The 72,089-nt window shown below is 39.6% G+C and overlaps 2 protein-coding genes across 2 annotated transcripts; one reads left to right on the forward strand and one right to left on the reverse strand.

Moving 5' to 3' along the window:
* The first annotated feature begins 2,931 nt into the window (after positions 1-2,931).
* On the forward strand, positions 2,932-32,182 carry LOC131218836 (uncharacterized). The gene is made up of 7 exons (XM_058213678.1): positions 2,932-3,222; positions 5,066-5,107; positions 6,622-6,753; positions 17,421-17,656; positions 18,340-18,376; positions 31,229-31,286; positions 31,782-32,182. Exons 1-7 carry the CDS (start codon positions 3,163-3,165, stop codon positions 31,859-31,861), a joined length of 645 nt encoding a protein of 214 aa, XP_058069661.1. The 5' UTR covers positions 2,932-3,162; the 3' UTR covers positions 31,862-32,182.
* Positions 32,183-34,959: 2,777 nt separating this feature from the next.
* Positions 34,960-41,811, reverse strand: LOC131218837 (protein FLX-like 2). Its single transcript, XM_058213679.1, has 4 exons — positions 41,657-41,811; positions 37,870-38,439; positions 35,870-36,009; positions 34,960-35,617 (listed from the first exon to the last, which is right to left on the reverse strand). Exons 2-4 carry the CDS (start codon positions 38,415-38,417, stop codon positions 35,151-35,153), a joined length of 1,155 nt encoding a protein of 384 aa, XP_058069662.1. The 5' UTR covers positions 38,418-38,439; positions 41,657-41,811; the 3' UTR covers positions 34,960-35,150.
* Positions 41,812-72,089: the final 30,278 nt, after the last annotated feature.

Below are 72,089 nucleotides of genomic sequence, written 5' to 3' on the forward strand. Positions count from 1 at the left end.
GCCAAACGAAAATGAGCGGCCAAACCGAAAATGAGCGGACAAACTAGAAATTGAGCGCCAAATCAAAATCGAGCGGACAAACCGAAATTGAGCGGCCAAATCAAAATGAGCGAGACAAACTAGAAATTGAGCGCCAAATCAAAATTGAGCGCCAAATCGAAAATGAGCGCCAAATCGAAATTGAGCGCCAAATCGAAATTGAGCGGACAAATCGAAAATTAAGTGGATAAACATGAAAATGAGGGACAAATCAAAATTAAGCGACAAATGCGAAATTGAGCGGACAAATCGAAATTGAGCGCCAAACCGAAATTCGAGCGGCAAACATGGAAATGAGCGGACAAATCAAAATTAAGCGGGACAAACTGGAAATTGAGCGGGCCAAACTGGAAATTGAGCGGGCCAATCTGGAAATTGAGCGAGACAAACTGAAAATATAATGTGACAAAGTATAAAGATGATCATTTCATCATCTACCAAAATTACAAAGTACGTTATACATCCACCATGCATTTCCAGCAAATATGAAATTGAGTGGATCAAACTAGAAAATCAGCGGGGCAAACTAGAAAATCATTATGCTTCAATTTCAGGCTCAACCCCTTAAATTAGATAGAAAAACGGATGGATAGCGTGGATATACTACATGAAACGGATTAGCTACTCCCCACGCCACCAGCCAATGGCTGGTGTTCGGTGCTCTGTGGGCCCCATCATGATGTATGTGTTTCAACCATGCTGTCCATCTATTTTTATATATCATTTTACGATATTATACAAAAAATGAGGTATATCCTGATCTCAATTGAACCACGTTACAGGAAATAGTGTTTAATGAACATCAACCATTAAAAACTTTTAGGTGGCCATAAAAGTATTGGATCAAGATGATCTTTGTTTTTACCCTTCATCTGGGTCTTTATGACGTAATAAACAGATTGGATTTCAGGTAAAGAGTACAGTGGGCCTCAGGACGATTTAAATGATGGATATCCAATCACTATTGTTTTCCTGTATTGTGGTATATCTAAGATTTATATCCCTCTTATTTTTAAGATAAAGCCCTGGATGAACTTTAAAAATGGATGAACGGAATGGATGAAACACATACATCATAGTGGGGCCCACAGAGCACCGACCACCAGCCATGTACATCATGGTGGGGCCAACGGATCACCGACCACCAGCCATGGGGCTGGTGTTAGGGGGAGTAGCCAATCCGTTTCCTACATTAAATATATTCAATGTGGGCCCAACTGAGTTTAAAATATACCCGTGGTGCGTGCTTTCTTCATTGGACCTACCATTTTCAGAAGAAGACAAAATGTTGATAAGGGGGGCCCACAGAAAGGGTGTTTTTTTGTCCTTCTAACGGGTGAGGAAAGGATGTGAAAGCAATGGCAGTGAAACAGTAGTGGAAAGGAAGAGGAAAAGCAACAGTGAAAAGGAGGGAGAGAAAAAACAAACAGTTGAAAGGGAGAGGAAAAGCAGCAGGAGTTTTCGTCTTCTGTTTTTCGAAAATGGAAAGAGGAAAGTGAGGGAGAGTAAAAGCAACGACAGTAAAAAGGAGGGGTAGTTTCGTCTTCAAAGTTGTTGTCCGCACGTGCTAGCCTAACTTGGTAACTTAAGTTTGTCTTCTTTCATAAAAACCGCTGGGTAAAAGGTTTTGTCTACAGTGGTCATTTACTCTAAAAGGCGCTCACAGAACAGATGGATACGGGAAACGGATTGGCTACTCCCCCTGACACCAGCCCCGGAGCTGGTGGTCGGTGCTCTATGGGCCCACCATGATGTATTTGTTTCATCCATTCCTTTCATACATTTTAAAATATCATTTTATGCCTTTATGCCAAAAATGGGAGGGGTATAAATCTCAAGTGGATCACACCACGGGAAAATAATAGTAATTGGATATCCATCATTTAAATCCTCCTAAGGCTCGCTGTACTATTTATTTGACATCCAATCTGTTGATTAGGTCATAAAGGCCCAGATGAAGGGAGAAAAAAATATCAACTTAATCCAATACTTTTATGGCCCCCAAAATTTTTTTAACAATCGAAGTTCATTCAACACTATTTCATGTAATGTGGTCCACTTGAGACTTGGATATACCTCATTTTTTGCATAATACCATAAATTGATCTAGAAAAATAGATAAACAGAATGGATGAAATATATACATCATGATGGGCCCACAGAGCACTGACCACCAGCTCTGAGGCTGGTGTCAGGGGGCGTAGCGAATCCGTTTCCATGAATACGATGGATTTATCAAAATCATTATGGTAGGCCTCACATAGGTTCCCATCCGCATAAAACTTCTTGCTAAAGCCTTTCGCAGGAAATCCGCGTCCGCATGAGTTGAAGTTCCTGCGCGCTGAACCTACGTGGGCCACCGTAATGTTTTTAATAAATCCACGACGGCTATTCACTTTTTGAATTCATTTTAGAATACAATTCCAAAAATAAACTGGACCCAATACTCAACTGTGCCGCAGTAAAGGAAAAGGTGGTAGGGAAATTTCTACCGTTGAAACCTCCCTGGGTCAACAGTGATGCTGATGCTTACATGCCATCCATGCCGTTCATCACGTGGATAAACCGAAAACAAAAATACCTGCCTCATTCAAAATTTCAGTGGCCCACGAAAATTTCAACTGTGCACATTTAATTTTCACATTTTCGGCCCACTTAAGTATTGGATTCGGCCCATTTTTGGCATTTGGTCCTAAAATGAGACCACGAAAAGGAAGGACGTGGTGGATTTATCAAAATGATCATGGTAGGCCCACATAGGTTCCTACCGCAGGAGCTTCCTGCGAAAGCCTTCCGCAGGAAATCCGCGTCCATCCTGTGCCACCCAAAGGTGGGACCCACCAGTTTAGACGGTCCCAGTGGAATTTCATACCCCTATAAACTCAGCCGTATTCGGTGGCTGTTGGATGAGCTGAATTCAACACAGACCTCTCTACCATTTGGATTTCAATAAGGAAAAAATCAAAATCAAAATCAAATGATGCTTCTTCTTTTTCACGATTTCAATCTTCGATTGAAAGTCGAGAACAACCTACAATGATTTCCGAAGACAAGAAGGGCGACGGCCACAACGAAAATCCATGGAAGAACTAAGCAACCAGAGACACCAACAACGAAGATGGAATGAGGCTCTGGCGGATTGTCGTGTTCGGCCTAATCCACGCCACTGCTACTACTTTCGCAGTACCTTCTCTTCTTTTTCTTTTTTTACTTTTGAGTTTCATTTCATCGTATCTGATCTTGATTTACATCCACCCCTTTTGATAGATACACCCTTTATGCCTGCTTTAGGTAATACAAAGCTGTAGTATTGTGTTTTTGCTGATCAAAAGGGTAGGTGTAAATGTTGATTTGATTGTGGGTTCTTCTTAATATCGTAAATTATCCTAAGATTGCATTCTTTTGGTGGGATTTGTGTGGATTTTTAGAATTAGATGCTGGAATTGGGTTCTTTTGTTTGTTTTATCATTTGGGTTTTTCTTTATTGAGGCTTGTTTGGGATTTTTGTATGTAGATTAGGGCATGTGTCTTTGTTTCTTGATGATTTGGGGCGTGTTTGGATTGCATTGCAATTTCTAGTGAAGTGGGAATAACTAAATTGTAATTTCCATCTTTATCATAATGTTGACAGTATGGGCTCCGCATTGGAATTGCATTGCTTTCAAGCTGGAATTGGAAGGAAAGTAACTGAATTTGAGGGATGCTTCCTCATTCTGAATGCTAGGAAGTATCCCTATCTTTTGTCACTTCTTCCTGATTAAACTAAATCATCACATATCAATTCACTTGCGCATCACATCCAAACACTAACTTAGATTGTATTTGAGATTGTGACATCCTCTGTTGTATTCCTATCTCTCTTCATCTCTCTCTCTCTCTCTCTCTCTCTCTCTCTCTCTCTCTCTCACATACACGCATGCATGCACAGTCTCACTCATGTTTTCTGCAGCCTCGCACGATTAGAAAGATTCCAAATAGGATACCTTTTATTGCTTCCTCTATGATTTCATAAACAAAAGGTTCACACTTTCCTTGAACCTTTAACAAAACAAAAGGTTGGTGGAAATCCAAAAAAGTTACTGCTCCTGTTTAATAATTTTTATTGGCAACTTTAAGCTTGGAAGCCCTACTAGCCTCATAATTAGCATCCTTTCCATCCAGCTTCTCTGTTTCTTTCAAGATTCTAGCAAAAAAACGTTAACACTCGTTAGTTGTAAACATTTTGTTGACTTTTCTTTTTCATCTTTATTTTGTTAAAGCCTAACATGTTGGCATCCATTGTTGATTGACTCATTTTTAGTTCTACTTTTATCCAAGGTGTTCCATATCCGTTATGATACGGCCATAAAGGCCGATACGTATAGGCAACGGCCGTGACCGTTATGCGATACGAGGGTGAACCGGGATAGTTGGTTTTTTTGGACCATATCAGCTGTTACAGGGGCCATATGGCTGTTATGGGGCATAACGACCGTTACTCCTGTAAAGGTCAAAAAACAATAAACTTCTTTTTTCAATGTAAATTCATTTTTTCTTATTTTTTCACTATTCCAAAAACTTTCCTAGATCATTCTACAGTAGATTTTGACCATTCGTGTTATAACTTTTAGGATTAAAATAGTAGATTGAAGCGATTTGGGCGAATAGAAGCTTTGATGTCCATTTTTTAAAAGGGTGGTATATATGCATTTTATTTTTTTTTCGTTTTCTAATTCTAATGCTTAATTGTGGTGTTAGGTGTGTAAACATGAGAGACGCATAACCACGTTCATAAATTCACCAAACATCCAAATACAATACTCTCACCGAAGAGTGGACTGTTACGCTACCATAAACATGCTCAAAACAAAAAATGAATGCAAATTTTGAATATTTACATTATTCTATATTTTCTACATTTTTTTTTTCTACAAATTCACCAAACAGTTGTTATGACTGATACTCGTATCGGTGGTGACCGTTACAGCCACCATTACCAATATAGAATACCTTGCTTTTATCTAATGGTTGAGATTGATATTGGCAGGTTGGCCAGTTGCGTAGGACGGTTGACTGGTTCTACACTCAGGTATATATAATTGCTAGCATCTTCTTTTTCTGCATTCACAACTCTTCATTCCATTATCCAATTGTTTTACTGCATATACTTGCCATGGCTTGCTATATCTGATACTCATATTGTAAAAATGGGACCCTAATTTAATGCCAAGTTAAAAAAGTAGACTAATATAAGGTAATTTCCTTCCTCACTGTCTTTTGGTATGGTAATAAGTGCCACGGAAGGGTGATGGTGTTGACGTGTAAGCGATATATCTGTTGCTTATTACCTTTCTTGAAATCCTTAAAGATAGTGGGTGAAAGCTTAGTGCCTCTGGCGATAAAAATTCTTAATTTTCTATTGGAACTGGACAGATGACAAAAACTGATAGCTTAGCCCTAATGCTCTGAACAATTCTAATAGTGTTTCAAATTGGAGGAATTTTATGATCCTTGGACGTTGATCCCAGGAAATGCATAGTATCCTTGGGTCCTTGGTTTGTACAATGGGCCCCATAGTTGTGGTGATCCATACTATTTATCTGATGGCCCCATAGAGCAAGAACCATGTTCTCAAAATGCCTTGATGGAAGGCATCTACCTTTGGAGTGGTGATCTGCAAGTAGATGATTATGAAAAGAAATACTGCCATGGTTCACATTCAAGCTAAAATGGACAAAGATTGGATGGATAGGATCTCACAATGTGGGAGATTTAGGAACACAAACCATCCAGGTCAGGACCCATCATTCATGGGTATGGGTCACTGTTCCATGGCTGATACTTGTACAAACTGAAAACCAGAGCATATGATGGGTATCCCTAGGTCAAAAATCATATAGTTCCTCTTCAGTTTATTCTTGAACACTTTAAATGCTATCACTAGATGGATATTATTTATAGTGCTAAAATTCGATAGATCTTGGTACTCTCTGACTTCCCTAGTATGTACTTGTAAATCCGGTACATTTATCACAGTATTTAAGAATAGCTGGTATATTCAAACTTTGGGATGCATCTTCACATCATGGTCATATTTTTAGGTCCTAATTGTTCATATCGGCTTGCTTCATCGAATTACATTAAGTACAGATACCCAACCCTAGGTGCAAGAGCTTCTATTTTTGGTCAAAGAGGACAGTTACAACTTCTTTTCAGTTCTTAGATATGAGACTAGCTTGGTAAACAAGCAATGGTGCTTGGTAATTGTTTCCATAGTGAAATAACATAATAAGCCCAATTTTATATTGTCTTGTTTGCTTTTAGTATTGGTTATATTTGTATAATGGTTATTCAGGTAGACAGATTTTTGATCCCTTTGGAACTATAAGACTCCTAATCATACGACTAGTCCTAAATTGGAAGAAATAAATACTTTTCGTCCTTGTATAGAAACATGAATGTTTTGTAGACAAGATGACCTTGTTCACTCACCAGATTGTGAAGATTCTAGCATGCAGTCATTCGTACTTGAGCATTATAGTTTCCTATATGTTGAAATGAAAATAGTTTAACTAATCATATGTTCCAATTCCACTGCAAAAGTTAAACAGGTCACAGTCATATTCATCATGGAGGGGAGCAAAGGGTAGCTCAACTTATAGTTTCAAGGAGGAAGCCTGGAAGAAATACACACGTCGAATGCAAGAGGAGTATGAGGAAGAAATGGAGAGAGTGGTAAGATTGGTTTCCTTTCCTGAGTTCATCTTCATTGCATTTGTCTATATCTGTTTGTTTTGTTGATTGCTGGATTGGATTGTCAGTTACTGTCTAATTTAGAGGGATTGTCATAGTTAAACTGTTAGGAGAAACAAACATAATGTGACATTTTGTACCAGATTGCTGTTCTTATCTTGTCCAATTTATCAAAAAAGAAAAACAAAAAGAGGAGAAAGGGAAAAGCTTATTTGGTAGCCTCCTGAAAGTTTACAAAGAAAATTCTACATAATAGTAAGCACACAAGCACTGAACATCTTGACTTGCTTTCTTCAAAATAATTAAAACCTATTAACTCGACAAAACAGATGCTGTGTCTATTCAACTCCTTTATTTTGGTTGAATGTTTTTATATATCCTTTCAAACTATGTTGAGTATGGAATGACATTTATGTCTTTGTAGCAGACAATCCCTGAAATGAAATACTTGCTCTCATTTCTACAAGTAAGCATTGCATTTCCCATGCTGCTTAGTTGATCAATCCCTTATCTTCACTGCATGAAACTTCGATCGTTAGTTGTCTCAGGAGTGAACATGGTGGGTTATCTGTTGAGAAATGTATTCTGAATTTTCGAAGCTTCAATGATTGCAAAATGCATTTCTGACTTCACTAAGTTTTGTTGGTATACAGACAGACAAACAATCTATTTCAAGTGATGCAAATACCCTTTGATTATTAACAGCATTTTGGATACTGAAATATTACCAACAGTTTGCACATTTATTTATCAAACCATTGGCATCACCTAGTATGGGTCTTAGAAATTATTGGCTCCCATTTAAGAAGATATACTAGCATATAACTGCGAAAGTTGTACAAATACAATCATTGGCAGAACAAGTAATCTAGACTATAAGAAGATCTATGAAACAGGGATGCTCCATTTTTTGTATCAGATAATCATGGAGGCAGCTTTTTGGACAAAACCTTATTTATCATTTTCTTGTTTCATTGGTATCATCTTTATTTCATTTATGTAGTTTTAGCAAAACTCAATTTATCTGGATGCATGCTCCTTTAAAATTATAACCAATAATCATAAAAAATCATATCCTTTGAAAAAAAAAGCTTGTGTCTTTTAGATTATTGCATGACTGTTGTAGTTGGATTGTTGTGAATTTTGTGCTATGTCTAACACCATGTGTCCATGTCTAAGTTACATAAATGCAGCATATGCGTTGTTTTGACCTTCAAGATATATACCATAAAATGGATCACTAAACTTGCTCGATGGATCTTTTTATTTTTTTGCAGTGGGTGGGGGAGTTGTTCTTGCAATTAGATGTGATCTTTTTCTATCTCACTTTGTACCCCCCTCTCCCCTTAGTGTTGCAGTTGGCTCTCTACCTAAGATCAATCAGCGAATGGAAGTGAAATATTGCTGGGAAGCTTTTCTTATAAATCTTTAATTTGTTGTTTTAACTCATATAACCTTTCTTCTCTTACTGAGGAGGTTGGTGGGGTATCCATCACGACCATTACTGAGGCGGCCTTGTCAGGAATGGAAGCTTGGGTAAAGGCTCAACCTCAATGTCATGAGCATATTCAGTCTCTCAAACTCTACAAGTATCAATTCCTCTTCAAGTTGCAGATAGCAGTGTTTTAAATAGCGCGTAGCGTATTGCGTAGCGTTCAGCCCCCTATAGTGTGTAGCATAAGCTACACGATACTTCTTTTTTTATATTAAAAAAATAGAAAACATATAATACATTGTAAGAATAAATATGAAAAAAAATGCAAAAAATAAAAATGGAAATGTCTACACATGTTTCAATTTTCAAGTAAAAGCAAGCGAATTCACATATTTAAACTAAATCAAATTAATATCACATCAAAAACATTATGAGCAACCTACTTTAATTAATGATGTCTAATTAAGAAGTTTAAAACCACAAGTCACAACTCACAGGCATAAACTATTATAAAATCCCAAAGTTTAAAACCACATGTTTCATGTGGGCCGTGCCATACACACATCACAGTGGGCCCCACGCATGTGGGCCATGCCATACACACACCACAGTGGACTCCACGCATGTGATAAAAAGAAAAAAAAATTGAAAAAATGAAAAGATAACCACAACTTTCCCGCATAAATAAAAAGAAAACTCATTAGCAATGATTAAAGGGCCAAAACATATCTTGAATAGAAATTAATAGAGATTTAATCAACTGGAAACTGATTTCTTTGAGCTATGTATCCGGGTGGCTGCGAAATGGGGGAAATGTGATTTCTCCGTTGTTTGGGCTTCAATGCTCTTGAAAATACATGAATAAGATGCTCCTATGGGGCCGATTCAATGCCCAAAATTTCGTCTTCAAGGGGCCTTTCGATTGAGAGAATCGAAAATCTCTAGAGAAGCTTGTTGCGACAACTACAATGTCGAGATAGGGCTTTTGAAAGAAAGCCTTTGTAACCTTTTTAAGTTAAAAAGGTTTTTCTTTTTTAAATATGAGTCTCCCACCATCTCCTAAGAGGAAAAAAGTCTCATCCGTACATTTGGAGGCCCATTTTTAAATGGTTTAGATTATAGAAAAGGTTAAACAAGCACATGTTTATAATATACGCAGTGCCACGTGTGTGAAGGATGGTTTGGATAGATCTAAACGCTGCCACGTGTGAGAAATATGAGTTACCACCATTTTAAAACACTTTACAAACTCACATAACAAAGTATATCTTTTATTTTAACCAAAATGGAGCATGCTCGTGAGGCGTACGCTACTCATGATACTCATGCTACATATGTGTAGTGTACGCTACAGGGGAAATACGCTATCTGGATGCGCTACGTAGCGTTTTTAGTATGCGATGCTATGTAGCGTATGCTACGCTACGACGCTATTCACAACACTAGCAGACAGTAGAGGTAGTGGAGCTTTAGTGTAGTGGTAACTGATCTAGGGGTAGCATAGTGGCAATTTTGCCATGGCCGGAGGAGTTGTTGGAAATAGGTAGGGTGAAGTGGATTAGGCTATTTTGCGTCTCCCTTTACACTTGGTTTAGAGATGATTGAGTAATTGGGTGAATGTTTTGGCCGAGTGTTGGAGATGATCTTTTTGTCGAAAAGAAGATGCAAGGTGAGTTTCGCCAGGGTCAGGTTCCATATTCATGTCATGCCTATCGAAAAGCAAGAGCTTGATAGTAGAGGAAAAATCTGTCCACATCTCGACAGTTGTAGAATAGGAATGGGATTTTGGCCCATAGCGACAGAGATCGATTGCACTCACATGACAGCTAGGTTCGATGTTTAGGTTCTAAAAGCCCTTATGCAAGCAGTGGTGATGCCCATGTGTTGCCCTATACAGAGGTTGATGATGATGAGGTAGGAAGGTGGATGAAAATGGTCATATCGAATCGACCTGGAAACTCAATGCAAAGGCTCCCTCTGCTAACTCAACGTCAGTGGCAACCAAGGACAAAGCATAAGCCAAAATAGTTCCATGGCGGCCCTGGCTTGAGTGTCCCTGGGGTCAATTGAGGCGGTGGAGGTGGGCCTTAGATCCTACCCAGAGGAAGTTGGGATTTCAAACAAAGTCAAGGGTTGCAAAGGGCAACATCAAGGTAGGGCTGGAGAAGGTGATATAGAAGGCCTTGTTTAGGACAATAGAAGGTGGGGTAGAGGGTGAAGGTGGAAAGCCAGAATCCACATCAACACAGAGACCACACAAATAAAATCTATGTCATGGGATAAGATATTCAGAGGGGCTAGTGATTTTATCTAGCTCAAGGTGATAGATGCTTTCTTCTGGGCTCCTCCAGAGGGGGTGGCTAGTTTGTCAACCTACTCGCCCCACATGTTGTCGGGGTCAAACAAGGTTGAGACAATTGTTAGGGAAGTTAATATGGAGCAAAACTTGGAAAAGATTCTTGTGAAGTTGGATAATAGGGAGATGTAGGCGAAAATGGGCCTAGGAGCATGAATCAGAGGAGAACGAGTAGGGAATCTTAGAGGCTATCAACATTGATTAACTATGATGGGAACCAAAGCAATAAGTGAGAGGGACACAAGCACGAGTAGCTAGGGAAGGTAGGGACCAAATGGTGGTGTATCATGAAGATGCTTAGTTGGAATACCAAAGGGATGAGGTCTGGGGTCCCTTGGCAAAAGGCGAGTTGTTCGGAGGGTAGGTAGGAAGGAGACAATAGACATCTTAATGATTCAAGAATCTAGATTAGAGTTAGTAAACTCTTCAGTGGTAGCTCAATCGTGGGATAACAGGGTCTTCATTTGGGGATTCAAATTGGTTGTAGGGTCAATTGTGGTTTGGTGACTCCTTAGAAAGGAGAAAGGTTTTCTGTGATGGATGAGTGGGCTGGAGACTTTTTGCTATTGATTCAATTGAATGATAGCGAGAGTGGAGCAATATGGGTTATGTCGGACATTTACAGGCCTTTAGACACGGGGAGAAGGGACCTCCTATGGGCAGTACATAGAAGCATTAGGGTGAGATGGAGCAACCCAAGGTGTATGGGAGTTGACCAAGGTATCCCAAATCGGTTACGTATCGGTTGTAACGGCCGATACGTAACAGTAACGATGGGGCTCGTTACGCGGTACGGGGGCGTAACTGGCGATGGGCTGATATTGTAACCGTAACGGCTGTTATGGGGTCGTTACGGGCCATAACGGTCGTTACGGACCCGTAACAGCTGTTACGGGCCTTAAAAAAAAAAAAAGAAAAAAAAAGAAAAACTTACGTTTCTTCTTCTTCTTCTTCCTCTTCTCGAAACAGCCGCGGCCCTGCTACGGCTGCAGCCATCCTTTTCTTCTTCGTTTTCTTCTTCTTCTTCTCTCTCTCTCTCTCTCTCTCTCTCTCTTTGTTCTTTCCCTCTTTCCCTCTTTTTTCTTTTCTCACTCTTTCCCTCTTTTTTCTTTTCGGTTTCCCTCTCTCCTCTTTTTTTTTTTTTTTTTTTGTTGCAGGTGTACCACACACCAGCTTAGCTGCTGTGTACGTGTCGCACTAAGACGAGCGCTGACACTCCTCGAGCTCCGAGTTGTATGAACGGTTCAAAGGAGATCAAAGTTATATGGGCTCCACAGTGATGTATTTATTATATCTACACCGTTCATCTATTTTTAAATATCATTTTAGAGCATTACCCAAAAAATGAATTGTATCCAAAGATCTTCTGGACCACACAAAAATAGCAGTGGGGATGATGATTTTCACGGTTAAACAATTCGTAGGCCCACCGTTACATTTATCTTCCATCCAATCTATTCATAAGGTCAAAAAGACCTGAAGGAAGAGGAAAAACAAATTTCATATTGATCCAAAAGTTCTATGATCCCAAAAAAGGTTTCAATGGTAGATGTTCAATCCCCCATTGCTTTTTGCAGTGTGGTGCACTTGATAATTAGATCTGTATTATTTTTCGTGTCAAGCCTTAAGATGATCTCGTCAAATGAATGGACAGTTTAGATATAACACATTCTTCACGGGTGGGGCCCAAAAAACTTTGACACGTGTGCTACACTTCACAATCCAAGTCCCGCCTAATTCGGGCCCTTAAAAAATTGTACACGAGACATATATTAACTTAAAATTTACCAATTAAATTATGAATTGCAATTGCTAACTCACAATGCCAAAATCAAATTTTTGAATAGTTTTAATTGTTATTTTGTGGACTTTTATTTTTTAAAATAGGGCCTTTTGATTTTTTTTCATGATTCACTATGCAATAAATGTCCACCAATACATTAGTGGGATAATGGCAATAAATTTCATGAATTTGAGGCTAATTTGGGGCATAGATTGGTCCTCCAAGTCAGCCCGAAATTGGCAACGCCATCTACCTGAATTTAATTTCATTTTTTTAAAGAACTATTGGGAGAAAGATATTAAATTGTTAAGTATATAAATTAGATATTTAGAAAATTAAATATATGAATTTTGTAGTCAAATTCAAGTTAGCTGGTTTAAAAAATAATTAGACAGTCTGATACAACTTCTCACCAAAGAGTGGAACATTACACCACCATAAACATGTTCCAAATTATAAATGAATGCATATTTGGAATGCTTAGAATATTTCGGATTTAATCCATATTTTTTCATATTTTTTTGCAAAAAAAATTTTGCGCTGTTACGGGCCGTTACGCCCCCATATCTGTATCGGTTTTGGAGGGCACCGTTACGCCAACCGATACCGATTCGGGATACTTTGGAGTTGACTTTTACATCCTAAAGTTTGTGTATGAGAAGGTTTGGTGCTCACTTATGTTGAAAAGCACGATGATTATAGAGTTTGTTGGGAAATGTGAGCTTGTTCACCTTTCATTTGGTGGATCGTTCACTTGGTCGAAGCACCAAGACCAACTAGTCCTTTGTAGGGGATAGGTTCTTAGTGAATAAGACATGGAGGGAGAAATTCCCTCTCGCCAAGCAAATCATCCTTCCAAAGTTTGTTTAAGATCAAAATCCTATTCTCCCTTTGAATGAGTTGCAGTGCTACGATCACTACTCGTTTAGGTTCGAGATTAAATGGCTCCAGTGCAGTGGCTTCTTCGATATGGTAAAGGCGTGATGGTTTGAAATAAGGGCAGAAGGTTGGGCTAGCTACAGACTCTTTAAGAAGATGTAGACCATTAAAGCCAGGCTAAAGGTTTGGCCTAAGGATGTGAAGATCGCCGAATTCATAGAAATGGATGACATTTTATCTAGAATGGAGGAAATAGAATTGGTTGGCTTGGCTGAATCCAATGTTGTCAAAAGCGATCGTATAATCGATTATGTGATCGCATAATCGCATAATGCCATCTATATGGCATATGCCATGGTTGCATAGGCCATATGGATAGTATGCGATCGCATATCGCATAAAGCGATCGCATCGCATAATGTCATATGCGATCACATACTTTCCATTTTTCTTGATTTTTTTATTTTAAAAAATCCAAAAAAAGGTTGTGCGATCACATATATGATCGTGTGGATTGCTTATGCCATTTGACAACATTGCTTACATTTATAAATTATATGAATAGACTTTGAATATATTTGCATCAATTTAGTTAGACAACGCATAGATTAGGACCCTATACAAAGAAAACCTATTATGTGCACTTGTTTTTTTGTAATGTTTTGATTTATAAGCGTGCATTGGTGTCTGTTTTAACAATATTTAAGTTTCATTAAAAAATTCGACCGATTTCCCAATGTTTCTCTATGTTTCTAACAACAGCGATACAATACACGATACAACCGATATATCCCATGCGATAACCAATACATATCCGTATCCCAAGGGTGCGATATGTAACACGACACTAATATTTCGAACAGTGAATCCAACCACCTTCTCTTTGGCCGCTCCTAATTCTTTGATGATGATGCCAAAAAATCTGTAACACAGATTCTGGTTTGGAAAAAGCAGAAGTTGCTTTTAAATTTTATTGACTAAAATAGAAGACATTACAATGATTTGCAACTCTTTATTTCATGGGTTCTAATGACTTGAATATGAGGAAAACTTACCTCAACAGGATCGCTTCATGGATGTCAAGCTTACACATTGGACGACTCCTTAATGCTAGGCCTTGCATAAACTAAAAAAACGACGAGAATAGAAATTTGTTGTTGTTGCAAGTTATGTTGAGTATAGACATCATGAGTTGTTGTGGGCTTTGAGCTTGGATTTTGGTAGAGTTTCGATGTTGCCATGATTCTTATGCTTTCTAAGGTTTTTCAACCCCATTTATAGTTTTGGGAGCTGGTTTGAGTGGATAAGGATCACTCCCACATGTTTCCCCCATTTTAGGGGGCAACTATAACGGTTTATCATGGAGATTGCATGTTGCTCACAACACATTGTCTAGTGACACTTCTTGCATGGCCACCAGAAAAAAACAGTCATAAGTTTCTTGATTGATGTCCAAATTGCATGATCTTAGGCTTGTTAAGAAAGCTAATTCAATAAGCTTTCAAATCGGACAAATTTCATGTCATTTTGACATCATTTGATAACTTAGAAGTAGGTCTTGTAAGTTGGCTACAGCACAAGAGTTTGCTCTTATCACTTGACAATTCTGTCTGTGACAGCCTGACAGGTGTCCATAAAATTGCCATTAACTCCTTCAAATGATATTGGAATTATGTGATATTGAATTTGTTAGAAAGCTAATTTAATAAGCTTTCAAATAAAACCAATTTCACATCATTTGGTAACTCAAAAGTGGATGATAATTTGTCTGTCGTGCGACAATTTTCTGTTGTCTCGTCAATGATGTATGGGGTCCACAAAATCAGTCGTAATTCACTCAAACGGTATCAAAATCACATGATCTTTGGCTTATTGAAAAGCTAATTCCATAAGCTTTCAAATGTGACCGAGTTTATATTGTTTGATATTCTAAAAGTAGACCACAAGTTGTCTATTGCACAACAATTCCAGACAGGCAGTTGTGCCATTGAGTTCCTCCTCCTCACATTTGCCATGTTGTGGAAAGAAGTCATGTCACAATCGCCGGCTTTTAACTGTCAGGCTCTTGGCCTTTGCCTCCATGCAATCTCCTACTTTAAGAGGAACTTCCACCCCCTCCTGCGATTAGACCTTTTTTTCTGATTCAACCAATGTTGTCAAATTGCATATGTGGTCGTGTGCGATCTCATATGCCTGTGTGCATATGCGATCGACTGCATTTTTTTTCTTCGAAAAATTTATAAAAATCTGAAAAAAATAGGATAAGAAGAAGAAAAAATGTAAAAAATATAAGAAATTAGGGTGAACTTTCCTAAGTTAATAGATAGTTAATTTTACATATTTAAAATACATTTGATTGAAATAAAATCAATTAAACAATGAATTAGACCTCAAGTCATCAACATTCAACAATATAGTTAACATCTAACAAATAACACTTAACAAGTAAGAAGTAAAGAGTTTCCAACCCTATTTACAAGCTTGGTAGGTAGTTGGTGTGGATAAGGATCACATCTATGTGTTTTCCCCCATCTTAGGCGTGGTGATAACTGTTTCTTGTGGAGACTGACTACACGTCGCACACGACACATTGTGCCTAGCAACATTTCCTATATGGTTCTCAGAAAACATTTATGACTTTCTTGATCAGTGTCCAAATTTCATGATCTTAGGCTTGTTGGAAAGCTAATTCAATGAGCTTTCAAATCGGACAAATTTCACGCCATTTTAACAGCATTTGATACCTCAAAAGTAAGTTGTAAGTTGAGTGCTGTGAGACATTCTGCTCTTGTCATGCAACAGTTCTATCCTGTGACAGGAGTCCACAAAATGGTTGTAACTCCCTTAATCAGTATCAGAATTGTATGATCTTAGATTCCTTAGAAAGCTAATTTAATAAGCTTTCAAATGAGACCAATTTCACACCATTATGACATCATTTTAGTGTCTCAAAAGTTGGTGAAAATTTATCCATTGTTAGATAGTTTACTGATGTCCTGTCAATATGCATGGGGTCTACAAAATCGGCCGTAACTCACTCATATAGTGTTGGAATTATATGATCTTGAGCTTATTTGAAAGCTAACTCAATAAGCTTTCCATTAAGACTAAATACCTATTGTTTGATCCTCCAAAAGTAGGCCTTAAGCTATCTATCGCACAACATTGTTGAACAGATGGTTGGGCAATTGAGCCTACTAGGCCGGTGAGGGCCCCATTGTGGCTGAAATTGAGTCCCAAGGTATGTGGGGTTGCTTGACAAATTTTAAGGACCTCCTTCGCTGAATTCAGTAGATTTGTGCGAGCCAGATGTCTTTGGGGGCATGATTTGCTAGCTACTTTAACCCCACTTCGGATAGTCAAATTGACCGTCAAAAGAACATAGTTTGGTGTAGCAATGCATTTTGTTTTCTTGTTGTAATGCATTGGGAGCTGATTTGATGTGGATGTTGTAGATGATCCAGATAAGGATTTTGAGAAATTTTAGCTCTGAACAGCCATTTTCATTTGAATATGTTTAGATTGGCATATTTCAGTTTACTGACCGACTCCTCTTGCCATTGGGAAGTTCCCACTATGAAGTATGATGGAGAATAATAGATCATATTTTAAGTCTCACTGCATGCTTGTTATGCTGTAAATACCAACATAGTAATCCTTGTCATAAGCAATTTGATGGCCAATTTGTGAATATTTGATAGTATCTCCTGACGTTAAATAGTTGGTAATTCCTTTATTTTTTAAGTTGTACCACATTTTAAAACCTAATTAATATGATTCGATTCAATAATAATAACAATAATACGATTGTTTCTCTCTTTTTTCCGATAAATTAAGAAAGAGGAGAGATTGTTATTCATAAGCTTTTAATAAAGGTCTTTTCAATGTAAATTTATCAGGCTGATTGAAAATTTTAAAGCCTTCTCTATGCTTTTCGAACTAGAACTCAGCAGATTGAGTGAATCATCATCCAATCAAAACTCAAAAATCGCATCAGTTTAAGCTTTTAGCCTTGTCTTTCAATAGCTTGCTTTAATTATAGCAATTTCTATCTTGAGTTGCAAAATATTGGCATTGACTATTAAGATCATGCTTATTGATGATGATCACCTTTCTTGGATACTTCTGTGAGGTTATATATGGTTACTTCCCCCCATTCTATTGTGCTACGGTATGCTTACTTCCTCTCTTTGTAGGAGCGTATAAGGCGCATGCAGAGCGTATTCAACAGAGAGAGAAATAAATACAAGAGGAGCTATGAGAGTTGGAGGGAAAATGATCCTGGTGCCTACCACCAGTATTCCCAAAGAGATGATTGGTATTGGAAAGCTGATACATCCTACAAAGATCAGAGAGCTAATTTTAGACAAACTCCTAAAGACACTGGAAATTATTCGATGTCACATCACTACTCTGTTTTGGGGCTTGACAGGTACTCTTGGGCACCATTTATCTGTTATTGTTCTTTTCTTATTCTATAATTACTGGCTGGACGGAACTCATCAATACAGCTCTTGTTAATCTTCTTACTGTTTGTCCTTGGAATGACTTCTCCAATTACTTTATTGGTTCTAGCACATAGGACAAGGGTACGGTTTGTGTTCACCATCATTTTGCATATAGTGGTGACTCATCCACCTACAAGTTCACACATTTACATCAATCAAAACCATCCAAATTGTGGGGCCCATTAGGGATGGTGCATAGGCTGAAAACAACACTGTTGGTGCATAACTGGTGGTCATCAAATGGATGGTTAGAAAGTAGATTAGTCAGGGGTGGCAAAAGCAAATGGTTAACGGTAGTCCACTCGGTGTCACTTTTGTTCCCTGTTCCACCACAATGGGGACCATGATCTGGATTGCTTTACATGTATGCCATGTGTACAGTGGATGAGCTCTACTGGCATTTAGAAAATTTTGGTGTATGCTGACCATTGTCTAGCCCCTAACTATTGTAGATGAGATACGAGGTGCACCTATGACATGTTATATGGAAAAGTCAGATTTAATACAAGATCAGAAGAGCTTTCTTGATCACAATATGTTGGTATACCTTATTCCCAGCAAGATTTGTACTTGGTTTGATTTGTTACTTCTTTCCTCTTTTCTATAGGTCGAGATCAAAGCCATATTCAGAGGCTGAGATTAAGGTATCGCCTTTCTTATCCCCCTCTCTATGTTACGGCTATATTCTCCATAACTCCTATTGGTTAGTTTTTGCTCTTCCACAATGACATAAAGGAGATCTGTCCAATGACTATCCTTAAAGCCCTGTTGATAGCTTGCTCATTGATATTAATGTCAATTAGATTCTGTAGATGACTGATAAAAGCAGTTAATTTGCAGTCCAGTTCTTTTTTTTTTTTTTTTAAACACACACCCTCACACCCACACTTACCACGTGGCTACTCGAACCCATGACCTCATGTTGAAACCCACAGGGTTTACCACTGAGCCATGAGTAGGGACCCAATTTGCAGTCTAGTTGGTTTCCCATGCTTTTGTAGTATGTATTGGTAATTTGGTATTGACTACTCTTACATTGACTTGTTAGGCTTCTTTGGCACTTCATAAACTGTCTACAGTACCTTGTTTTTCTATAAAAAGTAGGAGATGAAAAGGTTGTCTTGGGTAGGTGCGGGTCTGATAATAAGGAGTGACAAAGTTGCAACAGTTTTTTAGCACCAGTATTGTCCAAATCGTACACCCAAATATCAAATCTTAAAGAATTGTACGAATTAGATTCGTACGAGTTATCATATTGAATCGTGTTGATCATATTGTTGTCGTAGAATTGTGTAAATGGACCCAAAAATTACATAAAAAACAAAAAAAATAAATTTATTTCTATTCTTTTTTTTTCTTCTTCTTTCTTTTTATCCCTTTGCTTATAAAACATGAAAAAGGCCCTCTCCTACGCTTATTCATTTTTTCTTCTTTCTTTTAGTTTTTACCCATCTTTTCTTCTTCTTTTTTTACTCCCATTACCATTTTACTCATGATATGTATACTGTATATATGTTCTCATTTATAATATCATGATATGTGAATTTATTACTTTTCATGGTGCATATTGATAGGAAATGGATAGATGATGAGTTTTAAATTATTTTTTCCCCCTGATTTATTTGTATTTTGTCAGATGTTTTCAATTTATTTTTAAGAAAAAAATCCTTATGATTTACGATACGATTTGCGATTTAATATGATTTGACCCCTATTACGATATGCCATACAACAACGATTTTGACAACATTGCTGAGCACCAAAATAAGTTGTTTTCACATCCTTTATCATTATTATTATATATCGGTACTGAGTACTCTCACATTGACTTGTTAGGATTTTTGGTACTCTTTAAAGCCCCCCCCCCCCCCCCCCCTCGATAGAAGTCAGAAGTGAGACAATGTTTCTTTGATGAGTGTTGATTTGTTAACAATGATTGACACAATTACAAGAACAACACCATACACGAAGGTAGTCTAGATACCCATTTAGAAAGAATCTCAGCTATCCACAAGAGTTCGTGCTAAATATGACTCAAATGGCACCTTTAGGGTGTTTGGCATTCCAGGTATCTTGAAAATAGATATGGAGAAAGCCCTTAGTTGTACCATCCTTCTAACCAGGTGTGGCTCCCACTTCAGATCATGCTTTGGAGTCACACTCTCACTCTGCTTCTTAGCCATTTATATTTGCTAATGTTTGAAACAGACGCTTCCCTTCTCCTGCACTTAAATCTAATGTTGTTTTGATTCACACTTCGTGCAACTATAAGAAGGCATACAACCATGTAGATTGGAATTTTCTTATTTATTCTCTAAATAGATGGGATTTGGTTGATTGGCTTGATAAAAGGACTGTATATCTTTGTCTTATTTCTCAATCCTGGTGAATGGTTTGCTGTCTGGATACTTCAAGAGCTCGAGAGGATTAAGGCAAAGAGATCCTCTCTCCTCCTCCTTCTCAGTCTTGGCAGAAAAGCTTAAGTTACTTTTTGGCTGTGCATCTGATTGCAAAGGTTTAGTGTTTGGATATCCGGAAATTGAAATCTTCCATCTTCAATTTGTGGATGATACCCTTATTGACGTAGGATACATGTATGGATGTCATGTTTCATAGGAGATTATTCAAAGGACAATTCAAAGCGTATAGATCCTAGGACCTGTGGGTTATCGGCCAAGCCCACTAAACAATAATTTCAGCAGAACAATTCACCAAACAGTAATTTCAGCAAGCAAAAAATTCATGTCATTTCATTAGAAATCATCCCCACATGCACACAATCATATAAAGATTAAATCGCAGGATGTCAAGGTTGTTAGAACAACCCCTTACCACAAAATATCAATAAAATACTCATGGGCAGATTCATACACACATAAAATTTACCATACTCATTCACCACATAAACTATGTTTAGAGGAGATGAAGATCACGTGGGATATGGGGTGGGATAAATCTGTAATTTGGGAATTGAGGGTTGTAGGAGGAAATTGGGAGAGGGTCTAGGGTAGGTTTTATGTGGAAGGCAGAGATTTTGGGTGCAACAAGGATTTATGCTAGATAGGATCAAAGATGTTATATATATATATTAAAGGAGTAGAAGGAGGAAAGACCATACCTTGCAGAAGATAAACACGTGAGCGAGTCGCATGTCCATAAAAAGATGGAATCTCATCACTTTGCTCCAAGTCTTATGGAGGGTTCTTCCAAGTCGCATGGGCTTCTCTTTAGAAAACAAATGTGTACTCCTTATCCCCCTAGGGTTGGATGTTTCCCCCCATTAAATAGAGTTTTTGCATTTAAAAGTAAAATGACCAACATCCCCTTTTTAAAATCTGGCAAAGTAGGGGCCCAAAAAGAAATCCAAACCAACCAAAATGTGCAGAAAAATAACAAAACGTAAATGGACACTAAAAACTGAAAAGGGACTTGATCATCGGATGCGATCCAACGGTCGGATCTCAACCAAAACTCTCAAAAATTATCCTGACACTCCAAATAATGCAGCCCATGTGCATCCTCCTAGTCTGGGGCCTTCATGATGCACATCCTATGCACATGGGGTCTTCAAAGTGGCCCACGGGCTAGGCCCAAGTAGTGATCACCCAAATAAAGTGTGGGCTGGGTTGGGCCAGGCCCTGGGGCTCTCCTACAGCGACGCTGGTACACTCTGATGTCCGCATCACTTATTATGCGAAACTTCCCTTGAAATGAGTGAAAATAACTTTCATTAGAAACCATTCCTGCTTGGGCAGCTCACCCGCTTTCCGCTCTTGAAGTCATTCCTGCTGAAAGGCGTCTGGGGTCTGGCATTTGTTCATAAAAACCTTGAGGGAATTTGCATACATGGGCCTCTAGTCTAGCTTGCAGATTTTCATCAACTATTTTACATTGCTTTGAAGCTTCTCAGGGTGAATATGAGTAAAAGCACCACAACATCCAGCAATGACAATGCTTAATTGCTGGTGGATTGGGTGAGGTGTAAAACTCATGCTTCCTTCAAATTAACTCGAGCTTCCTCTTGGTGGCAATCTGATGGTGAGTTCATTTTGGGATCCAATGTTGGAGAGAATGGAAAAGAAGCTAGCCCTGTAGTAGAGAAGGTATTCCTCATCAAGAGGTAGAACCTACCTTATTAAATGAATTCTTGAATCTTTTGGTTTACTGTTTGTCTCTTTCCAAGATGTTGGCAGCAAAGACTTAAGAAATTGGAAATTATTTGAAGGAATTTCTTGTCGGAGAGGAAGGGACGGGGTGTAAAAATTTCAGTCATTGGAACCTCAAGTTACGATTGATAATGCTCAAGAAATAGGTGGAGAGCTCCAAATTGGTGATGTACAAGATTGCAGAGAAGTGGTTTTTTCGACGATTGGTGTTGACCAAGAGGTGTGAAACCATGATTGTTTCAGTTCGTCAGCACGAGTTACCTAGGATCAGCCATGATTTGAGAAAGCAGTTGCAGAAAGCTTGAAAGGTATGATGGTTGTGCAAGAGGCAGTCCTGTTAGTTGGGATAGTCAATTTACTTAATTGGAACAAAGGGCAATGATTTCAGTTTCTTCTCAGGAAATAGATATGGATGCAGGAGTTTCAATGGCTATTGATAAGCAATTGGTTGATGAGAGTCAGAATAAGGGCGTACGATCCAATCTAGTTTCAGATTCTGCAACAGGTTTGGATGTTGAGGGTGGGTCAGATGATGGAAGGTCGGAATCAGAGCATCTTTATCAGATAAGAGTTACATTTAAATTCGAGGAATCTTTGTTCTGACTTGATGGTGGTGAATGAGGAAATTCCATTGGATATCTGGAAACATGATGTACCAGTAGGCCATGAGGTGGAAGTTCAGCATCATTCAAGGTTAGTTATATCTATATCTTCTAATCCGGTTCAAGAAAAGATTTGGAGAGTTACAATGGCACAGGGGATGAAGCATATAAACAAAGTTTCTTTCCAGATAGCTCGACTAGTGGGAGTTTCTTCTGGGGGTAGACCAGAAGATTATGTTGAACTGTTCGAATTCGTGGAGGAAGACATTAATTAGCCAGTTGTAATTATTCAGAATTTTGGTAAAAAATGAGGTCGTGGGCAGTCAGGTAGGGAGGTGGCAGTTGCAAATTTAGTGTCTCATTCCTCTCCAAGAATAGCAGCAAGGGATAAACAGGTCAGTGCTGTTTCCAAATGAAGATAATTGGAATGTTAGATGATTGGGTTGTCAGCAAAAGAGGGGACAAATAAGAGATTTATGTAAAAGGTTTAAGGCTCAATTGGTTACCTTTCAGGAAACAAAGTGTGGGCAATTGATCAGTGGTTTGTGAATTCTTTGTGGGGAGGAAGATCTAAAGAACGGGTGGTACTTAAGGCAAAGGCCCGGCAAGGTGAATTTTAGTTTTGGGTTACAAATGTATGGGTGAAAGAGGATAGTTGGAATTGGCATTCACTCTATTTCAGTGGTATTGCATGATTTATCTTCAAGTTATTGTCAGGTCTTTACATCTGTCTATGGTCTGATAAATCCAGCGTGTAGGACATTATTTTGGGAAGAGTTGGAGGAATGTCGCAATAAATGGTGTTTGTCGTGGTGTGTAGGAGGGGATTTTAATGTCGTCTGGTTCTCATTCGAAAAATCTAATGGGGGTCGGATAACTTGTAGTATGAGAAACTTTTCAGAATGGGTTGCCAGAAATGAAATGGTGGATTTACTGATCGGGGAGATAAAGTTTACATAGTCAAATGGTCAAATAAATGCTACAAAATCCAAGTTGGAATGTTGGATAGATTTCTAGTTTCTTTGGAATGGGTAGAAAAATATCCTTTTGTGCATCAAGGTCTATGTAGACCTATATCTAATCATTGTCCGATTTGAAATTGCGTGGATTTTCTACCATAGCACGTGAGGAAGCTTAAAAATTCTTGCCTACTAAAAACAATTTACCAATTTAAACAAAGAAGAAAAATAACACTTACGCTTCCAAACCAAGTGGGTCTAATCACATAGACTATAAAAAATGCAACAATGTACGCAACTAGTATAATTATGCATTCAAATAATTCAAGGAATCAAGCTCACAAGGATAAATAAAAATTTGCGCAAATAATAATCCCAAACACAAGCATGTATAGTGGTCCGGCTACTTGCCAACTTCATTCTCGGTGGATGCACTCTCCTCGAGCTTACTGGAATTTCACTATCGAAGGCTTTAAATTGGGTTCACCTTAACCTTTACAATGGTTTTTCATAGGCTAATCACTAACTTACATGTACACTCCCATGTCAAAGGAACACATCTCCACTCGTGTCGGTGGCTCCCGCAAGAGATTTGATTTTCTATCGACTAACTAGCAACCACTAGTGGTCCAAATCCAAGGCCCTACGTACACTCTCGCCGGAGGCTCCATATGGAGACTTAACATGTACGCACCCGTGTCCGGTAAATGCGATCCTAATCCAAGGCCCTACACACACTCCCATCAAAGGCTCCCATGTAGACTAACACATGTACGCACCCATGCTCGATGAATTTGGCCCTACACAAGAGCCTAGGTCCTACACAATAACCTATTCGAGTTTAGGTCGCAAACTCTACATTCAATCCTACGCATGGAAGGAGTGTGAATGGGCTCTACAATTGACAACTTGGTAGATTGAGCCCCTTTGTAACGCCTTGCTCGAGATACTTGATCGATGCTCTCTCCTGCTTCAATCAACTTCTCAATTGCTACTACATTCGTTGATGCCAATAATTCAGTTCCATGAACAAACACTTTGCATGCGATGTATCAATGAGGTGACCAAGGTGATGGGAGGATGGTAGAATCTCCTACAATGACGGAGATGGTTGTTTTCCAATGGGCACTCACCTAGATGAGTGTTCTAGAGGTTTTAGATAAGGATTTGCCTATAGATTTGGGTGTAATCTCTAGAACAAGGGAGAAAACATGAACACTTTCATGTTCGAGCTCGGAATGCTCATTAGAGTGGTTAATCACAAGAATGATGTCATGAATCTCTTTGGTTTGGAGTCTAGGATTAAGGATATGAGTGGGGAATCACCTAGGCTCTACTTGTACCAAAAACTTATCGTTTTGCCCAAATACCGAATGCCCTATATAAGGGAAACAAGTTCCAACGGTAAAAAAAGGGGCAAAAAATGACACTATTGATTCGATTAATCGAGCCTTCGATTCGATCGAAAAAATCCAGAAATATGCAGTTTGGTTGCTAGACTGTTTTGTGCTTCTTCGATCGAATTGATGGGAACCTTTGATCAAATCGAGTCCCATCGACAGGCTGTCGATCTAATTGAGTTCTATTCGAAGACTGTTGTTTGGGCAATATGTTTTGTAACAACTTCACACCACTTAGAAGCCCAACTCGAATAGATATGCTTTCAAGGGTCTAAGGCTTAGTTTAGATGAGTAAATGTTTACCTATGGGATGATTTATCTAGAGGTGAGTTGTTTTGGTTCTTAAGGTGATCAAGGGCTAGGTTTACCAAGGCACCTCATGCTTTACCTGTTGTCTTCAACCTTGATGCTTCAAGTCTTCGAGTCTTCGGTTTTCAATGTATTCCTACGGAGGCTCAACTGATTTAAGACACCCTAGCTCATGTCATTGGCAAAACTGAGGCAGTAACATGATTATCTTAGAGGTGGAAGAGGAGGATTGGGGTCCTTGCCCTTTCAGATTTAAGCTTGCTTGGTTGGAAGTGGAAAGTTTTTTTGAGGAAGTTAAAGAGTAGTGATCTTCATTTTCAGTAGTCGGATATGCAAGCTTCTCCTTATTCCAAAAATTAAATTATTAAAGGGTAAGATTTCTGTGTGGCAAAAAGAGGGTTGGAAACATTGGGAAGAGGAATCGTTAAAATTTCTTCAAGGTATTCTGGTCCTTGGTATTATAGAATAGGTGGTTGAGCTATCAGAAGAAGAGAGAGCTTGGAGGGAAGTTTATAAAGCAAAATATAATCCTAAATTGAGAGAGGAGGAAATAAAAGGCTACTTGGTTGAAAGAGGTTGATAAGAATTACAAAAATTTTTCATGCCATGGCTAGTGCACGGGCTAGAGTAAATAAAACTACAAACTTAACAGTGGTAGGGGGGAAATTTTGAAGGAAAGGATAAGGTATGTTCAACAATTGTTCAGTTCTGTATAGACCTTTTGAAGAGGGAAGAATGGGAGCAACCTGGGCTGGATAATCTTTGTTTTGCATCCTTATCTAAAGAGGCAGCAGAGTTGTTAGAAGTGTTGTTTTCAGAGGAGGATGGGAAGAGATAAAGCACCCAGGCCGGATGGTTTTCCAATATATTTCTTTCAAATATTCTGGGATTCATTCAAACATAATAAGATTAAGTTCATAAATGAATATTTCAAAAGCGGTCTTTTGGCATCAAAATTAGGAGTGTCATTTATTGCATCTATTCCTAAAAAAAGAGTGGAAAGTTTGAGAGATTTTAGACCGATTAGCCTTTTTTGGGGTTTGTATAAAATATTGGCAAAGATATTGGCATCTAGATAAATTGTAGTTCTTAATGAAGTGATTTCAAATTCTCAAGGGGCCTCTGTAAAAGGGATGCAAATTGTGGATAGTACTCTTATAACCCATGAATGCATCAATGCTTGTGATAGAAAAGGTAAGAAAGGTATTATATGTAAGCTGGATATTGAAGAGGCATATGATCACGCCGATTGGGATTTTCTTGATTATATGTTGGGATGTGGGTAAAAGCAGAGAACTTGGGTTTGTGTTAGATTGGCAAAACATTTGGTATTGGTAAATGGTGCACCAAAAGGGTACTTTTCTATTTCTAGAGGATTGCGTCAGGGTTATCCTTTGTCTCCATATTTATTTGTGGTGGTGATGGAGGCCTTTGGAAGGATGTTAGAACAAGGGGTGGCAGTAGGCTTGGTGGAAGGATTTCGGGTGGACAATTCTAATTTCCAAATTTCACATCTTTAGTATGTGGATGATACTTTACTACTATTTGAGGCAAATGAATTGAAAGTTGGCAACCTTTGGTAAGTTATTATATGTTTTGAGGCAATTTTGGGTCTAAAGGAAAACATCAGTAAAAGTGACTGTTGGAGGTGGGTCTTTCTAAGGTCAATGTTGAGGGTTATGTAGCTCAGTTTAGGTGTAAGGTAGGTTCTTTTCCGTCTTCTTATCTGGGTGTTCCTTTATGCATTGGTAAATTGACCAATCATTTTGGGATAAGGTGATCGAAAAGTTCGAAAGAAAATTATCATCTTAGAAGGAGAGGGATCTTTCTTTGGGAGGTAGGCTTTCTTTGGGAAGAGCGGTGGTTTGGGGATCAAAGTTTAAATGTTTTATTCGCTCAATTAGCAGGTATTTCCTTAGAGCCAAACATCTCAATTGATCGGTGTTACTCGGTTTACGGTGAGGACATTTTTTGGGTGCCTCTTTGTAGAAGAAATTTGGGTGGAGTTGGTCGTATTGTTAGATATGCTTTCAAATTGTCGTCCATCCGTCTTAGAGGTTGATTCTCTGGTGTGGCTAAAAGAAAATTCCGGTAAATTCTTAGTAAAATCCTTTTTTAAGATGATTTTTGGGGATTAGAGGGAGCAATCTGAAGTCACACGACACATGTTTGGTGTTATGGTGCTCCTTCAAAGGTGACGGCTTTTGCTTGGCTAGTGGGGAGGAATAAGGTTCTCAAAATTGATAATTTGCGTAAGTGTCATATGATTATTACAAATGTGTGTTTATTATGCTTTCAAGATGGAGAATCGGTTGATCATCTTTATATTCATTGTCCTTTTGCTTCAAAGATTTGGGAAGGTTTCTTCAAACTGTTTGGAATCACATGGGTTGTTCCAAACTCAATTAATCAATTTTTCTTAGCTTAGTATGGAGGGGGCAAAGGTAAAGTGGAGAGGCGGGTTTGGTACCTGTGTCTTCTAGCAAGTTTATGGAATATTTGGTTGGAAAGGAATAATCATTGTTTTAGAAATCATAGGGGTTGTGTAGCAGAAGTATTTAATAAGGCTAAACTGAACATTAAGGACTGACGCAAGCATCTAATGTATTAGTCTCTGATTAGTTTCCTGCTTTATGGTAAGAGTTGTATTGTGTTTTTTTAATGTAATTTTATTTTTATTTTTTTTTATTCTTTGGCTTTGACCTTTTTTAATAAAACGATTATTGTCTTTAAAAAAAAAGCAAGATGAAGATAGTAATTGGGGGAATGCTAAAACACAACGCTAAATCTCGGTGGAAGCCACTTCCAGCAATTTTCCTAAAAGTAAAATTTGATCATTCTCTATTGTCAATTGAGGTCCCTACAGTATTTAGGGCTGGGCAGAATCCGACTCGATCCGAAGTCTAGGATTGGGTCGGATTGAGTAGGCCCACTTAGATCTGACCGTACATCGAGTCGAGTTCGGATCAGTGTTCAATCCAGACCGATCCAATCTACAATGTTCATTCAACATTGTTTCCTGTAATGTTGTCCACTTGAGATTGGGATATATCTCATTTTTTGTTTAATACAATAAACTGATCTAGAAAAATAGATGGACGACATGGATGAAATAAATACATCATGGTGGGGTCAACAGAGCACCGACCACCAATCATTAGCTGGTGGCAGGGGGAGTAGCCAATCCGTCTCCTCAGTCATCTCAACCGGCACCTCGAGCACTGTTCTGACTTCTAACTCCTGACAGACATGAGGAAGCGGATGGGTAGGTGTACCATGCACCAGATGGTGCATTGACGTCAGCAAGTTTTGTGGGTCCCATGAGGTATGTGTTATATCCAAACCGTCCATCTATTTGGCGGGCTCGTCTTAAGGCTTGAGCTGAAAAATAAGACAGATCTAAAGATCAAGTGGACCACACTGCAAAAAGCAGTGGGGAGTTGAACGTCTACCATTGAAACTCTTTTAGGGGTCATAGAAGTTTCGGATCAATATGAAATTTGTTTTTCCTCTTCATCCATGTAGTTATGATCTTATTAACGGATTGGATGGAAAATAAACGTTATGGTGGGCCTTCCGAATTTTTTAATGGTGAAAATCATATATTTTTTAAAATTTTTCAAAAAAATAAAATAAAACAGAAGACTCGATCCAAACTGTACCCAACCCTGACCGAGTCGGACTCGGTTCGGGTCAGGCCAGCAGTGCAACGGATCGGATCAAGTCAGATGACTCGGACTCGGTCCCGAATCAGATCGAGTTCGGGTCAGTTCATTGAAAATTTCGGACCGAGTCGAGTTGGACCCAATCCGGTCCGACTCGACTCGATGCCCACCTCTAACAGTATTGGTGGAGTTTTTAGGAATGAAAAGGGTTCGATGGTTTTCTCGGCTATGTGGAGCGATGGGTTATAATAAGGTGGACATCTTAGCGACTTTGGACAGATTGTGCATCTTACTCAAGATCATTCTAATTGCGCATCTTAATTTTTACTACTTCTGAAGTTGGATCTCTCTTTTCTTATGGGGTAATTGTATTTTTTAAATGTATTGATGGATACGAATGGGATTGCTAATTCCCTTGCAAAGTGAGTGACAAGAGGATCACTTGTGAATTGTGATTGGCTCATCTTTACACTTCCCAAATTACAGTTTCATCTCTCTTTTTAATACACGTCCACATGCCAACACATATTGATCCTTGCATTATGGGACTAGCTAGTAATGCACCTTGTTATTACAATGTCATCTAACACATTAGGTACACCAGAGGCCTTTTTTTTTTTTTTTAAAGATGATGATTTTATTGAGAAGGGGCCAAAGGCAAAAGAATTACATTGCAAACCAAGATATACAAGAAAGATTGCAATCTGCAAGGCCAACTAAAATCGAAGCCCATTCCATAACATCTGCCTTAGCCCTCCTAAAAACTCCCAATGCATTCTTGCAAAGAATGCGGAAGCACTAGTTGTTTCTTTCCCCCCATAGTGCCCACAAGCCAGCCAAAAGAGCCATCCTCCACAACGTCTTTCCTCTCTTGCTAACCCCACCCTCATGCACAATTGGAGGAGATCCTTGATAGACTTTGGTAACACCCATGCCACCTCAAAGAGACCCATTATTATTTCCCACACCTCCCTAGCGAACATGCAATGAATCAAGAGATGGTCAATTGATTGTGCAATTGAGCGGAAATAAGTCGAAAGATGGATGCAGAAAGGTGAAACTTACTACTAAAGTGGGATCACGAACTTGGTTGCGAGCAGCATGGTGCTTCATGGAACAGTGCACTGATGAGCTAAGGATTGAGTAATGTCGAAGTTACAACCTACTATCAACCCAGCATATGAGCATAGGTGGACGATTCCTGAGGCTACGGTCTTCCTTCAGATCTGGCATGTAGTTATAGATGGAAGGGAATTACAACTACTGGCGATCATTAAGTCGGTTTGGCGTGATCACAGGGATGGACTGGACTATTCCTAGAAACTAAGGATAGATGTCTCGGAGGACTGAATAAACAGCGTTGCACTGGATTGATTTGTTGTTTGTATTGGGTTTGGTTGATTGATCGTGGATCCTCTCCTTGTAGTTTCTTCTGCTATTTATAGACTTCCTAATGCAGTCTCGGAAATAACCGCCACCCATGTGGCGATCTTTTATGTTGCAAACTGTAAAGTAGTGGTTACTTTCAATTGCTCATGCCTGGCCGTTTGTCGAATGCGTTCTTATCTCTTCGATAGCCTTCTGCACGATCGTCAGCGCTTTGACACAACCCTAACGGTTGCAAGCTCTTATCTTCAGATCACGTGCATGGCATTCCCCTTCGGAGATTTGCTCATCAAATGAGCTGTCTTCCGTATATTTAGCATATACGATGAAGACATCATGCGTGCCACGTGGCCACATCTACGCCGTCCATCTGGAACTGCCAGATCTTGTCCAAACAGATCCAAAGCCCAGGTTGAAAATCTGTATTGACCAAAATCCATGCTGTGAAAAAACCCCTCAGTTGATTTGATTGGTGGAAATTAATTAGTTTTTATGTACTGGGCATTATGTATATTGTGTTGGAAATTGTGCATAATGGTTAGAAATTAATCATAGTCACCAGAAATTGGGATAGTTGGCTGGAGATTGGTGAAAATCCTACAAATAGTCACGATTTGCATGGAACTTGAAGACGGCCTAAGCTATATATGCATCTGACGAAGACACAATCAATATGGGACCTTTATTTTCTAGATTGGTTGCATAACATATCAATGTTACATGTGCCTCAGTCTCATTTTCAGTACTTTTAAGTGGGCTGCAAAGGTAAATCTCACCCTGCCGTTCCACCTCAGTTTGATGACCCCAGCAAGCTTCACTTCATTGTTACTGCATTTTGAGCTCAAGGACACTACCAACAGAATAGCTATTTTCCTGTTGCATTTGTGACAAAAATGAAAAAAAGATACCACTGTTAGAAATTTTCTCTACAAGATTAGGCAAGCATACTAAATATATGAAAGCAGGCATTTTTCATATCTGAATATCTTTCTTTTTTTTCCTGCTATAGATGGCTTTCAGAACAAAAGCGAAGGAGTACCACCCTGATCAAAACCAAGATAATAAAGGTGTGTTGCTTTAGGATTTATTCAGGCGCATCAACAAATTGAAGTTGTCAGAACTTCCATGGTGTCTTGGTGGTGTTGGAAATGAAATCCACTGTACTTGGGCTTCTGTTTTCCTGCCATTTCTACCCAATGTAATAGAGGGAAGGTCTAGCATTTAGGGTGGCATCGGAAATAGGAACTTAGTTTGTTGGGTTTCTATTTCCCTGCTTTTTCTGCCAGAAATCATGACAGAAGAGCCAGAGCTGGAGATGGGCCAGATTGGGCAAGATGGGCGTGGCCTAGCAAAATCATTGTTTTGAATAGGCACTGCCAAACATTAAAAAGTTGGGCAAATCAAACGAAATCCTGCAGCCCAATATTTGCCACCCTGAGTAAGAAGATGGTTCTGCTTGTGAATTCTTTACATGTCATTATTTCTTCCTGCTTCATCTGATAGGGAATTGGATGGTTGTGTGTGTGTGTGTGTGTGTGTTTTCTTCTTCTTCTTTTTTGCAGAGGCTTCGGAGACGAAGTTCAAAGAGGTGATGACGTCCTACGAAGCCATAAAATTAGAAAGAAAGAATGGGAACTCCTGATTGGGTGAAGCAGTGCAGAAAATTGTAAATTCAGAGAGCAGCAGCAGGCAAATTGGATCAATTTGAACGTGGTCCTACCTTTCTTTTTTTCTCTGTATCAATAGTATCAACTTACCATAATTTTTTGCATGTTGTCTCTAGCTACATATTCTCTCTGGAGATTGCCCAGGGTTCAGGAAGCTGTTAATGAGAAATGAGTAATGAGAGGGTAGGTCGTTTGACGCTCTTTATTATGTATTACGTGAATACAAAAAGGCATGCATTCCCTGCATGGCAGTCTTTGTAAAATATAGGAGGTTCTTAAAAGTATATTCTTTGCCATGGTGGGTTCGGTCATTACCTCTATACAAGATATAGTTGGCCCACTTCTAGCTGTTCAAGTGATTGTGCCTGTTCTAGCCCTACCATCCGCCCCTATCAATGTTTCCTAAGGGTTGGTCGGCTGGGTTGTCATCCCGTGAATTGGCCTAGACGAGTGAGCCATAAAGACTTTTTTGTTGCTTGCATATCGAGTCCTTGCCTCTGTGGCAGACTCTGAGGAGTTTCAACACGAGGTCTTGGGCTCGATACCCATAGGTGGTGAAATCCCACCACGGCGTGCGTGGGTGTGTTGGGTGCATGTTTTTTTTTTTCAAAAATTCTTTTGCCATGGTCTCTCTCTTTGGCCCAATGGTTTCTAATTGAGAGGTTATACCTAGCACATTAATGCACCCGTGCACATGCTAATATGCAATTCGTCCATTTTGTTTTTCTAATTGAGAAGTGAGCTTAATTGGGTCAATGCCAATTATCAGGTGAGCTGGATTATGAAGAAAATAGATGATGAATTTTCCATCACCCATTTTGTTTTTATCATATTGTGGCCATGTAGTTCCCATGAGAAGGGTGCAACTGGCCTACGATGGATGGGGGAGCTGATGTAACACTTCCTCTTCTGTATTTCACAAGCACTGGGACAATCAATGATTTAAATACCAATACTGATACACATTTCATCCTTTGAATGTGGAAACATATTGGTATTGCATGGGAAATATCACATGTATCGGAGAATGTACTGTTGTTTGCCATTTGACTGAAAAATTGGGAAATGATGAAATTTTTGTTAGAACTTTAAGATATGTTGAAAGATACATTGATTGCACACTTGGAACTACAAAAATAAAAATAAAAAATGACAAAAAATAAGTATGCAGTACAGTCCTAAACTATGCACAGGAGTGATACCATTATATCTAATTCACAAATCATACAATACAAGTAGATTAGGAGATACTAGATTTGTGGGGGGTATGCAATCTTTTTTTTTTCCAAATTTCCAGTAGGGGATTGTATTGAAATGTATGACCAATACACATCGCAATGTCTTGCATGCATCAACAATAAGAAGAAATTTTCTGAAGGATTTTTGGCAAAATATCACAATGCAGTAATATGACACAAAATATTAGTATCTTATGATATTTTGTGTGGTACAGAGGAATTTAATAACTACTAATATTATATATCATATCAGCCACTCCCAGCTTTGATAATATTGGCCAATACTATTGATACTTTAATCACTAAGGACAACTATTATCGAAAGTAGGAAGAGAATCCTAATATTCTCAACAGTGGCCCCATTTAGTTACTGCCTACAGCTGTTGGAGAAACATCTGCAGTGGCCCACCAAACCCACTGGCTGTGGAAATGCAAGCTGACTCCACTGTTGATAATTGGTAGGGAACTACAGGGCCCTCATAAAACGGCCAGTTAACAGACATGAGTGATTCTGTACTTGTGGGGCCTTTACTTTGGTGATCAAAACTGTTGATTCTGTACTTGTGGGGCCTTTCTATCAATGGCCCGTGGATAGATTGTAAACGAAATGTGCCTGTTTCAAACAAAAGATAATGGTTTTGGGAGAATTTTTTGTATCCCATGGTAGGCCCATCATATAAATGATTTTGATCATTGAAAACTGTTCCCATATGGACGCAATCATCAGCAATTTTGTATGCCTAGTCTAGCCCACAAAGGAGCAATAATGATAGATTGTGAGGCCTCAAAATACTGGTAGATGATTAAAGCCGGCAGTTTAAGGTATGCACTACCCTAACCTAAAAATAAAAATAAAAATGGGGCATCTCATTCATCTTTCCAGTCTTTATTTGGATGGTGTTGATCATCTTATTCCTTCAATTCCAGGTTCATGTATGACCTACCAGAGCCCTTCTGTCCATGACTGTAGGTGACCCACCTAGGTCCAACGGAAGAATTTGAATCCGAACAAGAACTAGCAACATACCACTACTCAAACAGTTCAACTAACATGGATCGTGTGACTCCTGTTGTAACAGCAATTTTTGGGTTTCTGCTTTAGGCCAAGACGCATCCGCTGCATGCCAGCAAAATGCATGCAATTGCCTCACCAAATACCTTCTTACCCGCTAGCATGCCACTGCCTAGAGTACCCATACCATGAAAAATAAAAATCAGGCCTGTCCACTAAACAGATGGTCCCCATCATTTAAGTTAATGGGCAACTGTCTGATCTAACATTACAGGTTAGGACCACCTAGTGAGTGGATCAAATTAGATTTTCTATTAAGAGTGAATTTCATGGCCTGGACCACCTAATGTCCCATACAATCAGCCTGCTAGATGTAAATAGATACAGCACCACAAATGCGTTCGCCTGTAGGCGATCAGTTCTCTTTTGCTTCTACCTCATGCTCAAACGAAGGTGGAAAGCAGTGCCACAACAAAATCTCAATTGGAAAAATATAAAGCCAAGCATTCAAGAAAAGAGGGATCGTTATTGATAGTTCATGCACATGGGGACCATAGTTCGGAGAGCAGGACTGTTAATCTGGTGAGCCACAGCAAGGACATCGTGCTTGAAAGGTCTCAATAACTTCCATTGACAGCCTGTGTTCGACTGTGAAGTCAATAGATTGGACGCAGTAAGCCACAATTCAGAGACTTTTGGGGCATGGTCCATCACAGTTGAGCCCATCAGATCAACAGTTTGGCTCACTGAAGCATGGGAAACACAGTTGCAAACTGAAAACCTCGGGACAAAATGAACCGCCTTTCCACTCAAACAATCAATCTTCAAAATATACCCATGCTGCGAACTCATTGAAGGGACCAGATATACTACAACCCAGTAAAATTGAGCTTTCTTTCACAACCAATAGATTCCCAGGGATGACTTAAAACGATATCAACATCTGAGCACAACTGCTCTATAATCATGACTCAAATGTTCTTGAACAACTCCTGGTGAAGCCGCATGCTGCTTTCACCTCCGAGCCAGAGGTGGGGGCCCTACTGCTCCAACCCATCCGCCACTAACAGCAGCGCTGCTGCCACTTCCAGCTACAACACTTCCACCAGCAGCGGCATATGGATTCATTCCTTCACCAGCAGCCCCACCGCCCATCTGAACCTGCGGCCTTCCATACCCATCCAGATAGCCACTGCCAGCTACAGCACTGTTGCCCCCATATGGATTCATTCCCTCTCCTGCAGGCCCGCCGCTCATCTGAACCTGTGGCCTTCCATAGCCATCTGGATAGCCGCTGCCAGCTACAACACCACTACCAGCTACAACACTAGTGCCACCATATGGATTCATTCCCTCTCCCGTAGCCCCACCACTCATCTGAACCTGAGGCCTTCCATAGGCATCTGCATAACCACCAGTGCGGGCAACAGGCGGATATGGAGGATCTGGACTAGTGTATGTGCCCCCATATGGGTTTGGTGCTGAATAGAACATAACCATAGTATTAGTCCAAAGAAAATAAAACACATGCTAATCAAACAGGCATGTAAGGAGAGAGAGAGAGCATGCACTTTGATTACTTAAAAAGGCAGTCAGGCCTATTATAGTTGGCACCTGTTTCAACTCAGGCCGACCGACTATGTGGCCATCAAAGTGCATTTGGGCACTCCATATCACTCAATGGTGAGACTAGGACAACTTGAGAAATGCACAACACCACAAACAAGCCGTACCAAGTGCTCTCTTCTCTGCATTCAACACCTCAGCTCGTAGTTTCTCGACTTCTCTAGCCATTGTTACCAAGTTCTTCTCCATTGCTTGCATCTGCCCTACTTGCTCCATGTTCAAACCCTTCTCATACTCAAAAGCAGAACTTTGCACAAACAATGAAGGATAAGAAGCGAGCCATGGAGAGGAAAAATAGTAGAGCATTCAATTAACTATTTTCTCATACCAACAAACCGTACATGGGAGGGCCCATCTCTTGCCAATCCAAATCATACATATAGTAGGACCATGGTATATGGGAGATGCCCACAAAATTTACCCCTCATGATTAATTATTTGAATATCAATAGCATCGGCTGATACTAATTTTTTGAAAAAAGAGGAACAAAAACAAAAGTCTCGGCCGATATATTGCCAAAAATATCACAATATATCAACGATATATCAATATGTTGCGATATTTTGAAAATATTGCAGTATAAAGTTCCTGAATATCGGGGATACATGTGATATGTATCGACGATACTAAAAGAACAGCACTCCTTGCAAAACGAAAAAAAAAAATGTTAACAAAATCCATTTTTCCTCAAAAAATAAAATAAAATTGGGGATTAGATTCCTATGAGGACTTCAACCAATCCTTGTGAGCCGTTTGAAGAGGAGAGGATTTGGTTGTGGGAATCAAGATCGGAGAGTGTAGACAGGCCAGAACCCAATCAATGAGTTTTTAATTTTGAATTGTTTTTTCTTGTTCAAATGCTTTAGTATCAATGGAACCAAGTTAATAATTATTAATTTTACATGTTTTGCATGCTCAATCATGGATTTTTACCTCCATTTTCCACATTGAAAAATGGAGTAATTTGGGGAAATTTTGGAATTTCCCCCAATTTTGCCAATTTAAACTTGCAATTAGAGTGTGGAAAAATCATGTGAGGGTTATTGTAGGCTGATCTACAGACTGACAGAATTTTTTGAAATGTTTTTTTTTTTTTTTTTGAAGACACAGGGTGTCCCCACCTCTTTTTGAAGTGAGACTAATCCTTGCGGATACACGTAATCACCCACAACCACGTGTATCGGGTAAAGCCAAGGAGGGGAATTGAACCCTCACCTGTAGGGAGCAAACCTACGGTGATTGTGTTTAGAAAATAAAATAAAATAATCTTTTTAAATTACAATGTCCAACCAAAATTAATTCGTAATACATTTGTGTATTGATGAGTGCATGCTGATCTTAATAAGCCATAGTCTTTAATTTATTTTCAGAAATAAATTAATTTTTTTTTTTATAGAAAATTAACAAAAAAGGGAATATATTTTTTTAATACATGTATATTTTTACTTCTTTTTTGGCTTTGAATGTATTGATTGTGTTTTTGTATTTGTTTTGTCTGATTTATAAATAATATGAATTCATTTTAGATATAATTACATCAATTCTGTCACACAGCACATAATTTAGGACCCTATGCAAAAAAAATAAATTGTGCACTTTGGTTTTTGTGATCATTTGCTAAGCATGCAATAATGTATTTTTTTAAAGATTCTTTGAAGTTTCATTGAAAATTTTGAACAATTTCCCAATGTTTCTGAAAACAGTGATACATTCCAACTCGATACATACCAACATGTTTCTGTATCCCAAGGGTGGGATTCATGCATCGATACCAATATGATACCGATATTTAGATCACTGCTCAAGATGACCCCAGCTTTCCTGTTCGAAAACTAAATGTAGATTACTGGTATCATTTTCATCTGATAAGGGGCACATGAGGCATGGCACATCCATGATGGTGTCCCCCATATCAACAGCTTAGAATACCATCGGCCACCACCCAATCCCCCACTTCATTTTCAGATCAAAACAAAAGGCATTTCTTTCAATCAAGCTAGACCAAACTCTGATAGTAAAGAATAAATAAAACTTGAACCTAATATATGGAAGAAGGCCGAGAAAGATCAATCATTGAGAGGTTTGATTAAAGACGTCAATGCTTACCGTAATCTCTGATGTTCTTGCCTCAAAGTATCAAGCTCTGAATGCATTTCAGGTAACTTTTTTATGTCGGCATGGGTTTTCTGTAATTCCTGGGTAGCCTGCTGGATTTGGCCAGTCAGCTCTTGTCTCTCTGTTACTAGGCTCTGTGCCTCTTTATGTGCCTGCTGTAAATCCTTTTTCAGACTCTCACCAGCCCGGAGATCAGCCTCCATTTTGGCGATCTTTTCCAATAACCCTCTAATCTGAATATCGCTCTCTGTTTGGATACTCCCTACATGTGCCTGTACTCTTTGCATTTCCTGCTGAGCAGCAACAAGCTCCTGCCTCAGGGCCACATGAGTAGCAGCCAATCTTTGATTTTCCCTCAACAATCGGTCTGCCTCAGCTGCCTGTAGTGCTGTTTTGTTATCAAGAAGATCAGGAGGAAGCGCTTCCATAGGGCGGTGGCCTGCAGGTCCCATCCCTGGAAATGGACCATGGCGCATCATCCCAGGAGCTTGGATGGTGCGGCCTTCAAACGAGGATGGTATGTGTCCTCTTGCAGCCATTTATCTCCAGGTATTGATGAACCTGGAGCAAGCAGTGTTCAGCAAGTGAAAGCAAAAGGTTAGCTATCATATGCTTTGAAGTTTGGAACAAAGGCTTTATAATACAGTTTTAGCTTTAAAAAGGGAATACTATCGGGAAATAGCATAGATTATTTAATATATGCACTTCCAGGAGCTTAGAGGTTTCACCAAAGAAATAACCTTTTATATAGAGAAGGGCTCGCTAAAAGTCAATAATCGCAAAACATGAAGCATACATCATGCCCAGAACAAAGGAAGTTCCATATATAAAATTTTATTGCAAACCATGCTTTGGGGAAACAATATTGAACTTCGGGCCAACCATGTTTTTCAGCACCACCTCAGTCCAACCATGCTTTGTAGTACAGCCAGTGTTCAAAGTATCGGTATCGCCACAAGTTTCACCGGCCAGGGATATAAAAACAATATCGATATCACCAATAATCAGAAAAAAGGGGGGTAAACGGTGGAATTTTTCAGTGAAACTTCAAGAGATGCTAAAATACAAATATTTGCATATTTATGAATTAAAAAAATTACAAAAAGAATGCATACATAATAAGTTTCCATTTAATGGGGGCCTAAAAGCATGTGTTGTTGTAAGAAATCAGTCCAACAATCCCATCTATCCATCCAACCATCCAACCTTCCACCCAAAATCCACCGATATTACAAAATATTGACAACACGATATTTCTCTAATTTGATGTCAATATCCCATCTCTAAAGAACTCAAAAGGATATAGACATCAAATTGGCATTAAACCTAGAGTTAAATCATCCAAAATATATTCCAATCTTTAAAAAAAAAAAAAAAACCCTTGGGTTTACCCTACCATTTTAATATGGAAGCTCAACATCGATTGTAGGTCCCATGGCAACCTAGGTCATTCAAGCATAGGCTGAGTAGTGGGAAATGATAGATGTTCTATTTATTAAGCCTTTTTAATGCAGGACAATTAACCACTTGCTCTAAAAGTTCGAACTGATATAGCACGGCGAATTAATCCCTTTATCTCATATAGCCCAGACCCCACATCCATGGGTTAGGTCCTTGGCCGAACCCTCCTCATGGGCCCCAACTCACATGGGTTCCGCCTCATATAGGCCCCAAATCACATAGATTCCACCTTACATAGGCCCCAAATCACATAGATTCCGCGAGCCACCTACTCCGAATGTCCCCACGCATCGCACAGGCCACCCCACTCGAGCCCAGTGTAAAAATGCCCATTCAATAATCACTCCCGATGAGGAGTCTCGAACACGAAACCTCCCGCTCTGATACCAATTTGATGTAGGACAATTAACCACTTGCTCTAAAAGCTCGAACCGATATAGCATGGCGAATTAATCCCTTTATCTCATAGCCTAGGCCCCATATTCATGGGTTAGGACCTCGGCCGAACCCTCCTTGTGGGCCCCAAATCACATGGGTCCGCCTCACACGGGACCCAAATCACATAGGTTTAGCGGGCCGCCTATCCCGAGTGTCCCCCCGCATCCCACAAGCCACCCCATTCGAGCCCATTGTAAAAATGGCCTTATATTAATCACCCTCGATGAGGAGACTCGAACACGAAACCTCCCACTCTGATACCAAATTGATGCAGGACAATTAACCACTTACTCTAAAAGCTCGAATTGATAAAGCATGGCGAATTAATCCCTTTATCTCATAGCCTAGGCCCCACATTCATGGGTTAGGACCTCAGCCGAACTCTCCTCGTGGGCCCCAAATACATGGGTTCCACCCCCTCGTGGGCCACAAATTACATGGGTTCCGCCTTACACAAGCCACCCATCTCACACAGGCCCCAAATCACATGGGTTTTACAGGCCACCCACCCCGAGTGTTCCCTTGCATCCCACAAGCCACCCTACTCGAGCTTGGTGTGAAAATGTCCTTGCATTACTTTTACGACCCATGGGTAAGATTGGGACAATCTTTTTTCTACAAAAGATTTTAGTGCTCCCTCATTTTGAAATGAGATTCCAAGAATGCAGTTGCGTAAGCCGTTAATTATTGCAAAGCCCTTCGGAAGCCTAATTTCCTTGTCAATGAAAACAAGGTAAAAGTTTCCTCTCATTCTATCACCTTTTCTCACGCATCAAGGGAGGCCAACTCTACAGCTGACATGCTTGCTAAAGAAGGAAGCTCCAGAATGAAGATGCATATTGCCAACAGTTATCAATTGCCTTGATGGGTCTATGGTCTCCTCTTGGTTTCTTATAAAATTAATCAATTTCGATAAAAAGAAAAGAAAATAAGAGAAAAGAACTTGCAGGTGCAAGGACTTTGTTGCTCAGAGCAAAATTTAGAATTTGCAACTACAATGACAAGAAACAAGATTGATGCAATCAACAGAACCAATCAAAATCACTGCCGAAAACTACCCAATTACGAATTAGTGCATTCCAAGTAAAAGGTAGGTGCACTACAGGAGCATCAGTTCCTCTCAAGCAGCGGTGTGCACAAGTGATCTGAACCATTCAAGAGGTACACCATGAATTAGCCACAGGCAGAGTATGCAGCACTACAATCCTACCCATCAAGAAATGGGCATCTAAAATAAAGAAAAATGACCAACGGTTTACATTCAATCCCATCAATCAGATGGTTAGGATCATTTTCCGGGAGAGCCATTTCTCCCATGTCCTATCCATGTTGGGGCCCACCTCTTGAACAGTCCCGATCACCCACATACTACTCCAATTTAGGGATCAAATATATACTAACCCTATTCTGAATATTTATTCCCATAATCACTATAATTCCAAATCTTCTCTTTCTGAAAAAAATCACAGACATATTCTACCTATATTCACAACATTAGATCAAAAGCCACAAAAAAAAAAAAAAAAGATATTTCATTTCAATCACAACAAATCCCAGTTGGTTGCAATGGCGATAATACCACAATGATTCTCACAAACACGGAGAAATGGGAAAAAAGAAAAGAGAGCCCCCATTCACACCCACCCCGAATGAATTCCAAACATTCATTTTGTACTATTCCAATTCCCAAAAACCAAGAATGAGTGTGAGTTAATCAACCAGGGTGGGTGTAGATATCAATTCCCGAAGAATTCAATAAGACAGGAACGAGAAAAATACAAACCCTAAAAATCGAAACAAGAGGATGACTGACATTGAAATGAAAAAGAAAACCCTAATTTCTGTTTTCTATACGAGAAATGGAAGGGATTTTTTTCACCTGAGAGAGATTTTGTGTGATCGAATGCTGGGAAGGTTTTGAAAAGGAGACTGGAGACCCAAAGCCCTAAAATAGTAAAGAGAATGAGTTGCAGGCCCTTGAGGCGAGGTTTTTCCACTTGTACTCGGGTTTTCAGTTCTGACAAGTGGGGCCCACAGAAGGTTGCGTCCCCATCCGTGGATGGAGGGTTAAAAGATTTTGACTGATAACAAAAACTGTAGACGGAAATCTTGGAGATGTTTCCGGTTGGATGTGGACCTTTGCTTCTTCTTTTTCTCTCTTCTTAACCGTCTATTTGTAGGCTACAAATTGTAAGGTTCAGATCTTCTCATTTCAAGAAAGTTTTGAACATAGTCTATCCATGGAGATAGCCAACAGTCCAACGGTCTAGATCACTGAATAATGGGGCTTACGTTTCAGAAATGGAACCCCGAGCACGTTGTGTAAAACCTTAGATGGAGGATCGGAGGATCTTTATAAAAGAAGAGGGCAAGTTATTTGTACTCCGGCTTTCTATTACACTTGATATGCAGGCACAGAGAAGCCTTATCCGAACTAAATGAGTTTGTCGGATGAATATTTTCCACCTTATCAATTGAGCTTATTACCTCACACATATTCGGTCCAACTCATGCCATGGTGGTGGACTCAGGAGTTCAACATGAGATCGTGGGTTCGGATCCATTGGTGAAAATATACTGTGGTATGAGTGACTAGGTATGAGCAGTGTGAGTGTGTAAAAAAATATTACATTTGGAGCAAAAGTTGGGTTTGGGGTAAGTTGAGCTGTTTTATTAAGTTAAAAAAAAAAAAAAAACTTAAGTCGAGCTCAAGCTGGCATAGTTTAACTCGACTCTGCCTGAAACTTGGCTTTAACTCAACTGGGCTCGATATTAAATACCTTAAATATAATATAATATGATATATACTCTAAAATTCCTACCTAGGCCATAAGCCCCCTTTTTGTTTTTCCGCCTTAGTCGACTCTAGCGGTTGTCCCTACCTATCCGAGCATCGGAAAGCACCCGATTTGGCCCTAAATTCCATTCTTCCCTATTCGAGCAGAGCACATCCCCTCTCCCTCTCTCTCTCTCTCTCTCTCTCTCTCTCTCTCATCTGACCACTCATTGTTCTTATCTGGCTGTCCCTGTGACCCAACCCCCCTATTTATTTGCATAATTTTTTTAAAAAAATTTTTGGCAGTCGGCCTGCCATTGTCCATGGCAAACTGACTGGTGGGTGTCTATTAAGATTACACACACACATCATCATCATCATCATCAATTGAATTTATTATATAATAGTTTCTTATAGATTACTCAATAACATTTCCATGTACTGTTGAAATTTATGGTTAAAAAACTGTGTATCCACCATACATGTGGTCATCTATGATTAAAATTTAGGGTCATTTGGGTGGGAACCATGTATTTGATATATATTTGATCACGTGAATTATAATTAATGTGTATTAGAATCAAATTTAGGTGGATTTTACATCGACACAAAAGTGGAGCCCACCTAAGGTTTGGGAATCACTCCGTTACTCATTTCTAACCAAGCTTTTCTGATCAAAAGTCTATAAAAAATTGTTACAGATGATAATAGTCTTTAGAGCTCTTGGGTTCATGCGAAATACTTCCGTGATAAATAATTCTGAACCCAAAATATTCCCTTTGATGCATCTTGGGCTTGGCGGAGCATTCTTGGTGTTAGACCCATTGCTAAGCCCCCCATTAAATACCTTATTGGAAATGGTAAAAAAAACCAACTTTTGGTTCGAGGGGCTTGGGCTTGAGAGCCTTATAAATCGATTTGGGCACAGGGCTATCTATGACCTTGGTTGCAGACGAGACATCAAGGTTAATGAGTTCATTCTCAATGGATCTTGGTCTCTCCCCCTTCCAATCTCAGCCAACCTTAAGGAAATATTTGATGGCATTCATAGCATCCTTATCTTTAATATGGAAGATCAAATAGTTTGGACTAATGATCCTTATGGGAAACTTACTTTTTCTTCCATTATTAGTGCCTATAAGCCTTGCTCCCAAGATGTTCATTAGCATGATCTTGTATGGTTTAAGGGCCATATCCATGAACACTTTATTATTGCATGGATGGTCTTAACTGGTAGACTCAAAACCAAGGATTGGATTTCTTCATGTGGTATTCATGTGGATGATAGTTGTGCTTTATGTATTCACCTGTTGAAACTATTGACCATCTTTTCTTTAACTGTTCCTTTGTCCATTGAATCTAGAGCCAATTGTATTTTAGGTTGGGGCTCCAAGCGCCCCCTATAATGCTCCCTCTTATAGAATCTATTAAACATCTTGTTGGGAGTCTTCTTCTAAATCTTGGGTGTAACTTGCTAACCAACCTTTTGTTCTCAACCCTTGTCTGTCATAATTGGAAAGAAAGGAATTCAATGATTTTTTCAGGCAAGTCGTCCTCTGAGGAGTTCTTCCTCCATTCTATCATTGGGGATATTAGAGCCAGAGTTATTTATATTTATCATAAGTTCTTCTATTGTATTAGAAATACCTAACTCTATTTCAGTCCTTTGGGATTTCCCTACAGCCTTCTCTAGGGGTCGCAGCCATTTCGCTCTTCTTAATTACCTCATCCCAACCTCCATGGATTGGGAAGTGGTGCCTTGTCTGTTCCCATACAATTGGCAATGTCATGGGACTCCTTTGTTTTTCCCCCTCTTCCCATTTTGCCTATTAGGGTTTTACCCTTCAGGACTTGGACCTTAACCCTCATGATAAATGTCTAAAGATTCTATATATTGGCTTTTCTAAATTAATATATACGGATATTTCAAGTATTTCCCTCAAAGTGCATAACGCTCAAGCTGCTAGAGCCATTGAAGATCCTTCTAACTCTTCTTGGAAAGTGAGGCAGTATGCAAGATCTATTGCCACTCGCCTCACTGGCCTATGTTTCTCTGTTTGCACTGCCTCAGGGCGTCATCGACGCCTTATTACTGACCTTAGCAGACTGCATCATTTTGAACCGGTTGCTCAACTTCATTCTGACATTGAGTTTGCTGCTATATCCTCAGCAACTGCTTGACTTTGGGTGTGCAGGGTGCTTTGTTGTGAGCTCCCATTCTGTTATAGTGTTTTGAGTGTTTGTCTTTGGTTTTGGTCTTTCTCCTGACTTGGGATGTAGGCCTTTCCCAGTGTTGTTTTCCTCCCCAGAATGTAGGGCCTTTTGTTTTTTCTTTTTTCCTCTCCCAGTGTTTTAGGAGAAATCTTTGCCTTACTTTTTTCTTGGTGCTAGTAGCTCCTCTATGTATTTTTAGGCTTTTTGCCTCTTGTAAGTGATAAATTCTAAGCTTACCTTCCAAAAAAAAAAGGTGGAATCATGTGAATTGGAATTAATGTGAATTTGAAACCCAATAATTGTTTATTGCTAGATTATTTATTGTTTATTGTTTATTATTAGAATTTTAACTTATTGTTAGATTGTTTATTATATATTGCTAGAATGTTTGTTGTTAGATTACAATACTTTATTATTGTAGTTGTAGCATAAGTTAATTACTTGTCTGTTTAAGGGTTTCTATGTTACCAGGCATAATATATACGGTATGTTTTTTTAGGCATAAAAATTCTCAAATTGACTATTTTGTTATAGTTCAATGTTGGATAGATATGAATGCTTTAATTTCTTCTAATTTAAATGCATATATTTGTTCCGATTCATCTCTCTATTTCTCTATAAATATATTTCTTACATTTATTTTTGTCATAAAATATCCACACTTTGTGGATACTTAGCATATAAATCAAATGCATGATTAATATTTCTAGAGAGACTAGGGAAAATGCTATCAGAATTTTGACGTGACATTTAAATTGAAAAATAAAAACATTACAATCTATCTAACCTTGAATGAGTAACTAATTTAGACAATTGGATAAGTATAGCCTATAGGAAAGCGTTACAATCTTTATAGTATATATAATTTCTTTCCATGAGGTCCAAATTATAACTCATCAAATCTTGTTCCATTGTAAGTTGATATCACTTTATTTTGATAAATGTCTAAAATTAGTTTCTTATCTTTATGTTTATAAATGACTATTGAGGAAATCCCAATTACCCTCGATGTAAGTGTGTCAGCCACATCTCATCTTTTTTGTGAAGGGTGAAGTGTCATAAAATTCAGCTAAAAGAAAAAAAAGATCATCAATATGAGATGACTTTGAAGAAGTTGTGGTTAATGGTGCGATGAATGTTAGATGTATTCATTGCAAATCATTATACACTAAGAATCATCAGGGGACAACTACTCACTTAAAAAGATATAAGCAGAGTTGTTTGAAGAGACCAATAATCTCAATTTCATGTCAACAATTGTTTTTATTTAACAAGTTTGAAAGAGACGACTCTCAAGGTATACTTTTCACTTATAAGTTTGACAAATAGAAGCTGAAAGAATGGTAGAATAATAAACATTAAAGAAAAATCCTTTATAAGCTTGGAAAATAGAAGCTGAAATAGTGTTTTTATATTAAGTTGTTCATTTCTAATTTCTATTTGATTTCTAACTATGCCAAGATGCTATTTTTTTTGTAAAACATGGAGTGTAGATATATCGTCATCTGACCCATCGACTGACGTTTAGGATTACGGTTCCTTAGCCCACTCTCCAAGGTATGAAAAAATGAAGATATATTGTCGTTCATGTGTGACAAAGTTTGTTAACAAAACTAATTGGCTTAGGTTACACCTAGTATGTTGGAGTGGAGATACAAAACTGTGTCATAAAGTCCTAAAGGAGGTCCAACTTCTTTTTTAAGCCCTTTCATATTCAAATAAGAAACCTTCCACCCATTCAAACATTCCACAAAAATTATAATGAGCGAAAGTTTTTATAGACGAAGAGTAGAGAGTCAGAGAACTATTAAAGAAGAGGAAGATGAAGATGTCAAATTATTAGCATTAGAAGAATAGTAATTACAACTTACCTTGAAATGTAGTATGGAAGAGGCTTTTAGATATAAATAATACTCCAAGACAACATGATGCTAAAGCAAGATTGAGTACAAGCAAAAAATAAGAAGAGTAACAAAACATTTGAGTTTCTCTCCAGTGTTGATACATTTTACAGGGTGTTGGGTACTATTTATAAATCTGCTCATAAAGAAATCTTGAAAAAATCTAGTTCAAACTATATATGAGCATGATGAAAAACTCTCTCCACCTTCTAATTTAAGAGAGGTGAATGAGTACATATATGGAAATTTAGATAGTAACTGGGCAAACAAATCTCCTGTAATAAAAAAGACATAAATGCATTTAACAATGGATCGGACCATGAAAGTGATGGATCCAATTCAAATGCATGAGGTAACTATCATGGATACGGCTAGTGTTCAAAATATCGGTATCGTGCAATGTATCGCAACCTTGGGATACATATATTTATAGGTTATCGCACCGTATATATCATTTGTATCGCGTAATTTATCGTACTTTTTAGGAAACATGGGGAAACATTAGAAAAATGGTTGAATTTTTCAATAAAACTTCAGGGATTATTAAAAAAGACTGTAATACACATTTTAAATCATAAAATCTCAAAAAAGAAGTATACATAATAGGTTTCCTTTGTATAGAGTCCTAAGTCATGCGTTGTTTGATTGAAATTAAAAAAAAAAAAAGAAAAAAGAAAAAAAGAAGCAATTATATTCAAATATGATGCATAACATTTATAAATGTATCGAGACATATATGAAAACACAACCAATGCATTCAAAAGCAAAGGATATTGTAGAAATTTAAAAAATATATATTTTAATATTTTTTTTTGGTGGACCATAATACATGAAATAGTGGTAATAGACCATAAACTTTTCATGGGCCACAAAAGCTTTGGACCAAGCTGATATTTGTCTGGTCTCTTCATCCAGGTCTTTGTGACCTTACCAATAGTTTGGATGGCAAATAAAAATTCCGGTGGACCCCATCATGTTTTAATGGTGGGGATTCAATTACTATTGTTAATTGTGTTATGGTCCACCTAAGACTTAGACCTGCTTCATTTTTGGGATCATGCCCGAAATTGAGCTTGCAAAATGGGTGGATATTGTGGATATAAGGCACATACATTACATTGGACCCCACAGTTAGGGATCCACCAAAACAACGCCTAGAGTGGACGTAGATTTACTGCGAAAACCTTTCCCAGTAAGTTCCTGTGCTGAGAACCTAGATGAGGCCCACCATGATGTTTTTAATGAATCCACCCCGTCCATACGTTTGGCTTGATCATTTTAGGGAATACATCCAAAATTGAGCCTGATCTAAGAGCCGGGTGCACCACATGAGAGGAAACAACGAGGATTAAGCAACTACCGTAGCCATTCGGATGGCCACAAAAGTTTTGTATCAGGCTAAGCTTTTAATGTTTTCAATTCATCCCAGTGGGAATGATCTTATAAACAGTTTGGATGTCATATAAACATCAAGCTGGAGCCCAAGAAGGTTTCAACGATAGGAATTTCTTTCCCCAGTTTTCCCTCTCGTATGGCCCATTTTACTCTTAAATTTGTCTCATTTTTAGCCACATGTCCTAAAATGATCATTCAAAATGCAAGGATGGCGTGGATTCATCACAAAAATCACAGTGAGCCCCAAATAAGTTCCCAGTGCAGGAACTCTGAAATCTGCATCCGCGCCAAGCTGGGGTAGTCCCCCAATCCACGTGGGAGTGAATTAGGTGTTACCCGGGGTATAGCTTAGTGGGTGTTACCCCTAACATGTGACCCACATGGGTGATATTTTTATACATCCACGCTGTCCATCTGTTTCTCCAGCCCATTTGAGGATGAGGTTCCAAAAGTTATGCAAATCCAAATCTCAGGTGGACCATACCACTGAAAACTGTGATGATTGATTACCCCACCATTAAAATTTCCAAAGAGCCCATCGTAAGGTTTTATTAATGTTTATTTGCAATCGAACCTGTTGATAATGTTAAGAAGATCTGGATGAAGGGAAAATATAAAGATCAGTTTGATCCAAAGCTTTTGTGGTCCATCTGAGATTTGGATCTTCTTAGGGTTTGGTATCACATCCTAAAATGGGATGGAAAAACAGATGGATGGCATGGATATATAAAAAAAATACATCAAGATGGGCCCCGCATTGTTAGGGTAACACCCAATGAGTTGTTCTCAAGGTAACAACTAACCCGCTCTCAGTTCGCTGCACATGAACAAGCGATGTGAGTGTGACCTTAACCATGGGCCCTACCATGATGTATGTGTTGTATCCACACCATCCATCCATTTGGATAGATCATTTTAGTACATTAGCCAAAGAACGAGGCCGATCCAAAGCTCAAGTTGACCCCGCCACAGAAAAAAATGAGGAGAATCTGCCCACCATTGAAACTTGAAACCTTCCTAGGGCCCATCATAATGTTTATTTGTGATCTAATATGTTCATAAGTGTAGGAAGATATGGACTAAGGGAAAACACAAATATCAACGTGATCAAAATCTTCTGTGGCCCTCAAGAAGTTTTTAATGGTAAGCATTCAATCCCCACTATTTTCTGTGATAGGGTCCACTTGAGCTTTGGATCTACCTCATTTTTGTCTCGTGACCTAAATTGATACCGAGAAACATATAGACGGAATGGATATAAAATATATACATCAAGGTGGGCTCCATTGTAAGGGTTGTATAATCTCAAATGCACCGGAGTCGAACTGAATCCTCTCCTTAGTTAAGGAGAGAGTCGATGAAACTCTCCACAGGCTGTGAAATGTATCACGATTTCGAATCCTTTTGAAAGCCCAAAAATCTCACTTGAATTCCATCTCTTTTCCAAATGCCTCTCAAAATCCCCATAACCTCAGCAGGAATCTAATTTTTTCCAAAGAATTTCTCTCCAGAAGAAAAAAAAAAAGGGTTTTAAGGTTTTTTTACCTGATCCAGTGCACTCGATGTGTAGCCCACTAAATTCAGTTGAAGACGATTACCTAATACAAATCTTTAAGGTAATAGATATATTTTTATTTTATTTTAATAAATTTTTTGAATTTGTGGGGTAGTAGTGAGGATTTCGCCTCATATTGCCGAAAATGATGCCTGCTTTATTGTTGACATCACATAATATTTCACAATATCTTGCGATATATCGTCAATATCAGTGATATCGCACAATATTTTGCGATATCTTATGATATATCGTGCGATATCGAGAATTCCCTTTTTTTTTTCCATTTTTGAGCAAGTTTTACTGAGTTTCGTATCGCTAGCAAGCGATAACAATAATATCAGCCGATATATCAACTGATAGTATTGATATTACGAACATTGGATACGGTTATAGTTATATGATAGGAAAGCATTCATCTTATGAAAGATATTAAGTTAATGTTGTGAACACTATAAGTTTGTAATATTTTTACTTTTTTGTTTGTAAGTCGTCTTTGATTTTCACTTTTACATATATGATAGATTGGATTTTACGTACATATATTAAGCCAATGTTGAACTCGAACTCGACTCGACATCTCAATCTCAAACTCTATTTGAAAGCTTAAACTCGAACTCGGCTTGAGTTGGTCCAAATTGTTGACCAAACCGAGCTAAGCTAGCCAATACGTCTTGAAGAAGATTGAGCTGAGGTAAGCTGCTGACCGAACTAAAGTGAGCCAAGATGTGCCAAGCTCGACTAGATTTAGCTCGGTGTCCAGCTCTACCTCCGCTTACATTTATTTTTTGCCTTTCCCTTGCCCTTTTAAAGCCCCTAATTTATACTAACTCACTCCCAATTACTGTGGTTCTTAATCTTTGTTACATACGGCTAAACCTTCTGAGTCTACTTTTTATCATCTAGTTACTTATAGGTATTATTCCTAAATTTAATGCATTCATTTTTTTATTTTTTACCACTCATCTATCTCAACATCCTTATTTTAACTACACTTATCAAATAAATTTGTGATTTCTTAACTGTCTAACATTTCATCACATTCCGATCCTATATCTATTTTATAAAATTTTCCTTTCATTTGAGAGAAATATAACAATCACATACAACTTTAAAGGCATGTCTCCATTTCTTTCATCCTAGTTAAAATTTACAAGCAATGTCTCCCTCAATCTCTTCATTCTCATGAATCATCAACTCAAGATTTCAAAAGTGATTATTTTAAAAATTTTCTTAATTAATAATCTTTATTAATTTTTCATTCTCATTTCTACTGTTACTAAAATTGTACTTCATATACTTTGTTTTAGTTTGGCTATGTAAGTCTTTTTTTATTCTAAAACATCTCTCTATTGTACCCTATTTATGGATATTATGGGAAAACTAATAAGAGGGCGACATGTAGCATTGTATGAGGAATATGAAGTGGATAAAAATATCTTTAAAGATTTGGAGCGCTTTTTGTCGACTTACAACTAGTGTAAGTCTAATTCTACATGTCAATGGATGGTCAACGGAGTTTTGTGGACGATATACAAGAAGTACGGTTGAGCTATTTAAGATATAAAAGGCGACCGAGGGTAATCGAAACAAAACTTTGACCAACAAAAGTGAAGTGAGCGGCCAAAAGGCATTCAGAAGTAGAACTGTTGTAAAGAGAAACGTACTAAAAGAAGCATCTAGAGAAGAGAAGAATCTATAAAGGCTTTTGGACTATTGTAACTGTTGCAATAATGGAAGATAGATCTCAGGGAATAAGCTACAATAAGAATCTATAAATAACATATAAATGTAATAGAGAAAAAGACACAACCAAACTACAAAACAATCCATCAAATTTATCAAATTATCTTTTATCTCAGTTTTTCCTAAGAGTAGCTATAATTCTGAGCCATAATCTTTAATTGTAATTCAAGCCAACGCTCATATGTTGTATTGGCACTTTATCCAATATCAATCACTTCTTTCAAGAGATGCATTGTCACGCCCAAACCCGGAAACCGGGCTCACAAAATTTCCGATTGCCGAATCTGGTGCCGACAGCCTCCTTAGTACCCCATTCTCGGCTCCCAGCACCCATATGTCAAATTCTGATCCTGGAATCCTACAAGAAGGATTTTCCAACGTACATTTGTCTTATAAGAAGCATAACCACAAATTTACCTAAATCACAAAAGCAATATCATTATTACATATCCACTAATATAAACAGTTGAATACAGTGCTGAAAGGGAAATACATATATTGAAAATCAAAGCTCCAGAAGACCGCTGCACGCTCCAAGCTCAACGCTATTGCAACCTAACGCCACCTGCACGCATTTATCGTGCATAAGCTTATAGAAAGCTTAGAGGGTAGTGTAAGTGTGTGCACAAGGTAAGTGCTAAGTACGCAAATTTCAGAGTAAGCGAAAATTCTGCAAGATCATGAATCATACGATATCAGAGTAAGCGGAAACATACTGGTAAGTCCATGAATGTTATTAACTGTACCAAGGCTATGCAATACAAGGTATGAATGCTAACAGCCATATCAAGGCTACGCGATGTAAAAACGTAGTAAACTAATATCATATATTAAGGATGCAAAGCAATATGCAAATCCTGCTAACTCCGTCTAGGCCATATAAGTGCAGAAAAATAGTAACCCAAAATGTCATATGCTGTGGATGTAGTGCAATATGTGATGCGAATGAAATGACCAAGCTGGAGTGAAGTCGGGATGATAGTACGTAGTATCGTAGTCTATGTGGTCCATCACAAAGGACTTCTATCCAAACCAGTCTTATACCTAAATTTGGATAGCCGAACTCAATGTAGTAGACTCCTGATCTCAGGTTAGTCGCACGCCCCAACCGAAATTCTTGCCATTATGAAGGTACACAACAATTAGTTGCACACCACTAGCCTAAGTGGATAGTGAATGAATGAATAAATGAGTATGCAACTCCTACTTAATAAGTCCACATATCAGTACGGTTTCTCTTTGGAAAATCACCGGGGTCTAGTACACTCCGAACCAGATTGTCGCCCCATCGCGTGCAACAAGGTGAGTGGAAGAGACCTCACTATCTTCCTGCCAATATCGAGCCCGGCTCATTAATATCGGACCCATTCCTCGAACTGGTCAAACTCAGCCTAGCATTGCCCCCTCCTCTTGAGCAAGTAAAGCCGTACCCTATTCCAATCGACGACGACACAGTGGGAGACGCGGCCTAATAGTATATGGCTCTCATGCGCTCATGCATCCACTCTGTTTAGATGTTGGAGCAACCTCTGGAACCAAGAGAGTTTAGGGAATTTCACCCAGGAATATCTATAGCACTCCATGTAGAACAGATTTTTGGTGTCCCATCTGGCCATCCACGATATGCCTGTGGAGGCTATGGCTCTGATGTTGTTGGGGGTACGGTGGTCATATCACAAAATGCAAGATGCATGAGTCATATCATCCAATCATGCATCAAACCTGCGCGTACTGCGCGCTTATGTGGACAACTCCTCCTATCAGGGAGTCTCATAATAATTCACCCATTGGCATGTGCTATGATTAATCATTCCTCATATCAAGCATACATATGGTGACATGGGCATGGATCGTGAAGCTATACTAAGCATATTATATGATGATGGTGTACTCTCCTCTTATCAAGGATGGGCTTAAACAGCCTACTCATAATAAGAATGTGCCTCACAATGGGCCCAAGGGAAGGTCACAATGTGGACATCTAACCATCATTGCTCATCAATGTAGACATTTAACCAACATCGCTCCTAAGTAGTGGCTCATATAAACATCATTACATACATTATAATGAAATCACACATTACATCGGTCCGCACATTCATTGCATTGGGCCTCATTCAAGGGCCATATATACACCACATCGGGCCTCGCCATTCGGGCCATAAATATATCACAATGGGCCTTATCAAATGAGCCACAAATACATCAAAACGGGCCACATACCTAGGCCTTAAATACATCACAACGGGCCACATACCTGGGCCTAATACACATCATAATGGGTCGCATAACATGGGCCTAACATATATCACAATGGGTCGCATGATATGGGCCTAACATATATCACAATGGGCCGCATGACATGGGCCTAACATATATCACAATGGGCTGCATGACATGGGCCAATACACATCACAATGGGTCGTATGACATGGGCCTAATACACATCACAATGGGCTGCATAACATGGGCCTAATACGCATCACGATGGGCCGCATCACATAGGCCTCGAATACATCACGAAGGGCCGCTCACACAGGCCTAATATACATCAAGTGGGTCGCATCTTACGGGCCTAATATACATCGTAACGGGTCTTATATACATCAAGTCGGGCTTCATCATATGAGCCGAAAATATATCACAATGGGCCATGTCCCATGGGCCTAATGCACATCATAATGGGACTCACTAAATGGGCTACAAAAACATCACAACGGGCCGTATCACATGGGCCTTACACATCGCAATGGGCCGCGTCTCATGGGCCTAATACATATCACAATGGGCCGCACCACCTGGGCCTTACACATCAAATGGGCGGCATCGCATGGGCCATTCACACGGGCCTAATATACATCAAGTGGGCAGCATCAATGGGCCATAAATACGCAACAGGTGGGCCCTGCACACAGCCCTCAAATACATCAAATGGGCCATGTACAACTAGCAGGTAGGCCTTATGAATCATAGAATGGGCCCCACCAGCCGGATATACAACGCATACATTACGGTGGGTCCCATGGATGGACTGTATAGATGAAACACATATATCGTGTGGGACCCACGTCGCTGTATAAGATGGCACGAACGAAATGCCTACATCATAGGGGGTCCCATATAGATAGACGACGTGGCTGAAATACATACATCATTGTGGGGCCACGAACGTTGGTGTGGATGGACCACAATATCTAGGTGGCCCCACATGGACGACATGGATGATACAATACATGTATCACGGTGGGTCCCACACTTGTGGTCCACCAGAGTTTTGAATTTACCTCACGTCCATCTGGACGTGAGGATATAGAATACGTACATCAAGTTGGGCCACTGCACGGACGGTGTAGATTCAATCACTGCATCATGGTGTGTCCCACATGGATGGAGTCCACCATCAAACGGACAGTGTGGATAGACAGATACATCACGGTGGGACTCACATGGCACCGTCTAGATGGACGGTGCTGATATACATCACATACATGAAAGGTGGGTCCCACAGAATTTGCTGACATCAATCAGCTATGTGGCTGGTGCGAGATGCACCAACCAACCCACTCCCTCCAGCAGGTGGGTCCCACGTGGGGCCCACCACAACGTTATTTTCCATCCAATCTGTTCATAAGGTCGCATGGCCCTGACCTAAGAGGAAAAACAAATTTCATATTGATCCAAACTTCCGTGACCCCAAAAAGGGTTTCAATGGTGGATGTTCACTCAACACTGTTTTCCTGTAGTGTAGTCCACCTGATTATCAAATCTGCTTCATTTTTTTGTCTCAAGCCTTAAAACAAGCTTGCCAAATGGATGGACGGTTTGGATGGAACACATCCATCATGGTGGGGCTACTAGCCGTCCAACAGATGGACGGCCCTGATATAACACACGAAATTGTGGGGCATACATCAATTGCTGACGTCCCACATCATATCAGCTGTATAGCTGGTGTGAGATACACCAGCCAATCCATTAGCCCAACTGGTGGGTCCCACGTGGGGCCCACCAGATATATGTAATATATATATATATATATTATATCACTTAATGACCATTAGCACTCAATGTTAGTTTATACGCGGTGGTACCAGTAAAGAACCGCATAAGTCCGATTAATCAACCGTAGGAAGCCAACGAATCCGCTCGATCACTTGAACATCAGGTGTTGCCCCATGATTTACTCACAAATGACCCAAATCTAACCAACCCATCACTAACTAATCAAAACAATCATGATTCAATTAAAAATCTAACCGGGGTCGAGTCAGATAAGGCCCGGATCTTGAATAATAGACCAAATCAACTCCGTTACTCTTTTAGCCTAAAACTGACGATTCAGAGTAATCATGACCAAATCTCCACTTTCACTAGTTATAAATAGGCCAAACTATGAACATAGTTAATCCAAACCCTAATCATTGCCCATGAGAAATCTCACTACCAAATTCATTCCAGAAATGCCCCGATTTTCCGAACAAGCTCTAGACCTCTCGTTAGTGGGCCACTAGTTCCAAAACTATAGAATAATATCCGTCTTACTGGGCTTGACGTCCATCGCGGGAGTCGGACCTGGGTACTGCCCAGAACCGCTCAACTTGAGCTAAAGGACGAGTGCATGAGAAGCGCAAATACCCCAAAGAAAAGAGCTGAAACTTAAGTGAATTGGGTCATCCACTCTTATGCAAAATTGAGAATTTCGGACTGTCGGTTTACGACCAAACTTCACTCGTAGAGTAAGGATATTTCCCTTCTCATATCCGTATAGCCGCGGCCCCAATCGATTATTGATGACCGTTGAACAAACTTTTAATCATATTTGTCGATCGACGCATTCAAATGGCGGGCCGATTATTTCCATACGTAGATCATCATTAGGGCTAACTATCATATGGTGTATATCAATATGTACACCCCATAGTGGGCCTTAGAGGTTAGAAAAATCCTCCTATAGGGATAGAATAGTGAGAATAGGGTTCTATGGAGGCTGTCGGCGCTAGAGGTGGGCATCCAGCCCAGTCGAGTCGAGGTGGGCCAAACTTGGCTTGGCTTGTCCATGATGCACTTGAGTTCGAGCTCGAGCTCAAGCTCGAGCTTAGCCTCGAGCTCAACATTGAAGCTTAGCTTGTTTGCCAAAGCTGTCGAGTTGAGTTCGAGTCGAACTAGTGGTTCGAGTTGAGTCGAGGTCAAGCTTGTTAGGTGAGAGAGTAATGGATTCTGTTCTTGATCCTCCTCCATGGATGAAAATTTCAAAAATCTTAAGAGAATCAAAGCAAAACCCGATGAAAAAACCAAACGAAACTTTGAATCGGATGAGGAAACCTGTATGAACCGATCTGTTCTTAATCTTCTTCCACCAGCAGAAATCTAAGTACTAAAAAATAAATAGAGTAGAACACAGATCAGAAATCCAAGTAAAGAGCTCTAGCCAATTAGATCATTAGATTTCCTTGAAGCTCTAACAAATCTGATAAGAACCTATCTCGAATTTCTTGGGTTTCTCACCTAAGAAGTAGATCTCAAGAGATTGAAATCATACTATTGTGGAGCTGAAATGAAAACTGATGGTGGTTGTCGGGGTAGGCGTGCGGCTGGCAGTGGGCAGAGAAAGAAAAGAAAGGGAAAGGGAAGGGGGTGCGTGCGGTCGGGTAGAAACTCTAAAGTTTGTTTTTTTTATTTTTTTATTTTTAAATTTAAACTTAAAACTTATATATATATATATATATATATATATAATATTTAATATTTTTATTAATCGAGCCGAGTCGAGCTCAAGTTCGATCTTCGAGTCGAGTCGAGTTGAAATGCCCCCTGGTCGAACTTGGCTTGAACTCAACTCGAGCTTCGAATAATTAGCTTGGCTTGGCTTGAATTGGTCATTCAAGCCGAGTCAATCCGAGCTGACTCGAGCCGAGTATAATAAAAACCCAACACTTGGGGCCATTTTCACCAAATCTGGCATTATAAAAGGGGCTCATTTGAGCACCCCCTCTCCCCATACGATTTTGCGCTAGAGGAGGGAGAAGAGAGAAAGGGGAGAAGAGAAAGAGGAGAGTTAAGAGCGGAAGGGTGAGTGAAGAAGGGAGAGAAGGTGGACCATAGGCAAGGTGGGGCCCAAGAGAAGTCGATCCTTGTAACTCTTTCCTTCTTCCTCTAGAGATCCCACATCCACCGCTCTAAATTCAAATTCCAACCGATTGGGGAGGTAAGCACTCATCTTCTTGAGATCCTTTGTGTTGAGCTTGCATGTAATGCTAACATGCAAAGTTCCTTTGACTCAAGGTCTCTACGAATCCACCCGCGAGTTGGCAATCCTAGGTCGTTTCTCAAGAATCCCAACGATCCATAGGTGCAAACTATTATTATCTTTAGGTGGCCTAACACCAATTTTATTACGAATCTAATAATTTTGATTGTTTGGATGCTATATTTGGAGAATCTAGAGGGACCCTAGGAATTGCATGTTTGTTGGAATTGTATGGAATTGTACGTTTGCTTCTCATATGATGTTGTTCTTGCCTCTCACATGATTTTGTGTATGGATGATTTCATGCTCATGCCTTGTTGAATTTTCTCTTATAGTGTTGCTTCATAGTATCTATGATTCATTACTCTTGTGCTTATGATTTCTTAAGATGAAGGAAGTGCTTAACTTCCTCTCCCACATAAATACCTCACATGCACTTTGCTTCATGATATTGTTAGCCTTGCTTGCTATGAGAATCTGAATTGTATGTTGAGAAGTATGAGAACATGATACTATTATGCTAGTTGGTAATCTTGGTGGTTGGTATGCTATGAATTAACATTGGACCCTTGGTTGGTTGGGAACATGAGGAGAGCGAAGCTGGTTCCGTTGGTAGAACCGCCTTGAGGCTAAACCCATGGATTTGGGCGAGTGCGTGTGGGCTTCAGTAGTTAGACTACATGGGTTACTTGCACCAAATGCTATTCCGCCACATACTTGCTTGGACTCGTGTGGTCTAGCCTACCCTCTGACCAATCATGATTGTTAACCTTGTTTGCTCACATATGTATGGAACTTGAAATACCCTAAAACCGTTGTAGCCCACTGATAACCAAATTGAAATCAATCCACCGTCTCGTGAGCCGGCATAGTGGAATGGGACACCGTGTCCGAGCTATCGGCCTACACTGGGTGACGAGCCCCGTAGTGACCGCGAGCCATCCCTTTCTCTCGGCACTCCCCATGTGCTTGAACTCGGGGATGAGGAACCCGATGAGATCAGGGATCGTGAGGTCTCGGCCTCACACATTGGGGGCTTTAGCCTCGCAACCAGCTTTAGGGCATTTATACGTGGGGTGTATCGATTCTCCAACCTACTAGATGAATGGACTTAACTAAGAACCCAGTTAACATTATCATTGCATTACACTAGCTAGGTTGGCGACTCGGCGATCGAGGTCGCTCTAAGGGAGTATTGACAAACGCGATCGTTAGACGGAGTCACTCGAAGGAGCGTTGTGGCGAGGGCATACATCATATCATCTACCATGTATGTGCATTAATAAGATTAGTTAGGTGTTTGTGAATGATTGGTTTTCATTAAATTCATAACATAACAGATGCTTATTACAACTTAAGGCTAATAGCACCCACGAGTTAATCACTCACTCCCACTTCGGGCGGTATTTTAAAACACCAACCAAACTCTTCCATAGTCGCAGGTGACGAGGATTACGTGGAGCCCTGGCGATGCGAGCCTCGAGGAGGAGGACGAGTTCTCCTACTTCCGCTGATGAGCGGGCCCTCATCGGACCTATAGATGGCACGTTGGATCGCCGAGCAGTGGGCTCAGCTCTATTCTTTTTGGGCATATCATTCTTTTTGTGATTTTTTGTTGGGTAACGCCTTATGCGACCCTTTTGCATTCTTTTGGACGTGTATATATATTTAGCCTATTTCATTTCAGTAGATTGGTTGTGGTTGTGTTTCATGCCTCAAGAAATTCCATACCGTGCATTTAAGCCTGATTAATCATATAACAATGAAATTGTGGGGCATACATCAATTGCTGACGTCCCACATCATATCAGCTGTATAGCTGGTGTGAGATACACCAGCCAATCCATTAGCCCAACTGGTGGGTCCCACGTGGGGCCCACCAGATATATGTAATATATATATATATATATTATATTATACTATATAATATAATTTATTTATTTATTTAAACAATGGGTCCAAACATGGACGGTCTAGATGAAAAGGATGGTTGGCATGGATGAAATGCACATCACGATGCACCCCATGCCATACCGTCCAGATGGACGGTGTGGATCCAGATACATACATCATGGTGGATGGATCTCCACCGTCCAGATCTGCTAGACGGTGCAGATATGATAAATACATCATGGGGAGTGGATCTCCACTGTCCAGATCTGCTGGATGGTGCAGATATAATGAATACATCATGGTGGGTCCACATTAGCGTGGCACACCACTGGATCAAACTGATACTTGTGATTCCCTTCATCCAGGGTCTGCTAAAAATCTAGCAGTAAGGTGAGTCACGTTCCAACACCAACATAGAAAGAGAGAGAGAAATAGAGGAGAAGAGAGAGAGAGGTCGGTGGAAATGGGAGGGACCCCGCCACTATGGGCCCCTCCTTGATACAACACATACATCACTTGGGTCCCACTACAAGTGGACCCTCGAATCACAAAATCAAAACATAAAATCACCCACCATTTTTGTTCCTTTTTGGTCCGATGAAATCCCTAGCTCCTCGGCTTCGACTTTAACGGAGGATGATGGAGATTAGACGGTTAGATTGGGTGGTAGAGAGTGGGCCACACCAAGCTTCCTTTCTCTCCTTGGAAGCCATGGACGGTTCTCCTTTGGGGTTGCTTGGGAGAATGAGAGAGAGAATGAGAGAGAGGTGACGGGAGAGAGGAATGGTGAGTAATGGATGGGTGTACTTGACTAGGCATGGGTTATAAGAGAGAGTTGACTTTGAGGTTGCTTTTGGGGATGGGACATGTACTTGACATTTGATGTGATTAATGGGACATTCTCTTGGGTTTAGCAAATGCGTGGTGTTTTCCTCGAACTGAATACAGGCTCACATCTCCTGGCCTGAGTATCGCCTCGGCGCGCGAGACGCGGTGTCGGAACCGCAGTGACGGCGCGGTTGCAAGGGTAAAAGTATCGGGTCAAGCCGACTCAGGAATACGGGATACGACTCAGGGTTACATGCAAATGTCGATAATAGATCGCGGTTTTCCGAAATTCGACCGGGATGACCGCAGAAGCCTACGGAACGGTACGGGCTAGGATAAGGGCCTCACACGCATTCTTGCAGTTGCTCCTAGTAACCGATTGTGAGTTTTTTCCTTTGTTTGATTTGTACTAGTATTCTGAAAGTCCTTTTTTTAATGGAATGCATAAAGTAACTCATCTTCATAGGAAGAACCCCACCCTCTAATTATTGTCTGATCATTATCAAATTTTGCAAGTGGTTGAGTAAGTGACTGATCTTCTCATAATCTAGTCATATACATTTATATTAGACATATTTGTTTATTTTGGTGCTTGGGTTTAAAGTTGATCAGTTTAGTTCAAGCTGTTGTATCAATTTTGGCATGCCTACACATTTGAAAACAAACTGAGTAGCTAACACTATCTATAAATCTAGCTTTATTTATGCACTTTGCTCATTAAAATTATTTTCTCTACAAATAACATATCCCAAGGGATATTTTCCTCTAAATGCCTCATTAACTCGTGCATAATAATAACTTGTTGTATAGTTTTATTATAATCAACAAGTTGATCCAATGTCTCATGGTTACATTCAAAAAATTGGATTTATTGAACAATCCAAACCTTTGATTTTCCTTGTTGAATTAGGATTGGAAATATCTTATGTTTTAACGGCTAATAAATTGTCGACCAACCTAATAATAAAATAATCAAATATGCAAACTATGTTTGGTTCATGATACATCTAAACTTGGTCCATGATATGGACAATTTAGTTTAAAATAATTTATACACCTATAATTTCTAAGGGGTCATTTGGATGCTTGTAAAGTCCTTAAGTTGTAAAGAGATTACAGGAGTTGTTTGGATGAATGTATTTGCCTGTAAAGGCTTTACAGGCTATAAACAAACCTAGTAAAAATCCATGTTTCATATTACAGGCAAAGTATTTATAACTTATATGTGTTAGAATACAATGCTTAGTATAGGTCCATCGTAATGTATATGGTACATTCAATCTATCTATCATGTATTTCCCTTGATGCTCTCCCATGGCCCTAAAAAACAATTCGTCCATTTTCAAATGTACCAGACGAGGGAAGGATGGGATGTCCACAGTCCACAATTTAAAACTTCTAGAATGCATTTGGGACCCATTGTGATAGGTGGAAGACATCCAAATCCGTTTAGTGTGCGCATTCTTTAATGCTTTCTTAGGGCCCTAAGAAAAAATTAAGTCTTTCTTATGTGATTTAAAGATTTACATATTTTAGAAGGTTCCCTGTCCAAGCTCTCTAGTTTGAATGCCTACTTTGTTTACTGTAAACACTTTACATGCTAGCCAAACACACAATCTATTTACATGTAAACATATTACCACTTAAAAGCCAAACGGAATAGCATGTAAATCGAGTGCACTTGAAACTCTTTTAAGGTGTAATGTGTTGACAACTAAAAAAATTACAGGCATACAAACGACCCCTAAGTGGTTTATAAGTGCCTGCCTATCATCCATCTTAGAGTGGTGATGGTTTTTCTATAAAGCATATGATGCTAGGGTGATTATATGAACGGTGTGCTTCATCTTTCATTTTGGATAGGTGAGGCCCACTTTATGTAATTCACTCAATTGGCTTGTTAGGCCCCACTTAGATCAGGGCTCTAAGGTGGTCCCGATTGAAAGAATCTTGCTTCAAATATTTGAAACTATTCTTAGGCCACATAAGTTTATTTAGAAAGACCAAGGCTAAAAAATGTGATTTTTAAAATCTAATGGGGCCCACCATTGATGGTGGATTTATTCCGAATGTGGATTGCGCACTGATGTTGTCAGTGACCAATAGTTACTGAACGGTTCCTGTGGACCCCACTATGATGTATGTGTTTTATCCACACTATCCATCCATTTTCCATATCATTTTAGGGCACGAACCCAAAAATGAGGCAGATCCAAATATCATATGGTCGACACTGGAAGGAAACAGTGGTGATTGAACACTCACCATTAAAAACTTTTTGGGTCCACAAGAAGTTTTGGATGAAGCTGATATTTGCGTTTTCTCTTCATGCATGTCCATGTGATTAATTAACAGGCTGAACGGCAAATAAACATTTGAGTGGACCCTTGGAAGTTTTTTATGGTGGGAGTTCAATCACCACTATTTTCTTGTGCTCTTCATCTGTTGGGCTTTAGGAGTTGTGTCCAACATGAAAGTGTTTAGAATAATTAGGAGAACAGCTTGGTGAAGCCAAATAGGACACTTACTATCTTTGGCCGTGCACTAGTAGACATCATGACCATCTATAAATAGTAACTTGCGAATTCTAGGAGTTTTAGCTGTAGTTTGTTTCTGATTTCTCTTCCATTGCTTGGTACCCCTATTTAAAGGGTGGTGAACTCGTTTATTTCATTCATTAATCAAAATTAAATTTATTAGAATTTATTTCTATTTTCTTGTTTTCTTTCCTCATGGATTCGAGAAGTCTTTGTGAGCCAGAGAAACTCCGTGGATTCGGAGTAGTTATCCTTGAGGAAGACCGTGATCGACCTTTTCACGTTCATCCCTGCATCATCTGTTCCACTTGAGATTTTGATCCATCTCATTTTTTTGGCTCATATCCTAAATGATCTTGGAAAAATAAATGAACAGCTTGGATAAAACACATCATAATGGGCTCACAGAGCACTATCAGTATCCACCTTGCTACTTTTAGTGGGACATGGATTTCGCTTTCGCAGGAAGTTCCTACGGTGGGATGCTAGGTGGAGCCAAACGTAATGTTTGTGAGAAATCCACACCGTCCATCCATTTTTAGAGCTCATTTTAAGACACGTGACCAAAACTGAGGTGGATCTAAAACTCAAGTGGGTTGTATAAGAGGAAACGATGGGGATTCAATGACCACTGTTTGAAACAGTCGAGTGGCCACTGTTTTCACAGGTTTGCATAATTACATCATTGTGAAAGACTGACGCGGATTTCCTGCTGAAGTTCCTGCCTGGGAAACCTAAGTGGTGCCCACCGTGATGTTTGTGAGAAATCCACCCCGATCATCCATTTTGTAAGCTCATTTTAGAACTTGAGACCAAAATTGAGTAGGATCCAAGACTCAAGTGGGCCACACTAAAGGAGAAGGTGGGTAGGGAAATTCCTACCGTTGAAACCTCCCTGGGATCAACAGTGATGTTTACCTGCCTACTGGGATGAACAGAAAACACAAATATTAATCTGATTCAAAACTTTTGTGGCCCCGCGAATATTTCAACCATGAGTGTTCAATCCTCACGTTTTCGGCCCACTTGAGTATTGGATCGGGCTCATTTTTAGCCTCATTTCCTGATATGATCTCACAAAATGGATAGACGGAGTGAATTTCTCAGAAAATCACGGTGGACCCTACCTAGGTTCCCAGTGCAGGAACTCCCTGCGAAAGGCTTTTGCAGGAAATCCGCGTCCCTGAAAGACCAAGCTAGAATCCTCTTCGTCAGGACTTACTCCACCCGATGACTGAGAGGGGTTCCCTATTTATAAACGGAAAGTTTCGGATTTTATAGTATTTTAGATCCGCTGAAGTAGTGTTCTGCAGATAAGGATCCAGACTCGAAGAGTTTTTAGTTCCACTACGGTGCTTTGCCACAAAGCCATGACAACAGCTACAATAGGAAATTGCTATAGTAGTTTGCTACAAGACTACTATTTACAACAATACTTTGCTATAGTAATTTTACTATTAGGTAATGTAGCTACAACACTTTCATCAGAGTGATACAGTAACCAAAATAGTCCATTTGTACAGTAGCTTCATTTAAGCTTGTCCGGTGGCTCTTGAACTTTTCTAGGCGGACTCGGGAGTGCTTGGGATCCAGGAGGACAAATCTTGGATAGCTGGCATCTTCATGATGGTTTCAATCTTCATTGGTACTGGAAGAATCTGAATCAAAGCAAGCATAAGGAGAACTCATAGCTTCATCCACATATGTAAACTGGTCATGTCTTTCAAGAAAATCCTCTAGGGTTTGGAGATGATTTTCATAAGAGTTCTCGACAAATAGGTAGGCTAGGATTTGAGGTAGAATGCTGCTTATTGGAACATTGTTGAGGGTACACATGTGCTGCTTGAATTCATTCCATGCACTATGGTAGATGCGGTAATGACGAGCGGCTCAATGGATGTGATGAAGATATGGAACATGATAGGCTACATCTACATCTTCCGTCTAGATGTAATCTCGAAGATTATGAAATGTGATATGGACATATCGTCCGAAATGATTGTCATGCATGCGTCTTCATATCTGGATGGGATGAAACCAGGATAACTACTTTTAGAGTGTTTATGGCTTCTGGGGCCAATCTGTGTCATCCTAGTTCTATTTGCAGAAAATAAGCCAGCAGCCGAGGGGTGTTTTTCAAAAAGATACAATAGTAGTCAAATGGTTTCTTTGGGACAATAATAAAGATTTCTTAGGCTCATGGGTGTGAGAAAATGATATTCAAGGTGAGAGATCTTATAAAAAACTAGGCTACTTTTGAAAAGATGAATTTCAAGGAATTGATGAATATCATGGCCTCTTCATTTTTTTTAAAAAGGAGGCAGGCAATTGTTTATTGCACTTCATCAGTAAGGATGTGATTCTTTCAAGGGGGGATATTGCAGTGAGGTGAGGATAAAAGGGTGAACCGGAGAGGTTGCTAGAGGGGCTAGCTGTGGTAGCCTTGGGAGAAAATCTGCTAGAAAATATGCCATATATCCAAATCGTTTATAAGGTCATTTCCATTGGGATGAAGTGAAAACACCAAAAACTTAGCCAGATATGAAACTTTGTGGCCATACATATGTTTCAGATGGTGGTCACTGAATCCTCACTATTTCCGCTCGTCCAGACCACTTAAGTTTTGGATCCACCTCATTTTTGGTCACATGAGCTCAAATGAGCTCTAAAAAAGGATGGACAGTGTGGATTTCTCACAAACATCACAGTGGCCCCACCCAGCATCCCGGCTGATGAACTTCCTGCAAAAGGCTTTAGTAGGAAATCCGCACCCTTTGGTAGGCAGTCACGTCCATTGATTAGGGCTATCAAGGGACCAGGCCTGGATAGGTCTCACCCGGGATTTTGAACTGTTTCGGGCTCGGCTGTCGGGCCAGGCCTATTCAAAATTCTGATTTTGCAGGCTCGGGCCTGGCCCATTGACACCATACCAATGATTTTCTTCTTTTTTTTTTTTTTAAATAATAATAATAATACTCTGGCAAAGTATGATAGATGTGTGCAATTTTCCAAATTGCACACATAGCATACAAGTAAAATTAAACCGTTCAAATTACATATTTGATTTTCTGACCATCGGATTGGTGCACATTCATTGCATGGTTGGGAATGAGAATATCCAACAGGCATATTTTGGTGAACAAGCGTCCACCAATCACAAGTTAGAATCGTTCAACCAATCTTATCCCGTGATTGTGTGATGTAGAACATGGCACAGATACGTTCCTAGCATGGTTGGGCCAAAAGAAGGTGGACTGTAAATTGACTGTAACTTTTGATCCAGGTATCGTTACAGGGCGCACAACCTATCAATCTTTCCTAAAATGGGCCATCTGAGGTGAACCGACCCACCAAGTAGGTCGCATATGTCCATTTCATCAAAAAAACTTGCACTTTCAGCTCAAAAATGAATTTTTAGTAATTCTGATTTTTTTAATAATTTTCTATTTTTAGAGTTTTAGATTTTCTTCCTTTTTAGAAATAACTTGTAATTATGCTAGGACTCTTCTAGCAAAAGTTTGTTTAGAATTTTTAGTTTTAGAAATTAGGCTTTAGAAGAGCTTTATTAGAATTAGGATTTTTATTAGAGTTAGAATTTTGCTATTTTTTTGTAATTATGAATTTTGGTTTATTTTTTCTTTATTAATGGTGTAAGGAGACATTAGACAATTATCAATCAATTAATTAATTTGAATTTTACAAAATTTATTTTCTTTTTTGCTTGCTTTCTTTCTCGTGGATTCGAGAAGCCTCTGCAAGGAGTCCAAAGAAGTTCCATGGATTTGGAAAAGTTATCCTCTTGAGCACAGGTGTTCACTCCCCAAGTATAGGGTTGTGATGTAGTAATAAACTCGGTAAGACCGAGGTCGAATCCACAGGGACTGATACCTGTACGTGAAACCAAGTAGAACTAGAACTAGACTAAGATGCGATCTAACCAAATAGAATTTTAAGAAATAATTGTGGAATAATTATCTAAAACTTTAAGGAATTCAGAGGAAGGAAACTAGGGATTTAGAGGATCCACTTGTAGTGATCAGGGAGATCTTATGCCTGCATTAAAATTCATGGAAATCAAACTGAACCTACTTGATTTAGTCTTCATGTGATGAAAGGAATATGAATCAGAATGGATTCTATCATCAAACCATGCCCAGGAGACAGAGCAAACAACAGAATTAAACCAATTACAAACCAATCAGATGATTGTGAAGGTTCGGAAGGATACCGCCATCCAGCCATGCCCAGGAGATAATGGCGAACAACAGGGCTTCTTGACGTCATAATCAAAATACGGAAAAGGAAATACTCAAAGCCATTGCAAACCCATTGTAATGTCAGTCATAACAGGCCATTAAAGACTACAAATATTCTCATAATAAAATTAAATCAAAATTCAATTCAGTATAACTAAAAGGCATAATAACAGTCTCCCATCACGCTACAGGCTTCACCTCTTATCCCTAACTAAGAGGTTCAGCTAGACATGAATGGCTTGAACTCAAAGCAAATCAAAAGAAAAAGAAAACGAAAAATAAAAGAAAGTAAGAAAAAAAACTTATTATCTTTTCTCTTTCTCTCTCGTTTTCAGCCCCCTGTTCCATCCAGCCGTAGATTCCAGCCACGTCCAGTCTTCGTGAAGCTTCCAGCCACGTCCAGCCTTCGTGCCACCCAACTGTCTTCACATTTTCAGCCTCCACCCGCTCCCTCTCTTCTTTTTTTCTCTTTCCTTTTCCCTCTGTTTTATAGCTGCCAAGGGCAGTAGAGAGGTTGGTCTGCAAGCCTCCTTTCCGCAGGTGGAGTCGCTGCGGAAATCCTACGCAGCTGCAACATCCGCCGCATCTAAAACAGCAACAGATCGTGTCTGGAGAGGCCTTTTGGCTCCAAGTGCAGGATCTGAGCCATTTGGGCTCCTTGGCTCTGGTCAGTCCGACTTTGGGATGATTTTGGACGGTCCGGGTCGTCGGACTGATCCTCTCTGTTGATACAAAACAGCCCGCAGCGTTCGGGTTTCAGCCGCACAGCGCCCGAAATTGTCGGCGTTGGACTCTCGGTGGGGCCCACTTACCTTGTCGCTTGAGAAATCCAAACCGTCCATTGAATTCCTCTTAGAATTTCAGTCAGGAAGGGTTACTTTTACTTGGGTTTAGTGCGGTCCATCAAATCACATCTCTCCACCGTCTGCCTTCAGTTTTGACGATCAACAGCCGGCCTCCGATGTTTCTTGAAATTTCGCCATCAGGGCGAGGATGATAGGGGGCAAGGGCTTCTGATGGACGGTCCGGATCAGTCCATTGCATCACGGTGGTGGCCCACAAGACTCACCCGCAACCTCTGTTTCTTCCGCAGGAATGACTTCGAGTTGGAGAGGGAGACGTCGGTCAGCGTGCGCTGACCGACTTTGAGGAATTCAGTGCACGGCTGGTGCACTTGTGTACCGTGCACACATGATGCACATGCGGTCCTACGGAGATGTTCGTGAGAAATCCGCTCCGTCCATCCGTATTGTCAGCTCATTTAACGCGTTGAGACCAATTTTCAAGCACATCTAGATAGCAGGCGGGCCCAAAATCAATGGTTTTATGGGCTGATATGTGCGTTGGGCCAATTTCACAGCGATCCAATGGATGAAATTTTACGTGTACGGTTCATTTATGGTCCTCAGGCCACGTATGGAGTTTCGAACTGATCGGATGGTGGGAACCATATGATCTTGCATTCTGGACACTTTTCAGGCCACTTGAGCTTCAATTCCTCGACTTTCTTGGATCCCTGGCGTGCAAATCTGTCGATCTTGGTCTCCTAGGGTCCGTCGCTTGCCTTGGTGACTTCAGACTATTAAATCCATGCTTTTAGTACCCTTTTCCAGTCCAAGCTCGTGAATACACCCTGCATCACAAACATGATTAAATCAGGTCGTTAAACAATACTATGTTTGTAAATCCTGACAATAACTGGGGTCTGATATGCAATATTTGACCCTCAACACAACCCCCAACCAGCATCTTGCTAGTCCCGAGCAAAGTATGCGAAAAATAAGTTGAGAAATACAGGACAATTTCTACAAACTCAAGAGATTTATGAAAAACAATTCAAATACTCGAATTCTAAGATTCATGAATGTTGGCATTACTTTCTCCTGAAATCAAGCTCACGGTAAACTTCATAATCAACCTCAAATATTAATCCATTAATCAGAACGATTCTAAATATTGAGTTCCGTGGGTGTATCGTGTAATTTCGGCTTAACATTATTAAAATTCGCTTCTCTATTTCAGGATATCATTGGTAACCATAAGAGAATTCATGATAACCAACACCTAAACCAAAGCTTGATTCCTTCTTCCAGCTTTTAATGATTTTCACACTATGTCCACTTCTTAAAAGTACAGCCAAGGAGGAGACTCGAATCTACACCTATAGGGAGCAAACCTATGGTAAAGATCGGACGCCAAAAAGTTTATAAATGTCAACCTTGGGGAATCAAACCTTCACCTGTAGGGAGCAAACCTATGGTGAAAACCATTCGCCCAATCTTTTCAATTTCTCAGGTTGGTTCCTTTCAAGCTTAGTGATCACCAAATTAATCATTCAATATTGAATGAAACCTTAATGTGTAACCGAGATGTGACATGTAAAATTATGATTCAATCAATGTTTAAAACTTCTAATCATGGATTAATAGTTCTAACTTAACTGTGAAATCTAACAAATAGTTGAATCCAAGAGTCATCCAACATCACTTATCTTGTAATTCTAAATCCAAGATGGCCGTCAAAATCGCTTCGAATTCATACGAAATTCTAGAAAAATTTAAAAATTTTCACAATTTTCTGCTCAAGACTAAGAAATACTGATTAGGAAACCTAATCTCCCACCCCCAACCAAAAATCTACATTGTCCTCAATGTAAAAGAAATAAACATGCAATGCACATGGGACAACGGAAATATAGGAGGAGTGATGGAAAGATAGTACCTGGACGAAAGAATCAAGAGGCTTTCCAAAGATATCTACGTAAGAGCGGGTCAGCACAAAAGAAAAACCAACAGAAGAAAAATAAAATAACAAAAATAAAATCCTACCTATACCACTTTCGTAGGTGCTCTCGATTGCATTTAGCGTATGCAACAAGCCTTTAAACCCCTAGGTTGCCCCTAGTGGACGAGTTGTAGTCTCGTGAGGGTTTGCAGTAATGTTACCCACAAACATTGAACTAACTAATAATAAAAATAAAATGAAATGAAGAGTTGGGTTGCCTCCCAGGAGCGCTAAGTTTACCATCTTCAGCCAGACAAATAAAGCAACTACCCTAGTCCTAAGAAAACAGGAAACCTACCTATACCTCCATCAGACTAGGAGATCAATCCTGGTAAACAGGATCAGTCAGAGGCATGGACATGTCCTCTGAATCAAATTTCTCGACAAATGGTTTCAATCGATGTCCATTGACTTTAAACTCCTTGCCATTGTCGGGATCTCTTATCTCAACGGCCCCATGCGGAAAAACAGTGACAACAATGTAAGGGCCGGTCCAACGAGATCGAAGCTTACCCGGAAAGAGATGTAATCGAGAATTGTACAAAAGGACCTTTTGACCAGGCGTGAATGATTTTCACAAAATGTGTTGGTCATGAAATGCTTTTATCTTGTCCTTGTAAATTCTTGAATTATCGTACGCATCATTCCGAATTTCCTCAAGTTCATTCAATTGCAGTTTGCGTAGCGAGCCAGCATTGTCCAGATTAAAATTAAGATTTTTGATCGCCCAGTACGCTTTATGTTCCAGCTCCACAGGCAAGTGACACGCTTTCCCATAGACAAGTCTAAAGGGAGACATTCCAATAGGGGTTTTAAAGACAGTACGGTATGCCCATAAGGCATCGGTCAATCGGATTGACCAATCCTTACGATCAGGGTTAACCGTTTTCTCCAGAATGTGTTTGATTTCCCTATTAGAAATCTCGGCTTGCCCACTTGTCTGTGGGTGGTACGGGGTGCTCACCTTATGAGAGATACTATATTTCTTCATTAAGCTCTCAAATAGTTTATTGCAAAAGTGTGAGCCCCCATCACTAATGATGGCTCGAGGCGTTCCGAATCGAGAAAGGATGTTTTCTTTTAGGAATTTAATGACCGTGCAATGGTCATTAGTTCGACATAGAATCGCTTCAACCCATTTAGTGACATAGTCCACGGCGAGCAAAATATACAGATTTCCAAATGATTGGGGGAATGGTCCCATGAAATCGATGCCCCAGCAATCAAATGCTTCAATGATAAGGATGAGATTCAAAGGCATCATATTTCGATGGGACAATGCTCTCAATTTCTGACAACGCTCACAAGCTTTGCAAAACTCATGAGTGTCCCTAAACATAGTGGGCCAGTAAAAGCCACACTGCAGAATCTTGGCCGTGGTCTTTTTAGCAGAAAAGTGACCACCACAGGCCTGTGAGTGACAGAAGGAGATGACGCTCTGATGCTCATCGTCTGGTACACATCTCCTTAAGATTTGGTCTGGACAATATTTAAATAAATATGGATCGTCCCAGAAAAAGTTGTGTACCTTGGTAAAGAATTTCTTCTTATCTTGTGCAGTCCAATGTATCGGTATGGAACCTGTGGCAAGATAATTAGCAATATCAACAAACCAAGGTGAATGGGAGACTCTAAACAATTGTTTATCAGGGAACATATCATTGATATGGGTCGCCTCAAGGGAATCAGAGGTATTAAGGCGAGAAAGGTGATCGGCCACTACGTTCTCTACTCCCTTTTTATCTTTAATTTCCAAATCAAATTCTTGGAGTAGAAGAATTCATCGTATCAAGTGGGGCTTAGAATTATTCTTAGAAAGAAGATACTTCAGTGCCGCATGATCTGTATAGATAATGATCTTGGATCCGATCAAGTAGGACGTAAATTTGTCCAAGGCGAACACTACAGCTAAGAGTTCCTTTTCCGTAATCGAGTAGTTCACCTAGGCAGAGTTTAAAGTTCTACTTGCGTAATAAATGACGTAGGGCCTCTTATCTTTTCTCTGGCCTAGGACCGCCCCAAGAGCATAATCAGAAGCGTCGCACATAAGCTCAAAAGGAAGGCTCCAGTCGGGTGGCTGCATGATAGGTGCAGTGGTTAACGTACCCTTAAGCTTGGTGAAAGCTTTCTGGCATTGCTCAGTCCATTCGTACGGAGCATCCTTTTGAAGAAGATTACAT

The sequence above is a fragment of the Magnolia sinica genome, chromosome 11, assembly GCF_029962835.1.
Source record: "Magnolia sinica isolate HGM2019 chromosome 11, MsV1, whole genome shotgun sequence".
Lineage (NCBI taxonomy): Eukaryota > Viridiplantae > Streptophyta > Magnoliopsida > Magnoliales > Magnoliaceae > Magnolia > Magnolia sinica.

What these genes read in the sequence shown, in the direction of transcription:
- LOC131218836 (XM_058213678.1), top strand. Translation starts at nt 3,163, where the DNA reads ATGAGGCTCTGGCGGATTGTCGTGTTCGGCCTAATCCACGCCACTGCT. An exon ending in AGGAAGAAATGGAGAGAGTG is followed by an intron (nt 6,754 to 17,420) that starts GTAAGATTGGTT and finishes CTCTCTTTGTAG; the next exon opens with GAGCGTATAAGGCGCATGCA. An exon ending in TCTGTTTTGGGGCTTGACAG is followed by an intron (nt 17,657 to 18,339) that starts GTACTCTTGGGC and finishes TCTTTTCTATAG; the next exon opens with GTCGAGATCAAAGCCATATT.
- LOC131218837 (XM_058213679.1), bottom strand. Translation starts at nt 38,417, where the DNA reads ATGGCTGCAAGAGGACACATACCATCCTCGTTTGAAGGCCGCACCATC. An exon ending in CAAGAACATCAGAGATTACG is followed by an intron (nt 36,010 to 37,869) that starts GTAAGCATTGAC and finishes GTTTGTGCAAAG; the next exon opens with TTCTGCTTTTGAGTATGAGA. An exon ending in TGCAGAGAAGAGAGCACTTG is followed by an intron (nt 35,618 to 35,869) that starts GTACGGCTTGTT and finishes TGTTCTATTCAG; the next exon opens with CACCAAACCCATATGGGGGC.